Below are 72,089 nucleotides of genomic sequence, written 5' to 3'. Positions count from 1 at the left end.
TTAAAATATAGAATGGAGATGTGCCCCATGTTTGAACGTATTGGATAATGTCCATAATATTACCTTATGAAGATACTGCACCGACCTTCTTTCGCTGCCAACGGAAAATTCAAAAGATACCAAAGAGAAGTCGATGACGTCGAAACCCGTTAAAGAATCCCCACGCCAGCGGTTACGTTCATGTTAATTGATGCCTTAAAGTAATTAATTTGTTTTACAATATTTTTGTAAGTAAATGAAAATTTTAAAAAGCTGATCATACAGAGGATATTTGTTTGTTTATGTGTAAGATTCCTCTTTCACAGGTGATTGAAATTGTAATATCAAAGTATCTTTTACTCAAGAACGCCATATCTTACATTAATTTATCTCTACAAGAGGATCTCTCTAAACTTGAAAACTGAGGATCCATTTGGCAAATGGATTTTAACGTCAAAAAATGTGCAATTATGCAATTCTCATCTTCTGCTCGTAAAAGGAAATATGAATACAAAATGAAAGGTGATACTTTGGAAACTGTAGGCCACCACCCATATTTAGGAGTTGAACTTAGTAACAATCTGAAATATAACGATCATATTGACACCATCACGAAAAAGGCATCAAGTGTTCTTGGTTTTTTGAAAAGGAATCTAAGATACTGTCCACCAAAAGTAAAAGAAAATGCATATAAAAGTTTAGTTCGGCCAAAGTTAGAATATGCGTCACCTATTTGGACTCAAAAAGACTCAAATTAAACAAATTGAACAGATTCAAAGAAATGCTGCGCGATGAACAAACCATACAATCCTTACAATCCGACCAGCGTTAGTGAAATGGTTAAGAAATTAGAATGGCCAAGCCTTCAACAACGCAGAGCTTGTGCTGATGTCATACTTATGGATAAAGTTGTTAACTGTTTAATTGCTGTTCCAGTGAACTACCATCCTACAACTGCTACTTTTCGATCTACTAGAGGGAGTCACAGCATGAAATTTATCCATTATCAATCAAGGATCAATATATATCAAACTAATTCTTTCTTTCCAAGAACTGTTATCACATGGAACATGATTCCGGAATCCTGTGTCACTTCTACGAGTCTGGATGCGTTCAAATCCTCCATCCAACTCGTCTCGCTCGTGCCATCCAGTGTTTAAAGCATCACGACATTACTATATAGTGTATATACATGTTGGTCATTAGACTATTTTATGGTGTAGTGCGTAACATCAGTATGAAGGGACAGTTGTAGCTGCGGACTTGTGCATAGTTTTAAAAATAATTGTCGGAACACTTCGCTCTACACCGTTGTACAGTCACCTTTCCTCGACGTCGATGCCTACGTAGTGGATGTTGTCGAGTACCCACATTGAAGTGAAAAGTACTGCATCTGGTGATCAATGGCAACAGTTCCCAAAATACGACAGTCGATCTTTTGCAAATGCCGTCATCGGCGATGAGACGTTGTCTCATTTCTATGAGCCCATGAACAAAATATGGGCCACTAAATAAAGCAATGACCTTGTATTGCAAAACGTACCATAAGCGTCATAAAGGTCATGTATGCCATTTTCGTCAGGATCCAGCCATTCAAATTGCCGTACCAAAAGGAAAATGTGTAAATGCCAAATTTTGCAAAGGGAAGTTCCTTCATAAATTGAAGAATTAACAAACACAGACCAGCAACGGGTTTGCGGGTTGTCAGGCTATTGCATGACAATGCGTCTTCATACAAAGCAGCCATTGTACGCAACATTCTGAGACGGGAAAAGGCTGTTGAGCTTCCCCTACCTCCGTATCGGGCTAACCGTACCCCTTGTAACATTTTTCTGTTTCTAAAACTCAAAATATACCTTTGCCGGAAGAAAATATCAAACACATAAAAATCTCGGTTCAGCTATTTCCCAGTATCTGCACAGTATACCTAGAAAAAAATATGAAACCGTCTTTAGAATGGGTGGGAAGACTGAAATTATATATATCACATGGTGATGAATATTTCAAAAGAATGAGATTTATTTTGGCGTTGTTTGTTTATGATGGCGTTGTATTGTTTAAAATGCACCGAATTGTATTCATACGTGAACGCTTCTCGTATTACATTTGTGAAATTCACTTAAATACTAGAAACCGTACAGTAAACATTTCGAAAAATGGAGAACTAAAAGAACGGATATAATTATAAAAGTATTGTGAAATCATTCAACTGATAAAACTGACTCGGTTTGAAGACGAAACAGGCCATTTTAATAAGTCAACAACATAGTAATGACACTAATATATACCATGAGAGACTTTTGTAACATAACAATAATGGAAGCATCAATTTGAACAAGACACTAGATGATACTGTGAATGACAAGCTAAAACAACTGGTAAGACTGAAACAATTACGTAGAATATATAGCGAATTTCCTTAAAATGTGTATATACGGGTTTAAAGGGTTTCACAAACGGGTCAATTTTATAGGACTATCATGTTAATTGCTGAATCTAAATCATACCTCATTTTGTCCTTATATCCAGTCTAATGCGTGACGTGAAGTTTCATGTTTAAACACCATGAATTATTCTGACCTATCACAAGATGGTTCTTTCTTTCATTCGCTCTCTATACCTCAAGCTTTATAGACCGGCTGTTAACGTTGTTACTAAAATAATTAAAACTATTACTCAATTCATAGATTTGCGCGTTTCTGGTTGGCTGCTTCAGCACACGTGACCAACTTTCATTTCTCAATGAAGCCATCACGTATTCATTAGATGTAATTAATATTCATAATTTTACGGACTACTTTTTCGTTTCTGAAAAAAAGTTGGATTTTTTTTTCAAATAGGAAACAAATGGAAGAAGATTTTATAGTTGTAATTATAAGAATTGAGTGGTATTTTTCTGCGGTTCATCGATGTATGAACTGTCAGGAAGTGTACACCTAATTTTTACATTCGGTGTTTATGCAAATTAGGTGTAAACTTCCTGACAGTTCATACATCGATATAGTTCTTCTTAAATGAAACAAGATAACTTTCAGCATCATAAACACGTTGAATCGCTGAAGTTTATTGAGGAACGCACATGTACTAAACCTCTCACATGTCAGCTTATCCCATCCCTAAACATTAGTAAAGTCTGCACTCAAACCGGAAAAGACTATCTAGAAATTCCAGTCAACATTTTACTGATAGAACGACATTTAAATTCTGCATTTTCTTGACTTCAGAAATAGTTTTTACATATCGAGGGCTTGGCGCAAAACTATTGTATCTTGTTCTTTATTTATATACACTTACAATAGTTTTGCGCCAAGCCCTCGATATGTATAACATCATTTTCTGTCATGATATTCTCTATTATATGTAGTATATTACTATTGTAACATAATATAGAATACTTATATATATATTATAATATTAAACTGAGTCTCTTACAATACATCTTTTGTCAGGTTATTTCCGAAAATTCTCAATATTAATAGATCTAAATACGTTTTCTTGCTCCTTTCTTCCTTTTTACGCGTTTGGCGCAATAATGACGTCATCATGAAATCGTCTGGTAAATTGTAAGGTCAGTGAGGTTACACATTAACAACAGATGCATTTGCTGTCTCTTGTTGTATTTTTACAAAAAATAAATTCATTATTAAAACAAGCGGAAAAAATAAGAGACCGTCCATTTCTTTCATACTACGTAAATTAGGGGGCAGGTGTTTGAAATCGAACACTACTTTTACTTTTTGTATCTCATTTATAACAAAAACTGCCAAGAACGCTAAACTATTCGAATGCGTGCAAATAAAACACATTTTCTTTCCGAGAATAGATATATTATCCACAATCATGTAAGAGTTATGTGACGTGATGCGGTGATTTTGTTAAATTGCAGCCAACATTTGTGTTTCAACCAAAAATTTGCTTTAGTTGAGATAGTGTTTTCCTTTAAGCTGCACTTTCCAATTCCAAAAAGCGGCACAATTCTGCCAAAATACAAGTCAGAGTTATGGGTCATGCACCTTTCACCTTGTTTTATCTACCTCAATACCATGTTTAAAGTTTGAATTCAATATCTGCTTTTGGAGAGAGCAATTAGTATGCAAAACATCAATCTAGACTTTCTGACCTGGAGATAAAGGTATCCATCTTGTCAAACTAATGTACATTGAAACTATGAGCAAGTGTAACAACTGGAATCCGATGTAGACGATAAAGCGTGTACAATTACCCTCCTTTTTCTAACAAGTACAATTATATGCTAAAAATATTACCTAACGTCTATGATAGTGATTTTTGGGCATTTCTTATGGTCCGCGCGATAATTTTCAAGAATTGCCTTAGGAAGAAAAGCTGTTCCATTACGTACGGTCCAATTTCGTAGAAAATATTAAGATATAGATAAACCTTTCAAAAAAGGCAATTCTATATATAATAATCATGATCACGATTAAAAATTCTGTTACAATGTACGCAAAAGACACGCTGATTACGCTTCCACTTTTGACGTAACGCCATTTCCTGCAAATTGCTTTTGCTTTTAATATCAATATACATGAGTTCAAGTGAAAAAACAAGCAAATTCGTCGGAATGATATCCACGCCGACTTATGCACCGTTTCAAAGTAACAGTTAAGGAGAGAATAAAGGATAATTACGAATGAAATCTTTCAAAAAAACTGAAAAAGAAAAGTGCACTTCTACCACCACTTGTTTTAAGTATAATGAAGTTTTAACATTGACTTCTTCATAATGTAGGTATCGGCGGATTATGAAATAAAGTGCAATAACTCTTAAGATTACTGAAGACATTTTGACAAAATTGTGTGTACCACTCACTATTTGATAACATTTATTTCAAGTATATTGAAATTGTGTTAAATAGTTACTTAGTTATGCATTAATTTTAGGATTTTAAAACAATTCAGGGGCAGTAACTCTGAGGTTACAGGTGTTATTCTACACCAACGAACTATGATGTTGTTTATCTATTATATGTATAATGAAGTTCTTTCTACTAGATACTTCATGATGTACGAATCTGTGGATTTTAAAGAAATTAAAGAGCAATAACCCAGCAGTTGCTGAAGAGATCCTGTCAGAAGATGATTGTGCACCACTGCCTTATTCTGCTCTGCTGCATATTTGAGTATAATGAAAAAATGTATTAATTGGCTACTTCGTTATGTTGGAATTTAATGATCTTAAAGTAGTTCAAGGGTCATAACTCTCATGTTGCTGAAGAGATCCTAATGAAACTTGAATGTGCACCAAAACACTATGCTGTTGTATATTTAGCTTGAATATAAGAATCTCTATATATTTGTTGGTTCGTTATGTAGGAATTTATGCAGTGTCATGATAACAATTAAAAAGCAACAACTCTGAAGTCAGTGAAATTATACTGACAGAAATGATAAAAAATAGTATAAAATATAATGTGACACCTTTCTCTTGTGGCTAATGCTGTCCGGGTCCAAATAAAGTGCATATACCAATGTATAACAGCTTATTTAGCAGGTTTAACTTGTTTTAAATGTCTATCAAAAATAATCTATGTTTTCCATAAGTACTGTAATATGGATAAGAAGACTGGACGTTTGCAAATAACTTGCTATTAAACACGAATATGTTTGATACATTTGGTTTATTTAACAGTTTTATGTTTTATTGTTGTATATTTGCCACATAATATATTATTATATACATTTATATTATACATTACATAAATTAATTTCGAGTTGAAAGCTACGTATAATTCGTTATGATATTTTATTCGTTTAAATCGTCATTATTTTATTTAACTTTGAAAGTTTATACTCTAAAACATTTTGAAATAGTTTTTTAATCTTGTAATAGATAAACCAAAACTGATCATAGTATTTCTGACTACAGAAAGATATACGATGTTCGGTCGGAAAATATCCGGAGGTATTCCTCTTTCTCAAAAATCATTCAGTATTTTTCAAAAATTCTTTTAATTATTTTTCAAAATATTACCCATCTTTGTCTATACACTTTATCCATCTTCACGGGCTATTGTATTCCCTCTACAAAGCATAAAGTAGACCTACTGCTGAGGTACCGATTTACAGCTGAACACAAAGCAGGCCTGGTCTTATATATGTTTCCAGCGAGCCTATTTTCAATTCTGGAATTAAATAAAAGTCACAGGGCAAGGTCTGGGCTCTACGGAAGCCGTGACAACAACTACCACTTGAAGCAGTTAAAACGTTCTACTGTAGATGAAGCAGTATGAGAAGGGGCATTGCCATACAAAAAATACCTTTTTCTGGGCTAACCGGGACGCAACTTGTTCTTTTGTTTCTTTGAGCTTTTTCAAAGCTACTTCTGTATAGTGTCAAGCAGTCACATTTTGATCTTTTGGCATGAATGAGTCAGCATCATTCCATGTGAATTCCAAATTTCAACTGGCATAATCTTTTCATGACAGGAAGACAGCTTTGTAGGACCACATTCGTAACAGATCGCATTTGTAACAGGTGTTACAAATGCGATCGCATATATAACAGGTGTTACAAATGAGATCGCAGATGTAACAGAAATCAAGCACATTTGTAACAATTTTTGAGACAAATGTGATCGATGCCGTTTTTTGATGTGACATCTGATCACATTTGTCACATGTCATTTTCAATCGGAAAAATGAACAAAAAAGTGCATTTTTACATCTGAAACACATTTGTAACATGTTTTAGCTCACTTGTACGAAGTGACAAAGTAAGCTATTGTGATCATCCTTTGTACGTCGTCCGTCGTCCGACCGTCCGTCCGTTCATATTTTTCTTGTGAATACGATAGAGACAACATTCATTATTTAATTTTGAAAAAAAACTTGAACAGAACGTGTATATATCTATGATATCTCGGTTCCTTTCAAAAACCAGCCATATCACCTTATTTATCCCCCCACCAAAGGTGAAGGGGATATTAGAAATGCTCTCCGTCCGTGCGTCCGTCCGTCCGTCCGTCCGTGCGTCCGCAACGATATTTGTCCGGAGCATAACTCCAAAAGTACTTGAGGGATTTTCTTCAAACTTCATACACTGATAGAACACATTGGGAGGAAGTTCAGTGTGCAAGAACAATAACTCTACCTTGCCTATTTTTTGAGTTATTCCCCTTTATCTTATTTTCTTAAAAAAATTTGTCCGGAGCATAACTCCAAAAGTACTGGAGGGATTTTCTTCAAACTTCATACACTGATAGAACACATTGGGAGGAAGTGTAGTGTGCAAGAACAATAACTCTACCTTGCCTATTTTTTGAGTTATTCCCCTTTATCATATTTTCTTAAAACATTTTGTCCGGAGCATAACCCCAAAAGTACTGGAGGGATTTTCTTCAAACTTCATACACTGATAGAACACATTGGGAGGAAGTGCAGTGTGCCTATTTTTTGAGTTATTCCCCTTTATCATATTTTCTTAAAGAAATTTGTCCGGAGCATATCTTCTTCATGCATGGAGGGATTTTGATATATCTTGGCACAAATGTTTACCACCACGATGCGGAGTGTCATACGCAAGAACCAGGTCCCTAGGTCTAAGGTCAAGGTCACACTTAGAGGTCAAAGGATACAAGAATAAAAACCTTGTCCGGAGCATTTCTTCTTCATGCATTGATGGATTTTGATATAACTTGGCACAAATGTTTACCACCACGAAACGGAGTGTCATGCGCAAGATCCAGGTCACTAGGCCTAAGGTCAAGGTCACACTTAGAGGCCAAAGATCAGATACAAGAATGACTTTGTCCGAAGCATTTCTTCTTCATGCATGGAGGGATTTTGATGTAACTTGGCACAATTATACACCATCATGAGACGAAGTGTCATGCGCAGTTCCCTTCTTTAGAATTACTTCCCTTTTTTGTTACTTTAAATAGCTTTTATTGTAACTTTTTCATTACTAGTCGTAGGGAAAATCGAGACCACTTTTCTGTAGTACAACAAACATGCTAAATCCAATTTTGAGGTCTATTTTGACCAGTCTCTTCCTGATAAAGATTTTTGTGTGGACTTGCAATTTTTTTTTTTTTTTTTTAAAGATTAACTTCCCTTAGTTGTTACTATAAATAACTTATATTGTAACATTTTTATAATTGACCCTAGGGAAAAAACAAGACCACATTTCTGTAGTCAGCATAGATGTTACTCTCCAGTTTTAGGTGTATTTTATTAATTTTATTATATATAAGGTATCTCTACCTAGTAAGGAGTTTTTTTGTGGACTTTAAAAAACACAAAAGACTTACAATGATTACTAAACAACCACAAAATTAACATTCCATTGGCAAATACAGCTGCTAGAGTAAAGAAATTTGCTTTGACGGGCATATATTGTGACATTCTGGCACTCTTGTTCCCTGTTAGCTTTCCATTCCTTCTTTTTACAGTAGCCATATAGAAAAACATCATAGTTATACTCTTCATGAAAATTAATAAAATTTAGCAGTAAACCACCTCACTACTGACTTATTCTTTCTTCCACATCTTAAAACCCCTGATGCGGACCACATCCTTCAATTATGATATGCCCGGTGTGGGGATTAGCCATGTCTGACATGGCTCTTGTTTGTCTTGAAGTTATGGCCCCAGAGATGGAATTAATTACTGATTTTAGCCTTGTGAACGCGATAGAGACAACATTTTTCTTTTATTTTTTTACTAAATTTGCACACAACCTATTTTACTTGGAATTACGGCCCCTGAGTTGGCAAAAAAAAAAAAAAAAAAATGCTGATTTTAACCTTGTCAACACAATGAAGACTACATTTATTATTTGATTTTTATTAAACTTATAAAGGATCTCACTTCCTTTAAAAACAGCCATATCGCGCCATTTGTCTCGGAGTAATGGCTGAAAACCAGCTATATGGCACCATTTGTCCTGGAGTTATGGCGCCTAAAATGACAAAATTTGCTGACTATAGCATTGTAAACATGACATAGATTACATTTATTATTTGATTTTGTCTTGTAAAAGCTTGTTTTCGTAGAACACCGGATATATATACATTATGTATACTTTTAAATAGTGACTAGCTTGACTATCCGAAGACTGCTCATGGCTATTGTTCTGATCCTGATGTCGTCGGCGTGCGTGGGTTCGCTTCAAGATAGGATTTTCGTTTTCGTTTTGTTTATCTTTGTCAATTCGCATTGCTTTGAACATCAAAAAAAACTTATACTGACGACAATGGATACATCAAATGAAATATGTCCTATTCAAAATCCCGACGTGAACTTTATTGCATTATATTTACTAAGAGAGTTTTCTTGCCTGGCCTGGTGTCTGCATTCGTATGGAAACACTCTTTTTTTGTATCTCTATAGGAGCGGCACAAGTAACTGCATCGGTGAGGGTGGTGCAGTGGATAGTTTTGCAGATAACGAAACCGGCGGAACCTGTTGAATTCCCAGTCAGGGCTGGAATTTCCAGAGATATTGTGTCTCTCATCCACCCAGTTAAGACTTTACGTGTATCGGTGCATTTTACCAGACCCGTAAACGTTTGTACATGTATGAGTGTAAACTCGTATATGAGCCAGGATATAATTTCAATAAAATGGTGTAATAGCCATATTTTATATCTTGTTACTGGATGGTAATATTTAAATGAAATTTGGTCTCTTTAAAGACATTCAAAATTAAAAACGCTTCACCGACAGATTTTTCAAATTTTGTCATTTTTGGAGGAGATAACTGGTATTGAAGTTAACATTGATGCCTATGGGAAAGATATAATTTCTTTGATTATGAGAATATGAACTTGAGTTTCGACAAATTTTTGCGGTAGAAAGCTGCATTATATGATTCTGATACAAATATCAAAAAGAAATCTAAAATTCCCCGTAGGGAAAAGGAGAAAATTATTTTTTTCTAGTTTTCAGGGGAGATAACTCGTGAAAAACCAAAATTATCAGGGGAGGTAATCTAAAGGAAATTTTTGAGAACTTCTGTCACTATATGACATGTTAATATGCACCTTATTTCTATTGTTTGACATTTGCAAAGCTTACACTATCAAGTTGTATGTATACACTTTTGGTGAAACTGAGGCCTATTACGGGTAGTCATCCTTAATATTAATGGGAGGAACTAACCATCGACTAGTGTCGAGGGATACACGTCCGAGACCGGGTGATAACTACTCGTATCTGTTGCGCTTTTCGCCTATCGGTGCTGTTTCAAGCTTGGAAGTTGTCTGTTACTAACATAAAGATACTGTTGTACTGATTTTAATATTTTTGACATTTTTATCATCATTATTATCATTATCATCATCATCATAATAATAATCATCATCATCATCTTGGACTGGTCTGTTATAGGATCAATGGTAAGATTAACTGCCCTAAATTGTATAACCTAAATACTTTTGAAATCAGGTGCTCTGAATCCAACAAACACACATAATATTCATCAAAACCATTCTACAGGGTGCCAAAGTTTGAGTCGTTTGCAGTGATAGGTGTAATATGATCACTAAAGATTGTCAATAAATGGTGGTTATTTGTACCAAAGTTTTTGGAAATCTGACTAAAGCGAGTTATGATCCGGACACAAATGTATATATTACAGCAAAATAACAAAACAAATCTAAGTTCAAAGCTGTGACTTTGATCTTGGATATAGCAACATGGATCATGATCGCAACAAACCTTCTAGCCATGCTGATCATTTGTACCAAATAATTTGGAAATCTTACAATGCATGGGCAAGTTATACCAAGGACAAGAACCTATATATAACTGCACGAACGCAAAAACTCCGCTATTCACGGCGGGATTATAATAAACGAAGGCCTATTTCCTTACATGCGAGCTCAGTGGGGTGAGGGTAATTAAAAACTAAGGTGTATTTTCTTAAAAATCTCATAGACATTAGTTCGCAGCATGCACAAGGTCGGGCCCTCCTAGACTTAAGGCTAATGACTCCGTCCATGACAAGTTGCATATAATTTGTCCCAGGACATAGCAACTTCCTGTTTGTCACCCAACTTGAGACAGCTCTGGTTAACGAAAGATAGCAACAAATGTATGTCGCCACCGGGGTCGAACCAGTGACCTGAGCATGTGGGTCTTCATTTCAGCTAGTCGAGGTAACAGTAGAAGTAGCTGAAGTTGTAATCATATTATAGTGGTAGTGGTAGTGGATGCAGAAATGATAATAAAAATTGAGCCAAGTCACAGGAAAATTGGCATTCTGACATTTTCGTGAATTTCCGGAAACTCTATATTTAGGCTGACCTGTGCATTTATGCATCTGAATTAGGGTCAGAAAAACGTCATATTCATGTAGAATAAGCCTTCTTTGAAATAGCAGCGAACGGTGTGGGCTATGATCAGACTGCGCGGATGCACATGCTTATCTGGGCCCACACTGGTTGCAAAGCCTCGAAGATTCCCGAAGGCCCATTTTCTCATGATGCAGCTCAAATAATTTTATGACGTTATTGACGTCGACGACGACGACGCTAACTTGTGATGGTGCTTATGGCAGTCATTTAATGATGTTGAGATGACAACCAACTGATTGAACATTTGCAGTATAAAACTCAACATGATACATATCTGCTTCTCATGTCAACCCCCATGTTGGACAAACACATTCGTAACACATTTTACCTGTTACGAATGCGATAACATACGTACGAAATCTGTTCCAAATGCGATCTGTTACAAATGTGGTCCTACACAGCTTAAACCTCTTTGGAGGTTGAGAACCAGCTCGATTCCACCACTTTGACTAAGATTTTTGTTTCAGGTTAAGCATAATAAACCATGTCATCCCAGAGACAATACAGTTCAAAAAATTACTTTCTTCACGGTTAAAACACCCAAACTGTTATTTTGCTATGGTCATCCTTGAGTCGTTTTGGTCTTCTGTCAGCTGTATTGGCACCCACTTTGCTCATACCTATTTTTTTTGTGCAAAATCTGATGTGCCGACGTTTTACCGATCCTTAACAGATTAGCTATCTCCTACAAAATAACTCTGCAATCTTTGTTGACAAAACACCTCAACATTCGTCGCAATTGCAGGGATCAATACTGCCCTGGCCCAGACGTGTCCCTCATACGTTTCTTGTCCTCTCTAAACTGTGAAGCTGTCACAAATTGACATACGGGCCTTATTTTATCTGTAGTGTAAATGCAGGTATTGCATCATCTTTTTGTAAATTTTTGAGTTATTGAGGTAAATGTCAGATTTCACGCATGAAATACCTCTCATGTTTTTCTGTATTTCATAACTTAAATTTCCATGTAAATTTCATTAAATTCTGTTCAGTAATAGGAAAGTTGATATTTTATAAACTTCAGTAATTTATGTTTTTATCCCCAAAACCACTATAATGGGCCTCAAATTGTCAATTTAAATTCGCGCCAAAGTAGTTAGATTTCCCGGCTATATCGTGAATCCCGTGAAAATGACAATAGTCGGAGCTCACGGCTTAACCGTGAATCCCATGAAATTTAGTATTTGGCGGGACATTATCCTTTAAATAGACTGGACTAGATATGCCTTGCGCACACCACCTTACGACTTTATAGACGAATCTATGTCTGAATTATTTTCTTGCTAGAAATTTATGCTCGATCGAGGTAAGAAATTTATTTGTTAGATTTTTGTATGATTTTTGCATTACGATTTTTATTTGATAAATTTTTGTTCATTCTACAGAATTCTGTAACATTTACTTTTTGGCACATGATTTTGGCTAGTTTCGGTATGTCAGGATAATTTATTAAATTTTTCAGACTTTTGTAAATTATTTAGAAAGAGGAGTCTAAATGTTTCGTTTATATAAGATGTAAAATTTGTACTGAAATTTGTAACATGATATTTATAAAGTACTTTGTTTCAAAAACTTATGTCAAACATTTCGTTATTATGGAACGCCATTACTGCATTGTATTGTTATGTATAAATTTATATGGCAAGTCTAGTACCATGTATATATTATTGTAATATGAAATTGTGTGACAGTCTATTGCATACACATACAATGTCCGTTTTAGTGTATGGCATTAGATATTATATGGATGCCAACTCTCATATAACGTTTGATTTACATTGAATTTTGTTAATTTGTAGTTGTAAATAATGGCTGCAGTTTATCATGTCCGTATCTATAATGTTTCATCATATACTTTTCATATTTTTCTCATACTTTAACTTTAGTCTTTTAAGTAAGTAATTTTTGTAATAATGGAAGTAATAAGTGACGTATTTTAATCATGTGACGTTTGAACTTAGTAGCACATATATTTTGTATAAGTAGCACGTATTATTTATGGGAGCCTACGGAGGTATGGTGTACCCAAAGGAGCAGTTTTATGCCCTGACTTTTTGTTTTGCTATGGTGCTTACCATATGTTATATATTTTAGCTTCTTCCGCCAGACGATTTTACCTGGTGATGTCATAACCCGGAAGTACAATGCCCGAGGTTCACTTGTCTTCACTCGCCTGGATGTGATATTCCCAGCGCAGAGCTTTCGTCCCATGGTTGTGCCGTAAACCGCAAAGACGATGATTTTTGTTATCCTCTGAAGTCAGCTCAGGGATGCAATCACCTACCACCATAGGGAGCCAACACGGAATCAACGTATTCACGGTTTAAAGGGACTGAATTTAGAAGCTATGTTTTGTTTGTGCTACTTAAAGCTCATAATTACATTAAAGACCTGTGTCACGTCAGATTAGAATGGAAGTATAAGAACTTTTGTATCTAGAGATACTGAACTTTTTTTTTTTCTTTCTTATAATCAGTTTTTTTTTTCTTTTCATATCTATTCATTGTTAATAATCATCTTTTGTAAATAAATTTGTAAATATTGTAAAGGGTGTTGATTTGTTCTGATGGTTACTGTCGCCGGTACGGCCTTTCCTGTCACAGAAGCCCAGCTATAAAAGGTTCAACGGGATATGCAGGCTTTAAAAATAAAACCTTTTGACAATGTGTAAAATTCTTTTCCCTCCTCTAAAAGCAGGAATTTTATTATAGATCTTTGTTCCTCTAGCTTAGAGCCCTTGTAGTCCAATGCTCAAAACTTTGTTTATACACACTTCGTATTAAAAATAAACTAAAGGAGTTATAGGTATTAATGGATCGCGATAATTTTATTTTAACGGTATTTGGTAAAATCCAAAAACAGGTAAAGCAGGTGTTTTATCCGATTAGTGGTGTTAATTTGTATATTGTAGTATTCTTAACTCTAAATACGATGCATTATATCATATCAGATTTGTAGTCTAGTGGATAGTGTCTCGGACCTCTATTCTTTTTATGTGTGTTTGGTATAGGTTCGAGCCCTTCTTTTTATTATTTTTACTTATTCATAATGTTTTAACGATCGCAACATTGGTTTCATTTTTTCCTTTCTTTATTTATTTTATAATGTTAATAGATTCAATGTATATTTTAATATGAGATCCTGTGAAAATGTCAATAAGTACTCAGTATAAGTGCACGAGAAAATCATGATACAAATAGTTTTACTTGTATTCCTTCTCCAAGTAAAACATGCTGGAAAAATAAAAAAAAGTAACTCGTCCTGAATTCGAACCAGCACCGTAAACTTACAAATCATACTTGTTAACCACTAGAGCACGCCGCTACTTACATCGGTTTTGCGAATTTATGATATTTGCCAAAGGATGTGTACACTTGATTCCCTATTTCATTGTTATGGGTTGATCCGGTATTAGTAAATAAAGGCCACAGTTATCGCGTTTTGTTAATACAGAAATATAATATAGTTTTCGCTGCAGATAGTTGCACGTGGAAAGACAGGAGCATAAAATGTCCGGATATTTTCCGACAGACCCTCCTAATCACTAATTTTAAAGGACAGTTTCAGTTTTTCCGTTAAATTTCATTTAACACCTCCCTTTATTGTTATTCTATTCATACCAAGATCAAGTGCTCACAAGCGGTATCACAAACAAACGCACGTGGGCTATTGTGTAAACTAGGTTAATCGTACTTGACATTCCCGATTTGACAGTCTGTTTTATGTAAACATTAATGATTGACAGTTTTGGATCCATCCATTAAATGTCAAAACAATCATAAATATTCAAATTGTAGGCATTGTACCTAATTTAAAGAATATGTGAAAAATGGGTTAAAAGTATATATTGTTACATTTGATCTAATTGCATGATGTAACAGCTTTCGTTTTCAAAGTTCTGCCATCATAAATGGAATAATGTTCAAAAGATGACCAACAACAAATAGTCCTACTTGTGTAAAGGGAAGGTAACTGTGTAACTAAATATTGGTTACTTAAGACAGTACTAGTTATCTCTCTTATCAGTTTGCATATAAAGTTTTCAGCATTGATCCCAACTTGATCTATGGTCTGTTTCATGTAGCAATAAAAAACACTGATGTTCTTAAATATTTATTCAATTCTGTTTATATGATATATATATTTTTTATATAATGTTTTATGAAAATAGTACAAGGATGTATATGAAAGTAACAAATATGTGGTATTGCACTTTGTTGCCAGTAAAAACAAATATAAACTTTATAAAAATGGAAATGAGGTCTCATATGAACAGGTAAAAATATAATCTTTATAATGCGAGAAATTACAGTTAAGATTTCTGCAAGACAGGGTCCTTTCCACAATATTTTATAGCAACTTACTTAGAAGCAAGTATCTATTTACAACTTATTTAGTTATAATACATATAGGCTACAACTATCTTAAGTGTTTGAAAGAGTATCTAATAATTTGTGAGTTTCAATGTCAAAAGGAAACATTTTATTTTTTTAAATGTTTATATTTGTCTTACAATAAATAATAACTGCGCTCATTTCCGAGTTGAAAGTTAGGGACCAAAAGGTTAAAACATAAAATGAGCCGTGCCATGAGAAAACCAACATAGTGGGTTTGCGACCAGCATGGATCCAGACCAGCCTGCGCATCCGCGCAGTCTGGTCAGGATCCATCCTGTTCGCTTTTAAAGCCTACTGCAATTATAGAAACGTTAGCGAACAGCATGGATCTTGACCAGACTGCGCGGATGCGCAGGCTGGTCTGGATCCATGCTGGTCGCAAAGCCACTATGTTGGTTTTCCCATGGCACGGCTCAAATGGTTTGACATGAGATATCTGTATGCATATCCGTATGCATAGTTTTGTTTACAAGATGGACATTTTCATAAGATAAAGAACATACCTACAATTCATTAAAAGAACAGTACACATATATGGAAGAGAAATATAAACAGACACAGTCACCAGATATGTCTCAATACTTTTACAAAAATCGGTCTGTTAAGTTCACCAAAAATACGACAACAAATTTCTAGGAAACGACAATTTCATAGTAACAGTAAAAACCAAGAAGAACTGTACAATTAGTCAAATATTGCCTTATAATACTACTTTTAAATGTTCGAATAATGCTAATTCAAATCCAAAATGAAAATGTTTGAAAAATGTAAAGAAAGTTTTAGGAAGGCTGTCACAGACCAGTAGCCTGTAATGTGATAAAATTCTGAAACAGAAATATACGAACATTTTGACTAGTACAGTGGTGACATCCCTGTAGTGTTACTAAAGTAATCATGCCACTTTCAGAGTTGACAGAGAACTTAAGGAAATTCACCAGCAAAGTTTAGTGAAGACTAATCAATAATATAGACCAGACAAACAAATCCGGACGGACGCACGCCAACCATTTTGACCACTATGTCTTCACTTCCGCAAACTGGCACAAGAAAAAGTATTGACACTAAAATGTATTGAAAACATACACATGACGAGTAAAAAAGGACAGCATTTCTGCGTCATAGAACTTTGCTTAATGAGGTAACATGTTACAAAAATATTGCTATGGTAAGACAAGGACAATAATGTTGTAAAAAAGCCAAATGCAGTTACGGAACCTGTGCATTTAATGTCAAGTTATTACAGTGACCAAGTGTAAGAAGTTTTGATACATTTTTCATTAGCAAACTGGAAGGTGTTTCAGGTGTTTTTGTGACAAAACGTGTCTCCCACCTATATATACCTTTTTCTATGGCGGCTCTTTTGTGCAGCCAAACGGAACGTGTCGGTGATATGCAAAACTATGCTTAGTACTGATTACTCCTGTCAAGTTTCATCAAAATCTGTCCAGTAGATTACCTGTGAAAGCCGGACAATATTTTTCTATTTTTCGCTCTGGCTGTCATTTTGTGCAGGAGACGGAACTTGCCAGCAAAATGCACAAACTAAGCTTGGTACTGATCACTTTTGTAAAGTTTAATCGAAATCTTGCCAGCAGTTTGTCCTGTGACAGCCGGACAGGCTTAGTGTGGACAAACAGCAAAGGCAAAAACAAAACGTCTCCCCACATTTAGATGAGACATTATTCTGAGATACCAGATTACATTCAACATTTTACAAAATCGATTTGCTGCAAAATAGATGTGCGATAGATCTATCTATTCTTCAGTGAAACTAAAAAGGGCAAAACACAAGTAATATGGAGGAGTTATGGATCATGACAATTACGATAAACAAATGTTTAAGACTGAAGAAAATCCATCGAGTCCTTGAAAAATCTACATTGGTGTTATAGTTCAATAAAAACTTTGTCATACTAAAATGATTTTGCAATTATAATGACCAATCACTTCTTAAATTTATGAAAAAGAACAACAATTTATGCAAACTTTAAACTAACAACTTTAAAAGCAAAAAATAGCAAACGTTTAACTGTGGTATTGCATGAAATTAAATTTTGTCATCATACAAATAATTAATGATTTTGATAACACTGATCATTATGATCTTAAGTTTGATTTGTGAACATACAGTTATGTTACAGTGCTATAAACTGAGAGACAAAACAGTACTGATACACTACAAGACACAGTATCTTGAAAATAATGTGGAATACACTGTATTACAGCATGTAATGTGTACATATTCTCAGAGTCTGTGAAGCACATTTACATGCACGACTGGAAAGGATTGGCTGCTCTCTGCATGTGTGTCCTTCAAAAATAGCAAATATCTAACAAAATAGTAGGCTCCTCTATACCGAATTATGCAAGTTGCAGACACTGATCTTGATCCATAGCTGAATGGTGACAATTCACAGGCGTATCTGGAAAAAAACATGAATAATGTAGTAACACTGTATTCGACATGTCTGCAGCTCTTAATATTACTGAAAATATGAATATTTCTGAATATAAAGTAGAATAACAATCAAACTTTTACCGGATTAATAAAACTTCAACATATCTTATGCATATGACCCACTATCGAAGAATATATCAAGAGGCCAATAGTGACCCAAAGTCATTCACTTGACCTTTACTATTTGACCTAGAATATACGTTTGACTCACTGAAAGATGAAATGTAACATTAGCCTTTGATATAAAGAAAACATACAACAGTTCAAGTGCCCCCATTTATAAAATATTCTGAAAAACACAAAATGTTTGAGAAACTTAAAATGACGAAGTTTAACAAAGAGATTCATTTCGTTTCTAATGCCGGTGAAAATAAACTTTTCAAGCAACAGAGTCATAAGACTAAGTGCAAACTATGATAAAAAAGGTACAAAATTATCAAATAGGTAGGTACAATTTTCTCCATGGTCAGTTGATACATATGTAATCAGATGTATTTTTAATAATCAAATTTTAGTACAGTGCAATTGTTTCATCTTTAAGGTTGATTCATTAATTGTGACATGACGATAGGGCTTATCTAAATTATTTGATAACAGCTTTTGTACCACTGCCTTCATTGCCCCTATCAGTAATTGGGACAGATAATAACGTATAGTATCACATACCCATATATAAATATATATAATGGTGGTATGACCATATTTGGAGATGAAATCGTCGATTTTTATGTTTGTTCTGGAACACAATGATAAAAATGTGATATATATGTAAAGTTTACTGCATGTGAATTTAGTTAAATTGGCCTTCTGCTCTGATTAAGTATTAAAGGGAGTTAACTAAATTGCAAAATATGGCCGACGAAGACGTTGCTGCTTTGGTTGTAGACAATGGGTCCGGTATGTGCAAGGCTGGATTCGCCGGCGACGACGCCCCAAGAGCCGTATTTCCATCTATCGTCGGCAGACCCAGACATCAGGTATGAGTCTTTTGTTGTGACCCATTTTACCACGCCTACGTTACATTATAATTTAATTCAAATGACAACAAAAATGTTTCAGTAACGCTTAGGTTTTTAAAATAGGAATAACTCTCGATTTTATATCATGGCATTGCTGAAAATTTCAGTTTAGAATGTTTTGGTATTTAAGAAATAAATCAAAATTCATTTACATAATTTAGAATATTTTGGAATTTAAGATTTGTTGGTCTTGGATTTAACGCCGTTTTCCAACATTATTTCAGTTATGTAACGGATGAATTTTAGGAGAAAAATTAAAATTCAGCCACAATTTGTATAAAAAGACTACACACTATTTTCTTTTGTTGGGAGAGGGGGCGGGGTTAGTAATGTCGTCGGACAATCAGATCAGTGTTCTGGCTATTAAATAATTTGAGCAAATAGTCTTATACCTATGATTACTGTTTATGTTGACTCTTTTTAGTTTCTTTTTATAGACTGAATAAAGGAAATAATCAAGAGTTATAAACATCTTTAATTACGCGATACTTGATTTCCTACTCCAAAGAGTGCTACGGCCGAAATATCAGTTAGAATTTGTAACATACTTTTACCGTGTTGGAGTTAACAGTTAAATTAAAGATATTGATAGTAAAAAACTACGAATCCGAAAACTTTATTCTTTCTATCAACTTAATTCTAACACCTATGCAAAATTGTCACGTGAACCTCTATTCCGAATAACTCACAGCATGCACACGTAATCGTTATCAATATTGAATATTCAATTTATATGTATATACGTCCTTTTTAAAACTTTTTACTTTTTCTTCTTCAGGGTGTGATGGTCGGTATGGGACAGAAGGACAGTTATGTCGGTGACGAGGCCCAGAGCAAGAGAGGTATTCTAACATTGAAATACCCAATCGAACACGGTATTGTCACCAACTGGGATGATATGGAGAAAATCTGGCATCACACATTCTACAATGAACTCCGTGTTGCCCCAGAAGAACATCCCGTACTTCTCACAGAGGCTCCGCTCAATCCAAAGGCCAACAGAGAAAAGATGACTCAAATTATGTTCGAAACCTTCAACACCCCAGCCATGTACGTCGCCATTCAAGCCGTGTTGTCACTATATGCTTCCGGTCGTACCACAGGTATTGTAATGGACTCTGGTGACGGTGTTTCACACACCGTACCAATTTATGAAGGTTACGCCCTTCCCCACGCCATTATGCGTTTAGATCTTGCTGGTAGGGATCTCACTGACTACTTAATGAAAATTCTTACAGAAAGGGGATACTCATTTACCACAACAGCTGAACGGGAAATCGTGAGAGACATTAAAGAAAAGCTTTGCTATGTTGCTTTGGATTTTGAACAAGAAATGGACACCGCGGCAACTTCAAGCTCTCTTGAGAAAAGCTATGAATTACCCGATGGACAAATTATTACCATAGGCAATGAAAGATTCCGTTGCCCAGAATCGTTATTCCAGCCATCTTTCCTGGGAATGGAAAATGCAGGTGTCCATGAAACGACGTACAACAGTATCATGAAGTGTGACGTAGACATCCGTAAAGATCTGTACGCCAACATAGTATTGTCTGGTGGCACCACCATGTACCCAGGAATCGCTGACAGAATGCAAAAGGAAATTACCTCCCTCGCACCTGCCACTATGAAGATCAAGGTCATTGCGCCACCAGAGAGGAAATACTCAGTATGGATTGGTGGCTCTATCCTGGCTTCGCTGTCTACCTTCCAACAGATGTGGATCAGTAAACAAGAATATGACGAATCTGGACCCTCCATCGTGCACAGAAAATGTTTCTAAACGCCATTTCACTCGCGACAAATATAACACTCAGAACATTCAAATGTAAAACATTATAACTTATAACAGATGTTGCAATATTGGCATTTTCTTTGTTATTCAACAGGTGTTATTGATCAATTACGCGTATTTAAGATAGAGTTAACATAAACTTGGTGATATTCTGTTTGAAAGGAACATTAAAGGCTTAACGACTTTACGAAGAACTGAGATAAAATATTTGAGAAACGTATTAATACTTGGGTTTTGTGCAATACGTGTTTCTGTGATAGATATACCTTTTTCTATTTTTAAATAGTTACTTTACTCTTTTCAACTATTGTTTGAATAAAATGACTTGAAGTCTTTTGTGTTCACTTTGTTTAGAAGTAGCTCTACCTGAGTATGCATCGATCCTCTTGTGACAAATTAGATTGTCTTCGAAAAAACCATGACATGACTTAAATTTAAACTGGCAAATTAATACGTCTGTGCCTTAAGCTTTACCCTGCTAAATTTCTTAAGTGGACTGGTCCATCATATAATTTGGGCAGTACCATTTATTATTCAAAGTGGTGTTCACTGACTGTATTTATTGACTGAATAGCGAACAGTGCAGACCAAGTTCAGGCAGGCTGATCTTGGTCTGTACTGGTCGCAAAGGAAGAATCACTTGCCGCTAGTATGCTAAACTACAAACTTAGTTGTCTCTAAATACAGAAATGTCAACAGGTACTGACTTTGTGAAATAAAAAAAAGTGTTTGCTTTCCGCAACTAAATATTCATTTTATGAATTTTATTTTCCGTAGAAATTTCTTGCCAAACAGTTCAAAGTTTCGTTTGCGGTTTCTGTGTTTTGAAATATCTTTTGCCGCGTCTATGATCTTTTTCGCAGAAGAGGCCTCACTTCTTTTAAAAACAGTTGTGTGCCTAACATACGTATGCCTAAGGCCTAAAAAATTCTTTGTTTCCGGTAACATGCTAAAAAAATTAGGGTAGGTAGGTCGAATTATTTTTTTTGAATTATTTTTTTGTTAAGGGAAACTTTTCGGAAATAATTTTTGTGTCAAAAATGAATACAAATAAAGAGGTTATGCCTTTAGAGCATCAGTAAGTTGATTTCTAACACTGGCCATGTTTAAAGCATAAAAGTGCAGTTTTGCAACTTTTTGTTAAACAGTTGAAAAAGATATTCTCCCACAAAGGCCATAAAAACATTTAGGGTCGGGCGAAATATTTAGGGTAGGTCGGGATACCGGAAACAAACAGTTTTTACGCCTAACTAGTCATGCGAGTTACGAAAAGGATAAAATTGCATTTTATTTGTAATGTAGCAGAACTTGGTATTTTCTGACTATCATTTTGAAATTTTAGTAATTATTTCAATTGTAACGTTTTCTCTATGGCTAACTAGAGAATTATGTTAGACAAACAACAAAAAGTATGAATATAAGAGAAAATATACAAGAAGTTAGAAAAAAAGCAAAAACGAAATGGCTTACAGTAGAAATACGTTTCACATGATAAAATATGTATTTCCAAACATGACTACCTGCGGAACATTTGTATAAAATTCAAAAATGAAAAATCATTATACCACGGAAAACTCGACCCAGGAAATTTGAAAAAAAAAGATAAGTCTGATATTTATAATAAATTGACGCCCGAGGACTTTTCAAGGGACATGACTCTTATCAAAATATTCGAAACTGACAACATCGTCTATACTTATAAAACTAAAAAGATAAATCTTTTCAAGTCAGTTCTTTGGTACGGTTTAAGGTACATACTTTCACCCGTTTTGCTGAATGTTCAACGCAACAGCGAAATGATATTATCTTTGTAAAGAAAGTGTGCTTTTAACATTGTAAGAGACATTAAAGAAAAACTGAACTATCTAGCAGGATATGTCCACGCAGCAGAGTTGAGCACACTGGAGAAAAGCTATGAATTTCCTGACGGTCAGGTCATCACCATTGGCAACGAGCGTTTCCGTTGCCCAGAGGCCATGTTACAACCATCTTTCCATTTGTATGGAATCCGCAGGTGTCCATGAAACAACGTACAACAAGCTTTTAACCCTTTTTTTCGGGGTTAGCTTTTTTTTCGTCCATATATCAAACTTAACCTAAGACAGACAGAAAAGAATATTTTAATACAACGTACCGTCTTAAACTAAAAAAAAAGGATGTTTTGCCTTCTGAAAATATTAACTTAATCTATGTCTCATTTGTCATGCCTCTATAGATGGTATGAAGAATTTCTAGAATAATAAAACATAAAATGAGCCGTGTCATGGGAAAACCAACATAGTGGCTTTGCGACCAGCATGGATCCAGACCAGCCTGCGCATCCGCGCAGTATGGTCAGGATCCATGCTGTTCGCTAACAGTTTCTCTTATTCCAATACGCTTTGAAAGCGAACAGTATGGATGCGCAGGCTGGTCTGGATCCATGCTGGTCGCAAAGCCACTATGTTGGTTTTCCCATGGCGCGGCTCAAATGTATTTTTTGTCAATTAGATAACTGTGTAAAAAATGGTACTTGACTTACGCTATTAAACACTAAGAATTTTGATGAAATTTGTAAAGTTGTGGTTAATAGGAGAAAATATTGAATAAACAAGAAAGTAAGATCTTTCTATCTCATTTGAATAAGCCACACTGGAAAATTATAACAAATTGTAAATAAGATGTGTGCGCTGGAGCATTCTAGAATTATAAAACATAAAATGAGCCGTGTCATGGGAAAACCAACATAGTGGCTTTGCGACCAGCATGGATCCAGACCAGCGTGCGCATCCGCGCAGTCTGGTCAGGATCCATGTTGTTCGCTAACAGTTTCTCTAATTCCAATACGCTTTGAAAGCGAACAGTATGGATGCGCAGGCTGGTCTAGATCCATGCTGGTCTTCCCATGGCGCGGCTCAAATGTATTTTTTGTCAATTAGATAACTGTGTAAAACATGGTACTTGACTTACGCTATTAAACACTAAGAATTTTGATGAAATTTATAAAGGTGTGGTTAATAGGAGAAAATCTTGAATAAACAAGAAAGTAAGATCTTTCTATATCATTTGAATAAGCCACACTAGAAAATTATAACAAATTGTAAAAAAGATGTGTGTAACATCAACATTTGCAAACAATAAGGTTTGTTCAGACATGGGTATAAATGGATTATTTTGGTCTGATTTTGGTAGAAAATGAACATTTCGTAGCAATTTGCTGCAACAATTGTGATTTTTTTAAAAAAAAAAACACATTTTCACTGTTTTGGTTAGTTTGTTCTCAAGAAATGCATATTTACAGCCTAAATACTATCCATTCATATCTATAAGCGTAGTAGAGAGTTAGTGTAAATGTATCATTTGTTTGCAAATTTGAATACATGATAGAAGAATAGGGCAAAATTAAGCACGGTTAAAACTTATGTCGCGACAAATATTTCTGAGTAAAATTGCCGCAGTAACACGCGTTTCCATTAATCCTTTAGACATGATTCTATCAAGCTGAAACTTGGCATTTTTCATGCAAATAAGCTACTGTTGCTATATAAATGCCAGAAAGCTACGGTAGTATGTTTAGGACATGTATTTACTTTTTTTTAAGATTAAATTATCTCGGGCGCCAGACATCTAATCTCGTGCGCAAGACATCTCATTTCCAGCACACGACATCTTATCTCGAACATCTTATCCCGAGCGCACGACAGCTTATGTCGATCTTTTGATATCTTATTACGAGTGCTCGACATCTTATCTCGTGCGCACGACATCATAAAAAAATATCTAGAGCGCACACGACTTCTTATCTTATCTTGAGCGCACGACATCTTATTTCGAGCGCTCGACATCTTATCTTGTGCGCACGACATCATAAAAAATTATCTAGAGCGCACGACTTCTCGTGCGCACGACATGTTATCTCAATTGCATGACAAAGCAGGACCTGTTTGATTGAGGCTGTGAGTATAAGTAAGGGGATACGTTTACGACTAGAATTATTTCCTCTGATAATATTAATAAAATTCAGATTTTTAAAAAGACAACATTGAGCCAATCTTCATTCTATAAAGTGTTTAACTCACTGAGGAAATTTAAAATGTCCATTATAAAAAGACAAAAGGTAATAACTATTATCTACAAAGACTTGTTAAAAAGTTAAAATTTACATTTTAAAAACCATCTCCAGTAAAAAGTGTGTATTTAAACGATGTACATCCACTATGTACATTGATCTATGAATATAAAAAACATCTTCTTCTTAAGAGAATATCGTAGCAGATTTTGGCAGAAAATTTTATCACTTCTACAGTGTTGGAACCCAGGATCATAGACAGTTTATCGCTGTTATCTAATGAGTTAAAGGTAGGTATGTAACTAGAAATATGCTGTAACAAATTGTATCTCAAGTCATCATACAGTGGGCAGACAGTTAAAACATGTTCCTCACATTCAATTACATTGTTATTACAAATTGAACATGTTCTTTGCTCTAGGGGAATACCCACAAACCGACCAGTTTCAAAGCGTAAGGGGGCAACCCCACATCTGAACTTGGCATAAGCACTTCTATGGCTGCCAGGCAAAATACATAGTCTGCCAATATCTTAGGAAAATGTGACTTCTGATGGCATTTCTTTTTTGTTAATACTCGGATATTAGTACAAAAGTGGTCCTTAGGATCAAACATGAAATTTAAAAGGGGCTGTCGCCTTCTAGGGTTCCTCATTACAGTATAATGGGGTCAAAGGTCAAATGAGTGCATTTTCAAATAAACTGCCGCTGTGCACTCGTTTTATTTTCATATTACCACCTAAATTGGTTTAAATATTGTGTCTAAATGCGATTGCAAAGTGTCTTTTACTTGACATGTTTGCTAATCTTTATATGTGGATCAACTGCAGAAATATTTTTTTTTTGGTACTGTCGTATCCAGGGGTTATTTTAATATCGTTTCAAGGTCACAGACATATCAAATGTCAAAACTGAACTTTAGAAAACGTACTTCTAACGTATTAAAGATAGGAAAACGGTGCATATGTTAATAATACTCAGCAACTAGTAAATTCCAAATCACAGCGGTACACTTTGATCCGATGAATTTGATGAAATTCAAATTATTATATACTGAATATTCAACTATGTTTAGTTGAAATGGAACACGGAATCAAGAAGTACATTTACCTCAATAATTAAAAAAAATTCTCAGCCAAACAAATGAATATGCAACAAAATAACGATAAGCTTTGCATCGAGAAATATGCACTCGTGTTTTCACGGAATAATATTGCACAGCATGTGTAGCGCAAAATCTAGGACAAGATCATATTAATAATCCCTTTGAGATTGAAATATTGGCCGCTTAATTGTTTAATCCCACAGATGGCAGTTCTTGCCGCATACAGACCAGCACCAAGTTGCATTCATTTTGTGACTTTAAGTTTTGGGTTACCTTATTTGAACTGTCGTGGCTCAACAAACGTACTTACAATTGATATCACTGTTACTGACCTATTCATTAAACAATATGTCAAAATTTCAAAACAAAAGCCAGGTGTGGAGTTAAGAAAGTAAGTTGTTGAGCATATGATTGTAAAATGACACTGCAAATGCATTTCTTGCACTTCAGGCAGCAATAAAATTTGAATTTAAGCGTTGCACTGACTACAAAAAGAATATTTACCTGTTGTACACTTTTTGAGAAATGTGTGCGATAGAGAAAATATGGTATGTTTTGAGGAAGAAGACTACTACGGAAAATTAATTACATAAAAATATATAAAAATTCTCATATCAACAGTTAAAATCACCTTACTGTCATGTATACAACGAAGTATTTTTAGCTTAATAAGAAGAGCGCAGATCTAGGCATACAGACACTAAATAGAAAAATGGCGCGAAAATAAATGGCGGATACAAATAGTCCTCAGTTTTTTTGCTCTGTAGAGCTATTTTCCTTATTTTCTTTGAAAATATTTTGCTAAAATCACATGACAGATCTATGCTTGACATGTAGGTAGCATTTTCATAATGAAATAACAACATGACAAAATTTTTCATGGAAACTTAGATCATACACCACCAGTATAATTTGGTGTCTAATTTTTAGCTGATTTTGCAGTTTGTGTGTTTGACTGAAATTATTTTTCTTGCATCAAACATGACCCCCACTTTTCTTTTGGTTTTTAGTTAGCACTGACAATATTCTTGAAGAAAATGTAAGAGTTACAGACATTTAAAATGGGTCCTGATGTGTGCTGCGGTCATTGGAAATAGGTCAATTTTATATAGAATAAAGAACAACAACTATTTAGTGTGTTATAACCTCTAAGGATCGCGGGGTCATGAATTCGATCCCCGGGAGAGATGTATGTTCTCCATGACGATTTGATGGAGTAAATTCGTCTTCCACTTTTGAATGATATGGAAAAGTTGGCAGTTACTTGCTAGAAAAAGGCTAGAACTTGTAGAGAATCCAAAAACACTGATAGGTTAATTTACCGCCGTTACATGACTGAAATGCTGTTGAAAGTAACATTTACATATATGGGATGCTTCTCCAGCACCTAAAGAAATGATTTCAATACTGGTGATGATTCATTATATGACATATATTTATGTTAATTTATCCGCGCGGTGATGGTTAAGTTGTTGAAATAGGACCATTTTAGAGGAATAACTGAAAGATTGGTCATACTATACATGTACACAGTACATGTACTAAACAAAACAGAACAGATCTGTAGGATTTCATCCAGTTAAAATCTATACCTATTTCTTTGATTTGCTATATTTTTTCTGTTTTTACTATTGGTCGGACATTTACCTCACATTTTATGTATTTGTAATTAAGAAGCACATTTCAAGAACTCTCATCGAAGCTATTAATGCAATATTTGTTTCTACACTTTCTCTTCCTATTCAAAACATAAGTTGAAAACGGATCGGATCGTAACCATTTACACAGTTAACACTTGGTTTCAGACAGGATGTCCTTGACAACATTGTGAAAACAAAGTTAGTATATTTACACCAAAATGTTAGTCATGAAGATGCTTTACAAATAAAACATGAGAAAGGTTGCTTCAGACTTTTTTTTATTATAGTAACACTTAGGCACATTCAGTGAAATATTGAAGTCATACCGTCCGATATTTTCATGATTACTGACATGATATTTCAAGTAATCAAAATGATGACATATTGTGGGTAAAGATATACAATATGTAAAATAACTTCCTGTAGGATGAAAAGAGCATGAAGAAGAAATTTGAAATTCAAAACGATGTATTTATAATAAACAAATACTGCCGAATGAATATGTCAGGCTAAGACGTCTATAGCTTGTGAATTGGGACTATTATCGGGTTTATTGATTATTTATACAAAGGTAAAAAGTCACTTTAGCTCATTTTGGCATTCCGCACTGAATCTAATGATTGGACAATATATTTATTTTTACACATTTTAGGCTACAATAGCGTTAGCGTACATTTGTTTCGTATTATAACATCAGTAAATTCCTTCGTGATGCATTGATACGTTCGCTCTACCCAGGTCTGTCACCAACCAATCACTCAAAAGTGTTGCAACAGGAAAACAAACAGGTGTTACCCCATGTTCACAGTCGTAAAGATCATTCTAATAAAATTCGATATACTATAAAATTCACAGCTATTAAGCCTTAAAGGTTTTGAAGTTATGACATCCATAGAACCACCATAAACAATTAGTTACAAAGTTGTAGATGTTAAAAACACTTGAAGACCGGTTACCAGTTCTTATTATAGCCTAATGTTAATGTGCAAAGAAAAAAATCAACTGATTAAAAAAATATGAATATTATTTTCATGCTAACGGAATGAAAAAAAAATCTTAACATTTGCGATTATCTAATATATATATTTAACCTTTGATATGGCTTGATTTTTTGTGCATAGATAGTTTTTCTAAACACCCAAACATTCCTAACATTACTACAGCACATATGTAAACCACTGGAATAGAGATTTAATTGACAGCATAGGCCATTTTAGATAATACTTGAGAGAATATGCACATTTCGTACTATCTCACGAACCGTGTTTGCTATTTTTACGTCATTGCATTCTAAGCTTCCGAAGGATATCTTTAGATCTGTCAACAGTTTGTACAGTCTAACTATGTTCGCTAGAACTCGACGGGACAAGCCAAATTCGTTCGAGATATCAGTAAAAAATGCATTACATAGGTATTGTGCCGGGACCTGACGATGAGTTCGTGCCAAGAGTAGTTAGCGGATAATCCTGACGATGAGTTCGAGCAAACGAAGTTTGACTGTACTAGTCTTTATATAATACGCGCCATATATTTTTTTACCCAGTACTGTTCATACAGACAACAAACCAGCCCTTTTTTAAAATTGTAGGCCTAAAAACGGAAGTTTTAGAAACACGAGAAAGATAGCTTTCGTAAATGAACAAAATATCAGAGCGTGCGAAAAGTTCATTCTATAGAAATAACTTTAGTCTTTTTGATTTTTGTCAGTCTCAAGTTTAATAAATCTACATGACGTCATCTTAAATTTATAATTATCACCAAAAAATTACAAATTTATATTAAATGGTAGCAAAAATGGCGAAAATCTAACGTTTAGAACAAAAATGCACTTACTGACCTTTGACCTTGTGCTGTGACCTTACTATGACCTTTAGAAGGCGACAGCCCCACAGAAACTTTTCCAATTTTTATAAAGTTAACAATGAACATGGCTATCGGGCATTTACAAAAAAAATGCCATCAAGGGCAATTTCTAGGCCTCTTTTTCGGATATATTGGCAGACTAACATTTAATATAAGCCTCTGTCTTATAATCTTGCTTAAACAAACGGTATGTCCTCAATTTATTCCTTCCATTTCCTCTTACAGCATTCTCAGCATTTAAATTACATTTCCAGTTGTCTATAAGTTTCTCATTCTGTTTCTCTAATACTTTATATTTTATTCCCACTTTGTCAATATTTGAAATGTCAATCGCGTCAAAGATGTTTTTACCAAACTCAGTTTTTAAAACTTAATTAATTACTCATTTCTACGCTACGGTATTTAAAGCTATTTTACTACGTCTGCATTATGCGGCTTCGGCAATCTAGGAGTCTGAAAACAGACCTGCCACTGATGCGTTTTGTAGACTTTTCACCAATTACTTTCACTGTGGCACTACGGTAATTCTGAACTTTTTTCCAGTAAAATACAAAATTCCGCTGTGGTAATCAGAAATAGTATACAGTTATACACTACGGCAGTAATGTTTTAAATTGTTATTGCACATGGAACATACATATATACACTGTGGTAATTCTCTACAGAACGCTTCATCGTTTTTACGCCGCAACGGTAATATATATGCACACATCGCTTCTTCCATTTGCGTACTAGACGTGTGTAAATTTATCCACTATGGAAGTATTGTACTTTTTATGCCCCCGGCATCTACTGATGCGGGAGGCATATAGTGATTGTCCTGTCCGTTCGTCTGTCCGTTCGTCCGTCCGTACGTTGTTAACCAAATGCAGATGTAACCTGTGATCATTCCTCATCTTCAGACATCACCTGACCTCAGTTTGATCTTAACCTTGACCTCATTTTGGACTTAGGTTGCTTTGTATGGGCCATCTCTTGGTTAACCAAACCGGACCGTTTCGTCTAGCATCAATACCCATTACAAGAATGAATTGATACTAATACAGATGTAAACTGTGACCATTCCTCATCTTCAAACATCACCTGACCTCAGTTTGACCTTGACCTCGTTTTGGACTTAGGTGCAAAATCTGTCGACAAGGATGCCACCGGGGGCATCAAGCGTTTATAGAACGCAGCTCCTTCTCAAATTTAAAACTCAAACTTTATATATATCATGTATATTTTGATTCATGTTCGTATTTTGCTTTAATTTGTTGCATCAAAGACGTTCATGTGATCTCAACAAATATCCAGAAAAACTAGATTTTCCAAAGCCATGTATAACATGGCTTCCATGTGGCCACTGTACAGAAACTGACACTATGTTCCCTGTTTTTAGCCGTAAAATAGCTACTGCATTTCCTTGGTCCCACGTAGTAAAATACCCGCCATCTCGAGAGATTCTATGATCACTAATTGCTGAAACAGTCACCATGTCATTCACTTTAATACTAGCTTCGACATAATGTCTTTTCTCTGACACGATATTTGTGTTAAAGGTGTAAGTTCCGGATACAGACGCAATGAAGATGCCAGTATGTTTGTTGTATGCACTGTTAATATATGTGAGCACGTTGTTGAAGATTATTGTATCGTACAATTTAAATGTCGCCGATTCTTTTGTTAAAGATGCTTGAAATGCAACCTCTGGTTTTCGAATTTGCCTTCGCACAGCTGCCGAAATAGAGAAGTAATGTTTGAAATTGAAAATACATGTATTGTGTTTTTTTGTGCTTTTATCACTTACATACTTCCACATTTTTTCCTCATGTTCTATGGCTTTGTTTTTTTTGTAATTTGTACAGTATAGTTACCATTTATACAAACATTTTCTAAAGGTGGTGAATAACGTTTTATCAATTTTAATTCACTGTTTTTGAAATTAAGTGGTCTTAATATATTACAGAGCCGTCTTGTTTTCTCACTGATAAATTTCAAAATACCTAGTTACAGCTTAATCTGTAAAAATATCCTTTGGAAGCAAAGAATGCAACCAAGAAGAATAATAGCAGACTTGGTGTGAGTCTGTTCATAAGAGGTAATGAAATGCACCTCTCACAGATTAAAAACATGCTTATCTGCTCCTGTCATTTTGTTCACTGTAATTATATGGCTCATTATCGCACCCCATTAAGTTCAATTGATACAAACAGACCTGTTTAACCAAAAGATAAAAGGCAAGGATAGATTAACCGGAAGCACAGACGTGTTGTTAATAATAAATTTTCATTATCGTTGTCACTGGATTAACAAACCCATTACCAGAAATAGATGCAAAAAACACGAAATGAGAAATTATTATCTTATTTATTCAATTAAGAGACATGTTGTGCGGCATACAAATCACTTCAAGATTTTTATTACATGATTTGACGCACGGAGGTAATGACCTTTCAGTTTCGGAAGCGTTCTGACTAACTATGTAGATGATAAGGCATGATAACAATGTTTTGTTGGTAAAATTCTTTCTTTTGAGACTTTTGTGATAAAATTGGCATACACTCATTTATCATTGGTCACGAAATGAAGTGATTAAAACAAGGGAAGTAGCTCATATTGGTAACGTAGTTTTCAATTGAAATCATTTTAACAAAATCAGATGACTTCTATTACAGGAATGGTTACTTAGATCTTATCCATACGTATGTTTGCAATCTTATTTCTGTTTGCCAGAAAATGACAGGACAGTATCTTTATTAGATTTGGCTGAATAACCAAACTTCAGTCCCTTGAAAACTTTTTTGATTTGTTTTATAATACATTGTACTAAATATCAAAACAATAGTACTCATCAATTTTTGTACGTGTAACCGATTTCGGGTGGTCATTTTGTGAGCGTTAAAATCCTCTGAAAAATGTTTAGATATCAGGCGATTTCTGTTATAGCTTTGACCATTGAAGAGCTATACCTCTTTCATAATGTGTACATGTTTGACTGAATCTAAGCAGTTATTTGGAAATTTGGAAAATGGTGACCATCTTAATTTGAATCTAGTCTGTGTGACTAAATAACCCACTTTGTTGGTAGTTTAACAAACCTAAATTTTGGGTGAATTAATTGTTACGTACATCATGACTACTAAAAAGACCTAAGCTAGCCTAGAAGAGAATTAAAGCCATCAAAATATGAAAACTTTGGTGGAGTTTACTCATATGTATAATATTTTCAGATTAATTTGAAATAGCTGTCACCTTGAATAAAGACTTATATTGCTGATTCTGCTTCCCTTTTAAATATTCCCCAGAGGTAACTTCTTGAAACTTTTGCGGTCGTATCAGATTTTGAAATACTATCACCATTTCTATTCCACTAGCAAAGAGTAGGTCTGTCAGTATGCCCGCCCAGAAATGAAACACGAACCATAGGTTTGACATTAAGGTGCAAAGGTATCTGATTTTTTACTTAATTATTCATTCATTTTGTTTTCTTTATTGTTAACATGAGAGGTATGTTCCTTTCTAAAGAATTAGAAGTTCTTAAGATTACCCGCGAAAGTTTATGTACTAACATGGTGGGTGGCGTACATCAGCCCCTACTTTTTACATTTTATCGGTATATAATACATAGCGTAGTATTATTTGACAACCAAAGTAAATTATTGATTATTTCAGGCACTAAAAGATAAAATTTATCATAAGAATTGACACATTTTTCCTTTTTCACCATCCAAATCAGCGTTATCCCTATGCAATGCTAAACTGTATTCATTAGACACCAACATTTTTAAAATTGTCATTACATTTTACTGACATCCACCCTTAAAAGTTTCCTGAATGATAGTATAACATCGTGGTATAGCTCAACCTTTGCCTAATTTCTGGGTTACGACTTTCAATTTTTTTGGCCTTGGCCCCACGGACCATAACTAGTATTTTCCGCGCCTAATAACTAGTACAGTGTGTGTGGATTTAAGTGTAACACTATCTTGTTATATCATTTCAATTCTGAAAAGTATCTTATAAAATAAACAGAAGATCAACTGCATTAGCACTGTTTATTTTATATTATGCCAGTATGGCACCAGACAGTATGCCAAAATGACATATCATTTGTTTTTCATTTGAACCAGCGTTGGATGGATTAAACATTTTTCAAGTATAAACCCCGTCGAGGTCACGCATAAAATACAGCTTCATAGACTATAAACGGCATAAATTACATAGTAGAATCTCGTAATCAAGAATTGATATATCTCATTTAATGATATCATGTTGAATAAAGTCATTGTTTGGAGTTCAGATGTGATCGCATTATATCACGAGGGAGCAGCCCAAGTGATATAATAATACGCATGTAAATGACAACGATGTTTTAAATAACACATCACTACATTTCGATTATAACTGTTATCAATATCTTTGAAGATATTCATCAGATATTTGCCATTTCTGCGGCGTGGTTTTCTTTTCCAGCGCGCCGATGTAACGTTTGACAACGTGACGAGATAAATGTGACGTACAAATTGTGTGTGTATTTCATAATAAAAACATATTATTTCATAATTACATAGTTTCTGCCTTCTACGTAAGTAGGGGGAAAAAGTTGGCCGTGTTAGAATGACAAAACCGAAAACATGTTGATTTTGTTCTTATATAAATTGCAGGTGACGTTGAAAAAGTGAAGATATACGAAAAAGGTATAACGTCCTTAGGCATTAAACGAAAAAAGTATAACGTCCATAGGCAACAAAAGAAGAAATACATATTATCACAGACATTATGCTGCGTCATTTCAATATCAAGTTTGCTTACAATATTAAAAATGATAAAGCATAGGAAACATTATTGACACAACATGTAAGTGTTATCAACATGTATCGAAATTATTATGGAAAATTACTATGTGAGTGTATTTTTGCATTTTCTTGCATAAAAACTACTTTTTTCACCGGATCCGCCCATGTATTAACAGGAGAAAAATCGTGTGCAAACAATGCAATTCACGTGCTATTAATACCCGATTTTTATTTTTGTATTTCTGCGCAGATTGACATCTGGTATCTGTGTCTTGTTTCTTTAAAAAAAAACCTCTTCTTGTAGCATAAAAGATGCAATCTAAACTATAGAATGTTTTGCTGTATTACTTACCAACGCTAAATGCGCTGCTTCAGTATGTGCATTTAGTAATGTTGTTGATATTTGGGCCCTGGTAATGGATATTTAAAACATGTTTACCGTATCCAAGAACAATAGAATGGTAATTAAAAATGTACCGGAATCGTACAGTCATCACAATATGAAAACAATACATTTAGTCGTCGGGTGACGTATTTTATGCAAGAATAGCGGCACTACACGTCTGTTTTGTGTATTAATGTCTGCAAAAGCCCTTGGGAAATGTTAGTGACCTTGACCTTCGGTCTCGGTCACAAACAATCCCGCGGCCTCTGCAGACGTTAATACACAAAAAACGTGTATTATACCTACAATATTTTTAAAAAAACATAAAAAGTAGTTCTACACTGTTACATATATAAAAGACGTTATTATGCGCGCCATTATTAAGTGCCGTCATTTGGGTATCGCGTGATTTGTAATGACATTTTGGTGCCGTGAAGATTCGAATAAATAGTGAAACCGAAAAATGTCGGGGTGACATTAAATATAGGAGAAAGAAAGGCAACGTCTGTTCACTATTGAGTCATTATTTTAACTGATTCAAATACAAATCATAACAAGAGACGTCACCGACGTCACGCGATACCCAAAGGACGACACTTAATAATGGCGCGCATAATAACGTCTTTTATAAATGTAACATACACGTTCGGATCAGTTAACACCGAATTTTGTTTAAACTTCAGAATATATTTTGAAAGTTCAACATATTGTAAGGATAAGGTCATGTGATTGAAATGTTGTAAGACCGCTTACCTTACATAAGTTTTCATAATGGGTCACATGTGTATAGGAAGTTCATAATGTAGACAACAATTTCCAAATGATCAATGATATGTTGAAAAAGAACGTACAAATCAGTGAGAAATATTTTTTATATACTTGCGAAGGAATTAACAGAGCCGCAAATTACACGCTGGTTATAATAAGCCATGTTAATTTATAATTATTTAATTTAATAATTTAGATATTACCAAGCACATTTTGAAATACTGGATAAATTACGAATGCAATTCGATATATCAACAAAGTTGATACTTTACAGGATTTCGAAAACCAACAAAATAAAACATATAGGTGTTCTTTAGTTAATATTGATGTGTTTGTATGTGTGGTGAAACAAAGACTAAAAGATCCTCGGGTACAAAATTGGTCAGGTAGGCTAGAAGATTCTAGTAGAGCGCTATTTAACAGATAAATTGCATGTTTTAAATTTATAACCATAACCTTATCTGATCAATATTAAAAATATGTTGCACGCTTGAGAGTAGACTAGCTCCAAGACTATAATATATCTTTTTACATTTTTATGACTGAATGTAATGATGTAGTGAACTGAGCCTGTCTATATCCTATGTCCAATATCATTGATAATTTTAACACCATTCCTCTCTGAAAATCTCTAAATTAGACTCGCTTTTGCCTCTATGGAATTGAATTCAACAAAAAGGGGAAAAAGTAGAAATAAATTTATTATCAGTCTAGTGGCTAGTATATTCTTCTTCATGCATGGAAGGATTTGATGTAAGTTGGCAAAAATGTTCACCAACATGAGGCACGCTTGTTTTTAGAATTACTTCTCTTTGTTTTACTATAGATAACTTATATTTTAACTTTTTTTACGACTGGCCGTAGGGAAAATTCGAGACTACTTTTCTGTGGTGGACAACAGGCACGTAACATCCAACATCTAGGAGTATTTTGACCTATCTCTACCTGCTCGCGGAGTCGTGAGTTCGATCCTCGGGTGGGGCATATGTTCTCCGTGACTATTTGATAAACGACATTGTGTCTGAAATCATTAGTCCTCCACCTCTGATTCACGTGGGGAAGTTGACACTTACTTGCGGAGAACAGGTTTGTACTGGTACAGAATCCAGTAACACTGGTTAGGTTAACTGCCCGCCGTTACATGACTAAAATACTGTTGAAGAACGGCGTTAAACCCAAAACAAACAAACAAACAAAACCTGCTAAAGAGTCTTTTGTGGACTACTCTTATATAGTATTATTATTTTTTTTTTAGGGTTAGCTTCTCTTTGTTGTAACTATGAATAACTTATATCATAACATTTTTAAAACTGGCAAATGAAATTAATTATGCAAATACAGGTACTACAGTACTGTAAAGGTTTCTATGACGGGCGATTATTGTGACATTTTAGCATTCTTGTTCTTTTGTGTGATTTAAAGAATAACTGCCATGCAGTGCATTTGTTTATTAATGACCACCTTTTATATGATAAAATATTTCCTTATATTTTTATCTATTTTTTCCTTTACAATTTAAAAATAAAATCACATTAAATCTTTGAAATACAGGTATTAGCATTTGAAAGCATTTACCAAGATTTATAGATTTCCAGACATTTTCAAACTTCTGAATGTCTGTATGAATTATATGATATATATTTTTGATTGATATACATTTGTACATTGTTAGTATTTTGCCCTATTACCAAGATGTTTTGTTTTACCTCCCACCAGATTATAGCCCTTTCATTAGTTGAGTAGTGTCACGTGGTTGCCCACTATATTTCTATAGAGGGTCAGTGGGTGACCCTACATAATAATTGAAATTCAATATGGCGGAAATTTGCATTTTGTTGTTGAATTAAAGCAAAATTCTTCTTCTTTAATTATGATTTAACGTTTCTTTTTTAGGCTGACTATTCAATGAATGAGGGAGCTATCATACTTGCCCGGGAGAAGTAATTAAATGGTGTCAGAATAATTTGTATATTTAATATATTGATAACGTAACACATAAGCACAGTTAGTGCTTGACTCCCTTTTCATGTTGGCATTGCTATAATTATTGTTGAATTGCAGTAAATAATAGAATTTGGGCCATTTGTGGCTAATTTAGGTTCATTATGTGGATAGCTGGATCCCAGCGTCACGCATTATGTCAGGTACAAAAGTTAAAGGGAGCCAGATATTTGACAGAGCAAGTACTCGTTGTAAAACGCTATGATTAAATTTGGACCAATCAGAAACAAGTTCTAAAAATAACACGTCTACTGAGGTATAAATAGATAGATGGATAACAGAGAGGGCATTCGGTATCCAGCGGTTGAAGAAGACACATCGAGGATTAAACTAATAATTTATCCCAGTACCTTGATAAGGAGACTATTGCAGTTACCCTGTCAGGGCGGATAAATTATTAAAAAGAAGACGTTTGAAGTTCATTTTTTTTTTTTTTTTTGGATTTAATGTCGCACCGACATATGATAGGTCATATGGCGACTTTCCAGCTTTAATGGTGGAGGAAGACTCCAGGTGCCCATCCGTGCATTATTTCATCACGAGCGGGCACCTGGGTAGAACCACCGACCTTCCGTAAGCCAGCTGGATGGCTTCCTCACATGAAGAACTCAACGCCCCGAGTGAGGCTCGAACCCACATCGATGAGGGGCAAGTGATTTGAAGTCAACGACCTTAACCGCTCGGCCACGGCCCCTTGAAGTTCATAGACTAAAGAAAAGTTGCAGAATTTCAACAAGGTTTCGAGCTATAGGGCCAGCGCATAGGAGTTTTACCTTAAAGGTAATTGAATGCTATAGACGATAGCAAATATAGGCTGAGCATCGGAAAGCTGAGACAGAGACCTAGATTTTGGTAAACTACTGAGATAGTAAGAGAGTTCCAGCTTATAGACAGCATTACTGGCGGAGTACAGCCAAGGCATCGGGGATATAACAATATGGTAGTTAAATGCTACATATGATAGCATATAGGCGCTGAGCATCCAGGAGCCAGTGCATTCATATAGAGTTGAGAGGACAGAGGCCGAGCATCTATGCGATAGGACTCGTATGTTATTGATTCAAAGACATTGTCTGACAGGAACTTCAACAAAAAGACCAGTCAAGTATAGAGTCTCTAGCGTATGGGAGTTTGAGCTAATAGAAACTTGTTAGTTTAAAACATTTAGTGATTTGCCTGATCCCTGAAATTGTCTAGCTCCTAATTAAAATCATTTAAGAATCATTGGTACACGAACCATTTAGGCAAGGTAGCCAGAGGAAAATTCTATATATGAGATATTTGGTTTCACCAGCTATACGTTTTAACAAAGGACATTCTACTTCGTTTGTCAGCTAGTCTTAGACATAGTCACCTTAGCGGTAGGACCCATTTCATTGTTCAAGATACTAAAGGCGAAGGCAATTCACTGGGTCTTATAACTCGTATCCTGACAATGTTGGGGCTCGTCCGGGATCTATTTTCAAGGAGGTACAGGGACTAGTGGTTTTAACGTTCCGCTGGTGTACCAGAAGGCGCTGTGACTTAAGGTGGTCTGAGCTACATTGAATCTTGTTCCAGACATAGTTCCAGCTTAAGGGTTCGAGATGAACTACGATAAATGGGTAGCAACGAAGGGGCTTTTCAGGTACTGAGCTGAGCGATTATGTGGATAGAAAAGAAAAGAAGTTCACCGAACGCGAGGAGCGTATGCTGAGACGGGATGAAGAAAGACGGAGATATGATGAAGAACAACGGAGGTTTGAGGCTCAGGAAGCTGAGAAGAAACGACTGTTCGAGCTTGAACAGGCTGAGAAGAAAAGGTTATTTGAGTTGGAACGTTTGTAAAAAGAAAGAGCCTTGAAGGAGCAAGACTTAGCTTTGAAAGAACACGAGCTGGAAATTCTTAAAATAAAAGCTGCGACCGGAGCTTCAGGAGCTGATAAGGGTGCTGAGCACTTGAGCAGTAAATCATTGCGGCCAAGGCTACCTAAGTTCGAGGAAAGTAAAGATGATATGGATGCATACCTCGAACAATTTGAACGGTTAGCAAAAAGCCAGGGATGGAAAGAAGAGACATGAGCTGTGAACCTCAGCTCATTACTCACAGGAAAAGGCCTGGACGTATATACAAGCATGCCTCCAGACCAGACCAAGCCAATGACTAACCTGCATTAAAGAAAGCAGTTCTGAAACGTTATCAGTTGACAGAGGAAGATTTTAGATTGAAGTTCAGGGAATGTAGCCGGAGCGTGGTGAAACTGTTTTTCAGTTCATGGCAAGGCTGGGCAGGTATTTCAGTCGATGGGCAGAGGTGGCAGAAGTTATCAATACGTTTGAAATGCTGTTCATCCAAACTTGTTCCAGGGACTTTGCTTTATTCTAAAAGGAAAGAGTTGCAAAGTCGAGAGTTGAGATTACACAGATGGCAGAACAATATATTGAAGCTCATGGTGGCTCTATCACATCTAACAGGATGAACAGAAGTAATTTGTCATGCAGCAAGGAGCAACAGCCTTCGACCGAGGTTCAGCCAGCGTCTCAGCCTACACAAATAGAAAGGACAGCTTTTAAAAAGCCTGTATGTTTTAAATGTAATAAGGAAGGCCAGATACCTAGAGAATGCAGAGACCTATCAAGAGAAAAATAAGTGGTGCTGCTTTAGCTGGTAGGGGATCCTATGAGGAAAGACAGAGAAATTGGCATGGCATGCAAGATTCTACACCCACAGACTTGAGAAATCATTTAAGAATCATTGGTACACGAATCATTTAGGCAAGGTAGCCAGAGGAAAATTCTATATCTGAGATATTTGGTCTCACCAGCTATACGTTTTAACAAAGGATATTCTACTTCGTTTGTCAGCTAGTCTAAGACATAGTCACCTTAGCGATAGAACGCATTTCATTGTTCAAGATACTAAAGATGTAGGCACTTCCCTGGGTCTTGTAACAAGTGATCGATAAAACAAATCAGTTATTGTGTTTGTTACTGACCTTTTACGGAAATATGTAGGGTCAGTATGTTTTATAGAGAGCTCGGCTTCGTCTCGCTCTCTATAAAGCATACAGACCCTACATATTTCTGTAGAGAGTCAGTACCAAACCCAATAATTAATAGTATTAGCATGCACTACGTTTTGTGAAAAATATCCCTAGGCGGGGGAAGTTGGTATGGCTGTTGCAATTTCTTGTTTATTAGAGAATTACAGAAATGTATAATAAAATATATCGTTTGTGTGCTTGTATTTCGAGCTGCCAAGAAAAGTTTTCGACCTAGGTATTTGTCTTCCCAGAAATTGTTTCCTTTTCTTTTTCAATACAATACAGTGCTCTTATAGAAGCATTCAGTGACTGACGGTTTAGACACTCCATTATACTTCACTTTTGTCTACAATGATAAAATCCCAATACCCAAGAAAGAGAAATTTCGACTATCAAAAACATTTTCGTGACCAAGCATAAGTGATTGTCAGTTCATGTGACCGCGCCGATATTTTATGTGCTTCTTGTTTCTTTCATAATAACCTCTTCTTGTAGCATTAAAATGATACAATTTAATCCATAGAATGTTTAGCTGTATAAGTTACAAACGCCAAATGCACAGTCACCAGTAATGTTCGTACTCACTTCTCTGCATCAGAAATCGGCGCGATTCAGTTTCTGTAGATAACCGTGAATGTTTTAGAACCGCGTGTAACTTGTGCGGTTGTTTGTTTTTAGGAATCATATAAATAAATCTATGACTTTGGTGAGTATCAGTCGGTGTACTTGAAATGTGTTCGTACTCAAAATAACTCGAAAGTAAAGTTATTATTCTTGAAACTGGCTCCTGTTTACCAAATTTTAAGTATTATGAAAAACTATTGGAAATGTCATGTTTGTAATAACGAGAAATAAAACTATTGCTATAAAACCTTCAGTACGTGCTTTTAGTAGCGTTGTTGGTTTCTGTGCCGTAGTTATGGATATTCAAAACATGTTTACCCTTTCCAAGAACAACGGAATGGTAATTAAAAAATGTACCGGAATCGTAAAGTCATCATAAATGAAAACAATACGTTTAGTCGTCGTGTAATGTTTTATTTTTAGGGGGTATTTTTTATACAAGAATAGCGACAATACACGTTTGTTTTGTGTATCAACGTCTTAAGAAGCCCTTTGATCATGTTTCGGGCACGGCCAGAAACCTTCACGTGGGCTTCTGCAAAATACGTGTATTTTCCCTACACAATATTTTATGCGTTTCAGTGAAATCCTGACTTACCCGACATACGAGTATGAGTTAAAAAAAGTCGGACAATTCGCTATTTAGTTAAGGACGTTCGCTACAGTTTCGTTTTTTTTTCTCAAGAATAGATTTTGATGAAATGTTTTGTATGATGTATTGAAAAATGAAATAAAAATAGTAGGTCACTAGCTTTGTTTCAATTTAATTTGCCTCTAGATATGATGCTATTTTATAACATTTTTCAAAATTTCTATTATCCTAAAATATATTTCAGTAAAGTACAATAATAAATTTGATATCTAAGAATTTTTATAACGGAAAACAATATATCTATTTGAAACATGCTCAGAGAAATCAAAAGAAATTGATTTTGTAAAGAAAGGAATACTTGTTCAGCAGACCCAAGGGCTATTTTTGCATATTTTTGCCAATTTTAAGTTGGTACTTCTGCTATTTTATCGAGTTTCACAAAATAGAATTTAATCAAACTCTGCATCTACCTTTAATTATGTCTACCTAATCTAAAACAAATAGAAAATTGATAGGTCACCATATTAGATTTCGCTTAAATCAAATTAAAACGAGGTAGGTTTTGGCGGCATTTATGCAACGCAGGTTGGTACGAAATACCCTTTCAGTGTTTGAGCAAATGACTTAGAGATATATCAAATTATCAAACGGCAGATTTCTTATTAAGCGGATTTTAAGGTGTTTCTGAAGCATTTTGATGTCATGGAACGATGAAAGTTTCCGCCTTTCTCCGAACAAAACCTATAGTTTACGAATACGGATGTACGGTATGGGTACGGTACGGGATTAGAAACAGCTATGACTCAATGCAGAGTTGGAGCGCCGGTATAAACTACAGACTCCAGTATATGTCGGTTTGAAGCAATTTGAACTAAAAGTACTTTAAATGTATATATTTTGTAACCATGGTGATACTTACCCTAACCTTTAGTCAGTATATTATGCATAGTATACATTAAATGCATGCGAACATACAATAATTTGCGAATTTTTACCGTACACGACATTAGATAATCACTTCCGGACATGCGCAGAAGACCGCTCCAACTCTGCAATGAGCTACATCGATTAGAAACACAACCAAATTGGCACGGTGTTGGGGTAAATATCGACCCGTCTGGAAAAACTGTAGCAAGCGCCTTTAAATGTTAAGGAAATGCTGTTAATTTAGGGAAATATGTTTTGATATTTTCAACTTCCAGAAAATAGTAAAAGACAATTTTTCATAAAACAACTTAAGCTATCCTAAAATATTTGAATTCATCTGCTACTTAAATTGGTACAATTGTTATGTGGCATTTATTTGTTTTGGTTAAGGCATATTAGTCAAACGATCTTACTGAATATGAGTATCAAATTAACAGGTAAAATATCTTTTGGAAAAAGTAAGTTTGGGGTATTACATTTCCACTGACATTCAAAACCTCTGATCGATCACAATTATCGCTAATCATTTACGGGTATTCATAGACGTCTCTTTAGAAAATAACTGAATGATTTACCAACTTGGTATTTTGTCATAGCAGGTTTAAGCATTCACTGGAATGTAGGATAGGACTTGATCGTAAATTGTATCTTAAAAAATACTTTTATCTAAACATGCTAAAGCAAGTGAAAGGATACAAATAAAGTCAGTACAAAGTTTTAGCTATTATCTGATTTAGTATAAATTAAAGGTAAGATATCATTACTGTGCTAGTTTTACATTAAAACTTAAAAGACCACATAATTCTGTTTTTCCTAAATATCATATTAACGAATTTTCTGTCTTCATTAGATTTCAAAGATATAATATATCAAACTATTTGTACATTTTGTTTCTTAACAAGTAAGTACAAGTATTTAACCCTTACCATGCTAAATTTCTGTAATGAACTTGTCCCTGTTTCATTTTGGACAATACCATTAACAGTTACAAAGAGATGCATACAAAAGATACTGACTGAATGGCGAACTCTGCAGATCACGATCAGACTGCATGGTCACCAACTTGGCAGAATTAATTGTGTCCAGCATGATAAGGGTTAATTTATCTTGCGATACGGCTTTTTAACGTCAATTTTATCTCATTTAACGTGAATTGTTCTTTTCTCGGACTGCTTCTTGTTTAACCTTTAATGGACCCCATTTTTACACGAAAACGGACATCACAAAGTCATTTAAAGAAAGCGTTGTTTTACTAAAAAACTAAACAGTAATTTAAAAGTGCATGTTACTACAAAAAGGGTCATCCACATGCAAGGTCCGTTGTATTATAGAAAAAAGGCATGTAAAGAAGCTACATGTCTAAACAGTTAAACATCCTTTTTACCACACTGTGTTTGCAAAACTGTTGCACGTCTACATGTTATGCATTTGCATCGATGTGCTGGTGCTAATACTCATGCTTATGTGTTAACACAATAACCCTTATTCTTCTGAGATACAGTAAAATCTACGACTGATTAAAACAGTTATTATTTTAATAAAAAACATTTTTTCTAGCATATGTAAATAAATCTCACTGGGATAGTTCTAACATTTTTGACCAACAGTGTTTAAGTAATACAGTCATTTGCTATTGTATAGCTTAGAGGTACAGAAGGGATGAAGTCGTCTACGCAAATGCTATGAGCATAAGCTAAGTTACATACCAAAATGTTGACGAGGATCATTACTTGTCAGATCAGTTTGATGCCATCGGCTATCCATGGTGTACAATCCTCAAAATCATATTGGCCACCAATAAGGCCGTCGAAAACATACTATACTTAAAATATTTTTTGAAAATGTAAATGCTTTTTGTTTGAAATTGAAAAAGGATTAATAAAATATTTTGGTTTGCCTTTTTTATTTCACTTATATTTATATAAACTGCTCATTAGTACGAATTAAGTACAAGAAACCATCAGCTGGTTACCTTATTTATAGTGATGAAAATGTAGGGTTAACGCACGTTTTTTTTGTGTTACAACATCTGCAGAATCCCAAGGGATTGGTTGGTGCACGAGCCCGAGGGATTCTGCAGGTGTTGTTTCACGAAACAAACGTGTGCTATCGCTATTTTTGCATAAAACACAACTAACGTGCTGGAAATATCGAAAAACAAGACTATTTAGCTGACATCAGCCGATCGAAGTCGGCCGTTTCAGGTTGTTATGGACACATGTTTTATTTATGCATTTCCAGGGCCTACAGAAACAGTGCATATTTTATATCAAACGGACATTCTTGACTGGGTAATTTCTAAGTATGACTCCCCCTTTTTCCATTATATCCGTAGGAACTTTAGCTTTAGAGGCTCGGAATTATGAGAATAGGGCATACACGGCATCCTGTCTTTACACAATTTGCAGGTGAGGTGCCGACAGAACACAATTCTGCTTGGTTTAAATTAATAGTCTGTCCCTTACGCTTTTTAAATGTAAACATTATCGTTTAATAGAAATTGGTATCGATACATTTATTCTTCATATCGTTAAAAATGAAATCTCTAGGCCTATAACGTAGAAAATTTTGCTTTGCACCCCAACCCATCGCAATCAAGGTTTGATAAACACAAAAATTTGAATTTTTCCAACATCGATATAATCAACATAGATTGGATTTATAAACTCAAACATGGTTGGTGAGATCTACAAATAAATTGAAAAATATATAATAAATACCTTCTATTCATCAAATGTTCATTAACTATGGAAAAATCCTTCAAACTTAACGCTTCGTCATGTTTATGCTTTACATTACACACCATCACTACATCAGTAGACTGCATAGATGTGTAAAGTAGACACAAACATTTTTTAAAAGTTTTAGTGTAAGATTTAAAGTAAGCATGTCAACTTTCTCGACTCATATTAATTTGGAAAACGAAATTGTATTTTTGTAAATGTTTAGCTATCATTTTCAGAGATTAAATCGCGGCGTGTAAACTTACTTTGAGTCAAATACGCGTAATAATACAATAATACGGAACGTCAATGCAGTCGCGTATCTAGAGAGGTAGCAGTTATTACAAGTTAAAGTAAAGTTAGGTTGAAAAATGATATTTTTAATAAAAATGCAGATTAAAAGATTTCATAAATCTCGGACCTTTCGACTTCGGCCAAAATTGATTTGGGATCCATAATTTGCTTACGTTGGACCCACAACAGCATATTCAAAACGTTCACCAACAGCGCGTGCTCACGAGAATCTCCTTGTTTGTACACGTTTTTCCCGGTTTGTGCATGCATGAAATCGGCAAAAAACAAAGGTTTTATGCAAGAATATGCATTTAGATTTATTTGATAGATTTGAACTACCTTTAGAACGATAAAAGTGCATAAACACCTTCTAGACCGCCAGTAGTAACTGTCATCTATATCGCATGCTACATAAAAATATAGACCCAAATATGGTCATTAATTAGGTCATGATTTGTGACTTTTAATGATTTAAAACCCCTTAGGATCTCCATCAAACGCATCATACATTATTTTGTAAACTAAGAAGTTATATAAAGCATATCGCATTTCATGATTTGCAGATAACGAAATCCGAAAATCCCTATAACAGCACACAAATGACTTAAATATGAAATTCTTTACTTTCTAATTTTGTATAAATCGATCCTTCAGATGCATCGAAAGCAATACTTAGAAAATAATAAACCCCGTCTGCTTTTTCATAGACAATTATCTCATCGTTTTTAAGCGACTTTTAATGGTTTATTTCCTACAGTTAATGATTTGCATGTAAGAAATGAAATTTTTGAACGTCATAGGACAATATCGATAAAATATCCATACAAATTTATACCATTTTCAAATTAATAAAAGATTGGTTTTAAATGGGTGAGTTTATTTGTTTGCTGAATGGATCTCTTTATTCATTAATCCATATTTTCAAGACATAACAAAATAGCTTGAATCGAATCATTGCAATAGACCAAACAGCACCATTAAGTTAAGTACTTACACAAGCTAGGGAAGTCACCCTGAATACTTTTATATTTGTAACGAGTTAGGTAAATACAGAGGCTGGTGTTTGCATTTACACCAAAATAACAAATATTAACATTTAATAGTTTATTTTAAACATTTTAGAGTTTTACCTTAAATCTCTAAACCATAAAACCGACATTTATGAAACGATATTTTACGAGTATGATAAACCGAATAGTTTAATTTTGAATGACATTAAATAGAGACAGTAAACAATGACCGTTACGTCTAGGAATCATTGGAATGAAAGAATGACTGTTGATCTTAGTCATTATACTGGTTGACAGCGAATCCTAATGACTTTTTGTCATGCAGAAATTTCTTAAGTATGTTAATGTCACTTCCTATCGATTGAAATCCTGTTGATACATGTAAAATTATTGCTCGCTGTCTTTGCTGTTCGCCTTCTGCAAAAAGGGCAACTATAAAAGATACGGTGTAAGTTATATTTCACTGGTATTGCCAGTTAGTAAATGCATACTCAAAAACACATGTCAGAGAAATTTGGTCAGTTTTGACCTTTTAAAGATGTGGAAAAATTATAATACATTTCTTACAAAGAAATTGCCACAAGCTAACAAAGCAAATACACAGAATGATAATCTGGTGTAATTTTGGTCAAACAATCTTACCGAATAAACATGTAAACACTCCTTTGGAAAAAAGTAAGTTTGGGGTATTGCATTACTACCGGAATTCTAAATCTCTGATCATGACAATTATCGCTAATACTTTATGGATATTCACAAACGCCTGAATAGTTTACTAATTTTGTATTTTGTCAAAACAGGTTTTGGCAGTCGATGGAATGCTTGAAAGACTTCATTGTTGTGAGTGGTTGGTATAAACGGTGTTTTTGATAAAAGTAAGAGTAAGGGGGGAAAAGTCAACAACGATCAGTTTCGTTTTAGCTATTATCTTTTAGATTTTTAATTAAGGTAAGATATCTTTATTGAGCTATTTTATGTATTAAACGGTTTTGTAACTCAATTGTTGCTGTCATAAACATCATAACAATGTATTTGTTTAACTTATATAACTTAAGACAGATTGTTTCAACTTCACTATGTCGCAAACTGTGCTTCTTATTTTAACTTCTCATTTAAAGTTTAAATGGAATTCGTTTTTACATGTTTTTACAAGATTGTATAAAAGCTATGTTAACATAATTTGGAACATGTGTATAAAACCGCCACATGTTTACCATCCTTTATTCCTGTAAAGGGTCACAATTTTTAAGGCGCTATACATCTGGACAGTTCAACATCTTTTGAACCTCACCATGCTCAAAGAACGGTTGCGCGACTTCTTTTTGACGCATTTTGCAATAATAACCAAGACCTAAATTGCACAAAACGAATGTTTAATAGTTCTTAGCCAGATTGACTGCCAATAATGTGTCTTTGGAGACAGGGTGACAATGTTGTAAGACAATGTTAAGAATTGCGTCATTTCCTGTAGAAATCCTGTGCTATTTGATGTCAAAGAAATCATTAATCGTTTACCGACCTCTCAAGGAAAAGTTAAGCTCTAGTTCCGGTCACCTAGCCACTATAAAAAGTATGAAATAAAAATGAACATCTCTTACTCACTTTAGCTCCCCGTTGCAAATGGCGGCTTCCAAGGACTAAGTCGCGAATGGCCAAATTGACTTACCTTTTATCTATGTATGACAACCTTCATAATAGGGCACTATTGCAAACGCATCAAAGAAATCTATCATATATAGTGAGGTATGTACATAATTCTTGCCGTTCTTGAAGTGCGCCTCTTTGCTATGTCTCTTTTCATGAGTTTAGGGTTTATGGTAGATAGGAAGATGTCACTTGATCGTGTTTTTCTTGCCGTTTTTTTATGTTGTAGTTAATGGTTTGATGATGAAAACGTTCTAAATACTCATATGTTTCTCAGATGAAGTAAAATCTACAATTGATTTACAAATAAATAGCTTGTTATCTAAAACATTTCAATAATAACGCAAATACGACTATTCACTTAGATATTTTAGCATTTGTAAGAAACATTGGTTAAGTTGTAAAGTTATTGATTTGCATTTAGGCTATTTCAAGAAATTAAAGAATTGAATGGTATCGAACATAATCCATACAATACCCGTACAACATTATACCCATTTCAAATATTTAATGATCGGTTTTTAATAGGTGTGTTTATATGCTTGCTGAATTCATTTCTTTGTTCGTTCATTTATATCTTTGGAACGATCTTTATTTTGAAAAGAATGCACTGGAAAAAATGGACTACTAACGCTTAGTGCAAACTTGAACATATTTTACTTACGGTGTCTATAAATATTGAATGCATATACGTACATCAGACACCAAAACGAATGATTTGAAACATTACAAAAGACTTAACAGGACCATTACTTATACAACAAAAATTCTTTTATATTAGGCAATGGGGGCCTTCGTGGCCGAGTGGTTAAGGTCGCTGACTTCAAATCATTTGCCCCTCATCGATGTGGATTCGAGCCTCACTCGGGGCGTTGAATTCTTCATGTGAAGAAGCCACCCAGCTGGCTTACGGAAGGTCGGTGGTTCTACCCGGGTGCCCGCTCGTCATGAAATAATGCATGGAGGGGTACCTGGGGTCTTTCTCCACCTTTAAAAGCTGGAAAGTCGCCATATGACCTATCATATGTCGGTGCGACGTTAAATCCAACAACAACAACAACAAAATATTAGGCAATAATAAATTATTTACTAAAGGAACATGTGTTCACATTTATACCACAATATTAACTATCTATATTTTACAACAACCGTTCAAATCTCTAGTAGATATTATAAGAGTATTGTAAAAGGGACATCTAAATCTCGTCTGTATGACTTCAAATAATAACCAACACAGTCAAATCTAAATCTTTATACACAGCACAAACTACGTAAGTGTTTATAATGGTACTCGCCAAATCACTTTAAAGGTTGTTTTCTTATTTATAATAACTACATTTGAAAGAAATCAATTTGAGCATTGAAGAAGTTGACGTTTGCCTGAAAGAAGAAGCATATCCATTTTACAAGTCTTAAATTAACAGTGATTATAGAATCTGTTCAAAGTGAATGCATAATGGAGCTCCGCTTAAGCCGATGCAAAGGTCCGTGAGTGATGTTGCACTTTTTAGCCAGTGCTTGAGCTTCTGGCTATATCACTAAATCAACTACCAAGTTTCAACCTCGCATCATTAAAGTTTTCCTTCTATTTCAAAGTGACCGCATCACAGAAATATTATGGACGGTAAACAAAATACTTCCATATTAATTTTCATAATTTTGGTATTGTGTGAGTGTGTGAGCAACTGTATGGCTACTGTTTTAAACAATAAAAACAAACCGCCACGGATTTTCGAATAATTAGGAACTTTGTATTAACATTCGAAATATTCTGAATCACTCCACTCTAGGGTTAGGGTTAGGGCAACGGTTTAGGGTTTAGATTAGGGTAAGCGTTGAAATTGGCCCCGCCCTTCGGCAAACTTAAGTTTTACATAGAGTTGAATAGGGAAACCATTTAAAAATCCTCTTGACTTGAACTACAATGCACAGAACTAAGATATTTGGCATGTACTAATGTCTAGTGGACATCTACCAACAATGTTCAAATCATGACCGGTGAAAGCACAATGAAATGTTGATTCTTCAGATTGTTTCCGTTAAAATAATACTCAATAAGCACTGACCGTCAGTCCTATCAAGGCTTTGATTATCAATTTTTACGAACAGACCTTATTATAAAGAGTCTGCCATTATTTTGCATCGTTGCATTCTTTGCTTCAAAAGTATCTTCTCTTCGTATAGATTTTTATGTTTTGGGTTTAACGCCGTTTTTCAACAGTATTCTAGTCATGAAATGGCGACCAGTGCTCCTGCATTCTGTACCAATACAAACCTGTGCTCCGCAAGTAACTGCCAACTTTCCTACATGAATCAGAGGTACAGGACAAATGATTTCAGACAAAATGTCTTTTATCAAATCGTGACGGAGAACATACGCTCCGCGTGAGGATCGAACTCACGTTTGTGTTATTCAGTATTATTAGCATTATATAGCTTATGTAGGAAGATCTAAGAGCTATAAGATTATTGCTTACTTTTTACCCTGATACATTATATGCAAGATGCATTTAATGATTAGATTTCAAACAGGCTTGCAATCAATCTTGATTTTCTAACGAATGTCCAAAATACTGAATTGCTCTATTATGCAGTTATATATACATATATACATAAGCTTTTTAGTGTTTTCTTATATTTTATTGCATAAGTATATAGACGTTCCGTTTTCTTCATTAGAGAGATGATTCTATAACCTGGTTAGATGAAAAAGAAGTCACATGGCAACGTCGAACATAACTAGTACATCGAACCATTCCATACTTACATGTATGGTCTATAACGGTGGAACAAAAGTAGTAAAAGCCCTTGCTGAGAAACGTATAGATGAGTTGTTACTAACGGGACAGAATCCTGGGGACGGGAAGGTCGATGCATTTCTAAAACAGAACCAGCAGAAGATACTTGGATACCGAGCAGGTAGAAGTAACGAATGGCTGTATTTTCCTGCAGATTATAGCCCTACAGACTTCGCTAAATGGGACTTGAATGCGACAATTTTCATCTTGTTGGAGATTTGTGATCTAGGAAAGCAAATACGAATGTATCTTGAACAACTGAGAAAACTCAGAAATAAGCTTGTGCATTTGAGCAGCACAGATATAAGTGAAAGCAAATTTGATCACTTAAAAACTAAAGTTTCTGTTATTTTGGAGAAATGTCTCTGTGAAATAGGTGATGACCGCCTCGCAATGGACATTGAAGAAATGAATAAGCGAATAGAAGACGGATCAATTTTGCAGAACGCAAGTACAAAACATCATACAACACATGAAGAAACGCGGAATGTTCTTGAAAAGTCGGAAAACTTTGACGGTCAGTATTACTTGAGCCCTGAAAGCAGCCAAATTTCGCATAGATAGATGCAATAGTGTTCTTTAAAAGATATCTTAGCTAGATTAGACGATGAATGATCAATTTTCCCTGAAGTATTATACATTTTCAAAAATGTAATGAGCTTTCGTAAATTATGTAAATGTTTGACAGTTTGTTGACCTGGTTTGCGTATGCTACATTTCTTGGAGAAAAGCTGACAAAATAACGTTCCACTGTTCGTTTTCGAAATAAACTAATTTCAGTCACCGACTTCACCGACTTCATTGGATAATCACATTTTGACAGGACCACTTATCGACTTGACTTATACTTTCACGATTTTTCATAATTAGTGGCTTTTATAGCGTTGAATTGTTCTATAAAACGAGCATTTGAATACAGTAGTTAAAGGGAAAAAATGAATTTCGTTTGATTGCTATTATTAGCTCTTTCTTATTAAGCGAGATTTTCTAAAGATTTTAAATACTTTTATACTTGTACATTTTATATGCCACTACTAGAATTTAAAGTATTTTTTCATTTAAACTAAAATTATATTTATTTCATTATTCTAACGCGACCAGCAAATAACTTATATAAACATAGGAGAAAATCAGTCAACGGTTGTATTGCGATAACCAATGCGCGTCCAGAGTAGTGACGTCATATTCTATGTAGAGAACGATCCAGGTGCGAAGTACGAAGTGTAGTTCATATCGTAAAAAGCAGTTACAATATAATACAACTTTTTCTAACACTGTTGGTACTAATATGTCGTGTTAGAATCAAAATAACAAGTTCCCAAGTCTGATTTTTCGTTCATATGTTAAACAATATATCACCCAGGCCTTCGGCCTTCGTGATATATTCTTACGCATAAGAACTCAAAACACGGGTTATTCTACGATAAACTACACTTGGAACTTATTATTTCTGAAATAATTTTTACATATTTGAAGCTTAAAAGTAATTTTTGAATATTGATATAGGACATTACAATTTCTATTTTGGAATATCTTGATCAAACATGAATAAAACTTTTTATTTCATTATTGTTTTCCATGTAAAATAAAATTGTATTACTTTCAAATAACATAACATTAACAGATAACAGCAAAGTACTCCTTTATTGTATCAGTCATTTTACATTTTGTCTCATGTTTGATTTACCAGAGTCTACAGAAAAGAAATTGGAAACTACTATTGAACTTCTTCAGAAAATTGAGCCAACATTAACATCAGAAAACGAGACGATGGAAGTTCCAGGTAAAAACATAACAGACCTAATAGCAAATTAAAGTATTTCTTAGCAATAACGGTGAGTCAAATATTATTACTACAATATATGTACATAGTCTTTATTTCTGTATTGATAAGTTGCAAGTAATAAACATATTTTATGTTTCAGACATTGGAATTAAAATTACCGTCAAAAACTGCAGTAGAGATAAGGCAGTTGTCATCTCCAATCACATGAGAGATATTTTTAACGACGTCATTTATGAAAAATATGACGATTTCAAAGAGCTGTCTAACGAGTACCGACATAACATGAAAGAAGCCGTATACGAAACATGCATGATATTTTTAAGCAACGGAAGACGAGTATATAAGGCAGAAGTAGAGTGCGTTGTATTACATATACGATGCATTTCACTTGTGGCCTTATTAATACTATTTCGGGACTACATTAACGGTATTCTTGACGAAAACCTGCAGGCACTTCAATCAGCGGTCAGAAGATGTGAGGGCTTTGAAGATACTTCTCTTGAAATGACCGTGTACAAAGATGAATTTTGGAACATTTTGTCAAGGATTGGTAATTATATACATTCATGCTTTTTTATATTCATGCTTTTTTATTTTGTGATAAACATCTAAATGGTAAACAGGGTTTTATTTCAGTTTATTAATTATCTCAGGTAATGTCACCAGACATTACATACTCATAACTATGATCGTTTTCATAAGTCTCCACTTTTTCACCACATGCAGTAATTACGCTCATCTTCATTCATTTAAACGATCATTAACACGTGTAAAATCCCCTGAGAATGTCATCAAGAATGAACTGGAGCTTGCCCACCACAGACTAACGACAATTCTTTCTCGCATTGTACTAAGCAACACTTTGATTATATGTCTGTTGATGCTGTGGTGTGACCAAATATTTATAGAATTTAGTTTCATTCGAAATCAGAATAATTCACTCATTACAAAGCTACATTAAACATATGGAAACTTTATTCACGGTGTAACTTTATACCTATTTTAATGTTTTGTAGCTGTAGACTTGGAGAAGTGTGTTTCTATTAAAGAAAAACAGCACCAGAATCCGCAAAGCAATGGAAAAACCCGAACCGTTTCTGCATTGTCTGTACCAGAAACGTTTCCTACTCAAAGAAAAGATGGAATGGAACAGTACATGAAACAACACACTAGCTCTCAGGAATCCGAACAGCATGAACATATACCACCAAGTGAAAACGACGAACCAACGGAAGCAAAATTACTCGAACCCTCAAAATCATGTGGGACAGATCATACTGGTAATTGATTACAGAAGGAGCGATTTTGACCTAAATGCAGGTCCTGAAATGAAGCTTCAGATAACGTTAAACTAAAACCATTAGTAATATTATCAAAGTTTTGTAGTCATGACACGAATTGAAAGATTTCCACCAAATGATATCTTACAGTTTTATCTTTTTGTGCATATTCTTATATGAAAATTAGATAAAGCTCTACATATGCTGATTTTTATAATTTTGAATTTTGAAATATTTCCATTACGATGAATAAATATCAGGGATGTTTGACGACAGCTGGTCAGTAATACGTCGAAAGACATGCTAAGGAAACTTTGCCCTTATAACAAAATCAGAACGAATAAAATGAAATTATTCTATATTTACTGTCATGGTCGAGATTCTATGTAGATTTTCCCGTTTCTGTTAGAGGTATAGATAAGATGCCGAACGGTAATAAAGTACAAGATATGTTTTATTTTCTTGAATATTTTATTTATTCACAACAGACCATGGCTCAATACTGTCGTTATCCAAACTTATGTAGTTATTTTTATTGCATGCATGCATTTAGTATCTTTGAAGCCAACTAGCTTGCCAATGTGTAGTGGTAATGTGACGCTGAGTTTTTAATTTGGAGTAGTTCTTTATTAGCTCAAATTTTGATTCTTGAGAGTAAGTTGGGACAAAATGAAATAGCAATATCAATTCATCACCGATGTCAATACACAGCGGTCCGACGATGACATTATACTGCAGAAAATAACACAAACACGAAAAACAAAAAAGGTCAGCTGGACAATTGCATGCTTTAATGTCCACATAAATCGATTATTAGTGATGTAATCATAACAAATACATCGTAAATGTACCAGAAAACGTTCAAAATGAATTTCATTTGGAATTTCCTATTAAAAGTTTGGATGTGGCGGGATAGTGACAGTCAAAAGTAATCACGGAGTCCATAAACGACCTATTATTTGGATTACGCTAGCATATGTTCGACAGTATCGTTAAAGTCCCATGACGCTTAAAGTTTCATGTTAAAGGCAATTGGAACAGCGATCGAAATAGATGATATGTATAATTACATGGTGCAGAAAAGCAATATATTCAATACTTTACATGAATTTATAAAGCTAAAGCCTTAAAGGGAGGTAATCAGAAACAACGTTTGTGATAGAACTTTCTACTATGTTAATCAGTATTCAAACCTTTGACAATTATTAGATAAAACAATTATTAAAAATGAAATTTAACAAGAAATTTACATATTTTATCCTGGTAACAAAAAATGTGGCAGCCACATGATAAACAAAGGCGTTATGAGCCTTAAATAAAATGATGTCGTGATAGATGACATATTGTTTGTAACCATACAAGGCAATTTACATTGATATAAAAATAAGCTAGTTATTACATATCAAATAAGATTCGTGTTATTGTTTCCTAGTGTCATAAACATCCTGAAACAAAATGCTGAAGTGACAAAAACACATACATATCCAGTAAACTTGAGATGATTAATGCCTTGTATCAATGTGAGGTGTAAGTTTTAATTTAAACGCATTAATTGATTTATTTATGTCTTTAGTTGCTGAATGCTTTTTAAGTAATGCAAAAGTACTCTTATTTCCGCAATATGGGATTAAACCGAAATAATTTATATAAGAAGAGTGCAGTCACACCATCTTAAAGATACAAACCAGTTAAATCATGCCTAGCATGTCGTCTTGAAATGTTAATTGTCTATATGATGGATTTTTTGACACTTTTGCGATTGACCATTTACGTTTATATATATTCCCTGAGCAATTAGTACATGTTACTAGATTTCCACATAATGCATTTATAAATTTGCTTTTTCTGCTCTTCGAAGGAGAAGCATATATGTCAGCGTTTCGTCTGTCCGTACGACCGTCTCGAAATTCTTGTCCGGAATACTTTTAAGCTGCAACTGAAACTGGAATTGTGTGCAATTTCGTAGGACACTTTTCTTTCAAAAGGAGATGCGCATCTTTATCGTGTACCGGTCCGATGATTGTCACTCAGTCATTGCCCTATGATACTTCAGCATGAGTATACTACAGCACAATGTCTTGTCCGGGGTATTCCTAAGCAACAAGTCACTGGAATTTAGCGGAATTTTACAGGGGGCTTCATTTTAAAGAGGATATGGCATATTATCTTAAATTTTCCAGTCCAAAGATGATTCACTGAGTTATTGCCCTTTGATTTATCAACATTAATAAACTATAGCGCCATTCTTTTCCGGAGTATTTTTCAGCATTCATAGGAAGCTATACACCCAAGAGGAAATGCGCATATTTTCTTCATGTTCCAGTCTAATGACTTTTCAATGAGTTATTGCCCTTTGAGTTTTCAACATTAGTGTACTATAGCAAAATTAATTGTCCGGAGTAACCACTTGCAGGAATTCAGCGAACAGCCGTTGGATGCTTCTCTCCAAAGAAGAAGTGCGTATACCATCTTCATGCCATGTTCCGGTGAGAATCAGTGAATTATTGCTCCATGGTTATTCAACAGTAGCGCTTTCCTTGTCGGGAGTATTTCTCAGCAACCACAGACTGGAATTCACGCACGCACATTACGATCACCCCTTCCCCACCCACTACCCCAAAATATAGTAAAGGAAAATGTCTCTTTCAAATTCTTGTGCCCTAGTATTCCATTACCGCTGCCGCTCATACCCTCGAACTACGACCCCCGCTTCACAAACACACACTGCCACATTACAACACCGCTCCCATACAAACACAAAAAATCTATGAATTGTACTCCCTCTTCCTCTAACCTAGAACTTCAGGCGTATATTACCACGCTTTGCGTAGCTCTTGTTTGTTGTTGTAATACATGCAAACACCATTCATATTTCAATAGTTTCGATATTTAGGAGCATGGACATAAATCATTTGCTAAATGGTTCACCCCATAGAACGCGTAAATGCTTGATTTTTCTGAGGTCATCAATATCAAACATTTCTGACAAGCATCATTGCCATATTAAGGTTAGTGATAAACGTCTTTGTATTGTTTTGCCGTTGTAGAAATAATTCATTTACATCATTCACTTTATCCCGTTGCGAAGTCTACGAAAATGAATGTGATGTACAGCTTACTTTGAAACATTATAGGGCACATTAATAAATTGACGCGAATGTAGACCATATCCACGGTTTATACCGTTGCCCACCTGAACCGTTGCCCACCTGAAAACTCATACGATGTCATTTTTTTTTCATTTAAAAATATACAGAAATAGAAGAAAACGATTCTAAAACGGCTCTCGATTGAAGAATCAGCATACTTCATACAAGTTTACTTTAACAGTACTAAATGACAACACAAGCGTATACATGCAATCAAAAATGTAATCATATAAACTTTGATAATAACGAGCATTGTGCCTAAAAAAGCACAGTCGAACATTTTGCGTATGTTATCGCCTACCATCTTGGATATCTATACCGGAATCCGGAAAATCTATACTGGATCTCGATCATGACAAGTGTTATAGATCAAGCTACATTTGATGATTTTAGTTTGTTATAGTATCAACATCTAAAAGTTCTAGTTTCACATTAGCTTTCTTTATGAAAGATGTTATACATTTCATTTGAAGTTATAACATTAATTACGAGTTTTGTTTTATCTCCTGTTTTAATCTTTATTAATAATTTAATATCAGTACCAGAACTACCTTCAGAGATTTCTACTAAAGAAAAACAGCACATGTTAGTTCTATCCGATGGCAAAGACGGATGTGTTTCTGACGAATTGTCTGTGTCTGCATCTATGCATATAACGGAAAAAGAAGATTTGGACAGCCAGGACAAACAGGATGATCCAAAGGAACAAGTACAACTTGAACATGATACTTCAAGAGCAAACGATGCAGCAAAGAATGAAATGTTACACGAACCACTGAAATCAACTGAGGCAGCAGACACTGGTAGATGTTTATGAGTAGTTGTTAAGGAGTATTATGACACGCATGATATTTTAGCTCCTACAAGGGTAATTCGGTAAATACGAAGGCTTCTGCCATAACTTCGAAACTGGTCACCAAAGATGTATGAAATTTTTATATTCAAAAGTAATATAATCATCTGAAAAAACTAATGCCTTGAAGTATTTCACAAGTTTCTTTCGATGTGTCCCGAAGTTGTTAGCCTTCTTTAATGATCTGTAGAAACCTTTTTTAATTCAGAGCATGCATGACTGTTTTAAGGAAACACTTAGTGTATTTCTGATTGTAAATTTTAAGAAGATATCACTGATGTTAACAAAATAGAGATACAAAATGTGAGGTGATTTTCTATAAGTAATATAACTGTATTTTCATTTATTGATTTTTTTTTTCATTAAAGATGTTAAAATGAAAGAACTGCGGAGACCAATAGCAGGTTGCATCGACTTCGGGACCTCATATGCAGGATGGGCATGGTCATTTAGGTACGCTAAATTACTCTTTATATCATATTACTGGGAGCGGCCTTGTACTTTTTTATATTACGTGCGTTTTCATTCAAAAAGAGCAGGCTGGGATACCTAAAAGGCTCAGTAAGTCAGATACAAAGACAAATTGGTACAATGTTTTATGTTATCTTATCTCAAACCCTTAGATATTCGGTAATAAACGGTGTGTTTAAAACTAAAGAAAACAATAAATCAAATAAATACTTCCCCACTACCAAATGTTCCTAGCACCGTTTGACTCTAGACTGGTGACACATCAGCTGAGTTTGAAATATTGACAAAAAGATATTAAGGCACAAGATGTTGCATTAATTACCAGCTCATACACTTTCCATATAAAACATCTTCAATACCACCTTATTCCATCTTCCGGAAAAGGATTGGAATTTTACAAACAAATATACCTGTTAAATAACGCAATGGAGAAAAAAAGAATTGTTTGTCTCACTACTGGATGCACATGCCATTAAAAGGGTCATGAAATTGGCCTTAATTTTTTCAAACGTTTTTAACAGAGTTTTAACAGGTCACCATTAAATTCACCCATTACTTCTTACTGTTTAATGGGATTTTCATGACCATAGTTTTAATGCCATACATTAAAAATGACTTTGATGGCCATGAAAAGCTGCTTAAAATAAACCATTAAAATAAGTTACTAGGCTCCTTAAAACTCCATGAACATTTTTTAATTGGCATGACATTAATGTGCCATTAAAAAAGTACCCCTTAATTCCACAGTAATTAGTTAGAACTAATGGGGCCATTAACTTTTTTAATACTCTGTTAATGGCCGTTAATTATTAAAAAATTGATTAATGGTCTCATTAAATATGTCAGATTCAATTTTAATGGGTTCATAATATTTTGATTGTATATCAAGTTAAAGGCCATGAAAATTTGCTATCAGACCAAGGTTTTATTGGTACAGACATTAGGCATCAGGTGTATTCATAAAGCAACTGTTGATGACAATTTCAGCGCACAATGGGCAATCACAATTTAGCTCTACTTCAGTACTTTGTGCTCACGTGCATGCACTTAAACAGCTAAGACCAAATGTTTGAAAGATTGCATCACAAGTAGCTTCTCCCATCTCCAATCAAGCGTACCACACTCTTTGATTCATTGAAACGAAGAAGCGATTGATCTGCCTATGCCCAAAATAAATTTAGATCAGACTGTAAATCTTCACAATTATGTGTACTGTTCACTTCTCTATAAACCTTAGTTTCTACTCAAGGATTGGAAAATTTGAAAATCTAAACTAGTCTGAACACATTCTATAATGTAAATTCCTTACCCCACCCATTTTCTTATACAAATGCTGATTATTTGGACAAGAAAAACAAAGAACAGAAAAAGTGGCATGCATCAATACGGTTTTACCCTTACCAAAATATTGTAGATTGATGTTATCAAATAAATTAATACGTTTTCATCCGACTTTCATTGAAATAAATCCGACTTTTTGTAGGAACACAATTCGGCAAACATTTGAAAAAAAATGGCGTAACTGCATCAAGGGGAAATAACTTTAATGCAACTAAATATAACATCATGATATATTATAGACGATGTGTGCGTAGTATGTATTTATTGTGATTAAAGTCCATTTTAGAACAATATGAGACCGGAATTATAAGCATTCAATAGGAGATAAAGCCAAAAACCAAAAAGAGAATATATACGAATCACATTTTACAGAATGTAGGATTTAATGGGCATTACATTGCTGTTAAGGGCCATTAAGTTTACTCTTAAATGAAATCGTACACAACCTGAACATTTAATGGGCATTAAATCAAATTTAAGGGCCATGGATAATCCTGTTAAATTCAAAATATACAGAACTTCACTATTTGTTCAAAGCCATTAACTATTTTAGCTACCAAACTAAATTTTTGATGGCATGATTCATTGTCAAAAATGGGTGTTTTAATGGTATTTTAACATGTAACCCATTAATATTGTGAAACCTGTTAAATAAAGTGATGCAAGAATTAATGGGGATAATTAACGGTTTGTCCTATTTTAATGGATTTTTACAGGGTTTTAAACCATGTTTAATGGTATGTGCATCCAGTAGTGTCTTCCGCATATGCAAACTGTATCATATATAATTTTGTACTGCCTGTTCAATTTAATAGCCAGGAGAAAGCTACTGAATACTGTCAGATCGCCAGACCTTCGTTCAGACAAAATGCATTATGTTTAGTATAGATTAAACATTACGCATTTTCTTCTATTTTAAACTGTAAATGGTTAAATATTTACTGATCTTTTATTACAGTGATAAGCCAACGAAAATTTACACAAGTGTTAGGGTACTGGAAGGTATAACAAATATGGAATGTTATAAAGAACCTACAGCTGCCCTATTCGACGGGAATGGAAACTTTTCTGCGTTCGGTTTTGACGCAGAAGAGAAGTATGAAGAGCTTCTAGCAAAAAAATGCAACCAAGATTGGTATTTTTTTCCAAACTTTACAAAGGAAATCAGTCGCAATGCGGTAGGTATTTAAGAATTAAGGGATGATTGCACTTTGCAATTCTTAACAACCCACATATAATTTGAAAACTTGTAAAAGGTGATTTTATGTTCGATAGAAATGTGTTATTACTTTCTTGGTTATTAGCAAGCCTGTGTACTTGTGATGTCGCAAACATGGTCATTTACGTCTGAATTTTACGCAAAATTAAAGAGATATAAAATAAGTTTATTTTCTCTCATATATTCATTTCTTAAGCTACAATAATGAAACTTGCATCCAAATAAGTGAAACAAAAATGCAATGGTTGCTAGATAGTATCTGTTTCCTTTGAAAGTAAAATGCTGGAAAAAAGAAAGAAAAACGAAGTTTTTTAATTTTTAGATCTGTGGAAAAATGTCACACTCGTCTAATTTTCGGTAAAACGGCTCGAAGTAATTTTGCAAAGTGTTAATATATTCAAGAAAGGACAATTCTCAAAATATGATGTTCAAAGGAAAGAAATAGCGCGCATAATGTACGCACTTAAGAAATAAATTATAGTAAAACCGTGTTTTAACACTATTGATACACAATGGGCGGTTATACATCGGGCGTAGCTGTGGTACCAACATAAGACTTCCCCTAACAGAATGTTTGCCTAAACATCTTTGTTTTAGTGGATAACAAAAATAAAACGGTTAATAAAGATAAATATCATATTTTAAAGAGCATATGAAGATGCAAAGATAAGTTTATCGTTATATTTGAAGTATTTGTATGTTTTGGGTTTAACGCCGTTTTTCAACAGTATTTCAGCCATGTAACGGCAATTAACCTAACCAGTGTTCCTGGATTCTGTACCAGTACAAACCTGTTCTCCGCAACTAAATGCCAACTTCCCCACATGAATTATCAGAGGTAGAGGACGAATGGTTTCAGGCACAATGTCTTTTATCAAATCGTTACGGAGAATATACGCCCCGCCCGGGGATCGAACTCACGACCCCGCGATCCGTAGACCGACGCTGTCCCTACTGAGCTAAGCGGGCGGGCTTATATTTGAAGTAAATTAGTAGAAATCTGTTATACATGACAAGAAGGTACTATGAAAGAAGGCAATAGGGAAGAAGGTATTTTGGTTGGTTTATTTTCTCCTAAATAATTTTAGGAAAATATGAATATGTTTGTGACGTTTTTGAATCGCTACTGTGCCAATGAAGAATTTCATTTTATTGAAAGACGTTGAATAGTGGATGTATGTCCTGCGGCGAGAGCTTCAAATCGTATATAATGAAGTACATTCTTGTTATGATTAAATCTAATAAATATTTACATCGGTAATGCAAAAAAACTGGACAAACTAACAGGACATGTACAAAACGGCCTGTAAGAGACCACTACTGCAATCCACATGATCACTTAGGTTAACTAGATATTTTGATTTCGTCAGTCAGTCAGTTATGTTATGATAACAAGAATCAGCATCAGTCAAAATTTGAATAAGTTATACATACGAATATAAAACATTAGACTACGCTACATTGTCCGTACAGATAAACTCAACAGGCGGAAATTACGTCCCACATAGCAATTTACAATATCCACTTGTTCATGCGAATATCCATTTATTTATGCAAATAGGTCGTGCCAGCAGTGGGCACTAACAGGAAGAGTATTATCTAGATAAACGAAACTTTTCCACATGCTACTTAATAACTGGATATGTGACATTTATAGAGAAAACTCTCTATAAATAAGTGACTATGCAGTTGGCAGAAATATGTCACCATAATAAGTAAACCTAAACTATCTATAATGTTAAAATCTGAGTTTCAAATTCGCTCTTAGAGTATAAGTACCGCACAATATTTTCGCGTTTTTGTTTTCACTAGTATGTAAATAAACAGTCAGTAACATTTTCTTTTAAGATAAAAGATATACGAAGTTAAGTGAGTAATTGGCTTGCTGGAGCAGGGGATGACTGGTTGAAAATGTGATCATTTTGTAGTGATACTTACATAAGTCCAGGTTCTTTTTTTATTTTGGCATTATATACTTTGTTTCTCTCTTGTTTCTAATTCATTCTTTTGTTCTTATTTTCATATAAAGTCTGCAGTATCCACTGAAATTATCGCCGGGCAATGCTATTTAAAGTGAAGTATTAGATTGTCAACTAACCCGTTGTGCTTTAAAATGTCACAGGAGGGCTTAACATTAAATTATATATAAGGCAAACTTTAGCATAATTACGTGTTAATAATGACATTATTCGATTAATAAAAACTTTGAAAGTATGTTAACGCAATAAAACTGCGAGATACCTATATAAACCTCTTTTTGCAATGCACACAACATTTATGGCAGAGATTGCAATCTCAAAACTCTGCAAAATACATGATTTAGCGTTTGAAATGTCAACATTGTACAAGGAAAGGACAGACTAGATGTAGTCACATGGAAACAAGACTTGACAATTAAGATTAATCTCAGCCCCAACTCCCATTTCCTCGTTTGCAATCATTGAAAACAGAGGAAAGCTTGACTAATACATAGACGATGTTAAATGAGAGTCTTTTCATATTGAATTTATTAAACGAGTTGAATAAAATAATAAAACGCAAGGATCTGTCCAGCATATTAAATATTGTTTTCAACGAGTTTAATATATACGGTGTGGAAAGACACAAATGTAAAATTCTTTTTTACCAGATATAAGTTTTTTTCTGCTAAAATATCAAAATTCTTCTTTCTTTACCTATTGTAGCTCAAGTAAATTCGACCGATGACTCCTATACTTAAAACGACGTAAACGTTAAAGCTTTATTACATAAGTGTATTTATCAAAATTCTTGCATAAAAACTACTTTTTTCACTGGATCCGCCCATGTATTAACGGGAGAAAACTCGTGTGCAAACAAGGCAATTCACGTGCTGTTAATACCCGATTTTTAATTTTGAAATGCTTTCCCAGGGACGTATATGTAATTCTGCGCAGATTGACATCTGGTATCTGCGTCTTTTTTCTTTCATGAAAACCTCTTCTTGAAGCATTAAAGATGCAGTCTAAACCATAGAATGTTTTACTGTATCAGTAACTAACGCCAAATGCGCTGCCCCCAACGTTTCTTCCCTTGTTTACTCCCCTTTTAGAATTCTGCGTCAATTCAGATTTTGTAGACAACCGTGAATGTTAAAGAATCGCGTGTTTACCTGTGCGATTATTTGTTTTTAGGTATCATATTTATGATTTTGGTAAATTCATATTGGTAAGTGTCAGTCAGTATGTTTTTATCTAATTTCTCGACGAGTTTATATAAACAGCTTGGAAACTTGACACTACGTTCGTACACATCCGTACTCCAACTGCGTGTCCGTACTCAATATAATTCGAGTGTAAAGTTATCATTCTTAAAATTGTGATCGAGTACACCAAATTGTGAAATGATATGAACAATTATTGGTAATTTTATGTTTGTAATAATGAGAGATAAAAAATCGCTTAAAAACCTTCAGGATGTGCTTTTGATAGTGTTGTTTATTTCCGGGCCCTCGATACGGATATTTAAGACATGTTTACCGTTTCCAAGAACAACTGGAATGATAAATAAAAATGTACCGGAATCGTCAAGTCATCACATATGAAAACAATACATAAATCGTCGTGAAATATATTTTTATGCAAGAATAGCGACAATACACGTTTGTTTTGTGTATTAACGTCTGCAGAAGCCCTTGGGATATGTTTGTGACCTCGACTTTCGGTCTCGGTCACAAACAATCCCGCGGGCTTCTGCAGACGTTAATACACAAAAAAAAACGTGTATCATCCCTACATTCACGTAATGGCTTTATTTCATTCCAACGACGTCAAACGTAATAGTTGATTTTGAATATCGACTATTGATTTTGAATTGTCATTCCGATTTTTGCTATGTCATGAATTTGTTTGAAAATTTTTATTATCTCTCTTTCCTGCTTGTGCAACCATGACAGCTTGAATGAAGAATAATTCTGAAGTCTATCCAGGGTATTTCTTGTAACAGGTCAGTTGTTTCAACTCATAAATGTGTGTTTGACTCAATATTTCAGAATGTTTCAATAGCTACAAAATCGAAAGATGTCGCTGGTAAGGAAATGACAGCGGTGAAAGTTATAGCTGATGTAATAAGATATATGAAAGACACGATAATCACGGATGTACGTAAACATGAAGACGAACACAATGAGCAGGATGTGCACTGGGTACTTACTGTACCGGGTATATTTCTAGATGATGAAACTCTGTTTATGAAACAAGCAGCTAGCCAGGTATCGAAAGTTTTGTATACAAGCATTTTTAACTTTCAAAACAGATGTGCGGATAATTCATGCACAAATATGATTTAGTTATCTTTGAATGAAAAATATAACGGAAAACTAAACAAGTATAACGATAAAAATGGATTTCACTCTTGCCTTTATTCTCTTCCCCAAACATCATATCACTTTCTCTATCTCGTTCCCATTTTTGTATTTGGTATATAATTAAAATGTACTTGTTGTTGAATTTTTAAGCAACCTGTCTGCTGTATTTTCCACTTGCTTTCTATTTGTGGTGGGCCTGCTTTGCGATGGATTGGCTGTACTCTGTGCTTCCGAGAAATCTACCCTAACCTTTTAATCTTTATGAAAAAATTGCAACACCATACGTGCACAATTGTTTCACTTTTTAATTTTAGGGTGGATTATCTAAAATACGCATAGTTTCTGAACCAGAAGCAGCAAAGACATATTGTGAAACGTTCGTACGTATTGATAAAGACAACTTTGCAGATGTACACCATTTCCCTATTGGTTTAACATACTTACTAGCTGATCTTGGAGGTTTGTTTTCCGATGTTGCTTCCTTTGTCTTTTTCCTTATCATGTCGGCTTGCTGAACGTCGCACCACCGAATTTTGCCCCGCCGAACGTCGCCCCTCCGAATTGCGCCCCGCCGAACGTCGTTATGGCGCACCGACAAATGTCGCCCCGCCGAACGTCGCCCCGTCGAATGATGCCACGCTAAGCGTCGCCCCGTCGAACGTCGCCCAGACAAAGGTCACCCCATCGCCTTCCGAAATGACATTATAGTATAAATAAAATTGGAGATAAAAGTTAATTAGATTTAATAGTGATGGTATATTTGTTAGTCCTTCAGGAAGTGTCACCAGAGGAAATTACTCGCTCTTACCCTTACCCCCTCATCCCGACATTCAATCCATCATGAACAATTTTTTTTTGTATGATAGATATGTAGGTTGGTAGGTATAGATAAATTAAGCGTGTGTGCGCCTGCCCGTCCGTCTAACTTTTGTTGTCGAACATTCGGAAAGTACTGTGTGCTTGCCTCAGTAAGATAGATTCTTATCAGCATGACCCTTGCCCAGCCCCCTTAGCCAAGTGTGACATTGACCTTTCAGATAGAGATCTTATATTTGCGGGCGAGAGTCCGTCCTACTAAGGCAAGCATTAAGCATTTTGAAATGCACAGAAAAGTAAAAATCTGGTCACAAATAAGACGTTTGGACGCATGGATGCACGGACGTTTGGACGCATATTCCGCTTCATCTATATGTCATGAAAAAGCCCGTCATTTTAAAGGTATCACTGATAGACTCACTAATTTTATTTATTTATTTGGGTTTTACGGCGCACCAACACAGTATAGGTTATATGGCGCCAAACAGGACTACAAATTTTGGTTTCACATCTCATTTACATCGAAATAAAAACATGAGGTATGGAATCAAAATTTGCATACCTGCTGGAATAACAGAGTTACAGCAAAACAAAGTGTTAAGACCCTATAAGTCGCCTCTTACGATCATGCAAGGGTAAGGCAGGGGTTCCAGGACTCACTAATGGATTGAAGGATGGAGTTGGGGGACGGGGGTGGGCGTTGGGGTGAGCAATTTCCTAAAGAAAAATTTCATTGTCCATTCTTGCATAAAAACTACTTTTTTCACTGGATCCGCCCATGTATAAACGGGAGAAAAATCGTGTGCAAACAAGGCAATTCACGTGCTATTAATACATGATTTTTATTTTTGAAATGCTTTGCCAGGGACGTATGTATGTATTTCTGCGCAGACTGATATTTGGCATCTGCATCTTGTTTCTTCCATAATAACCTTTTCTTGTAGCATTATAGACACAATGTAATCCATAGTATGTTTAGCTGTATCAGTTTCCAACCCCAAACGTACTGCCCCCATCAATGTACGCACTAGCTTCTCTTAGAGTTTACTCCCTTTGCAAAGCGTCTGTTCAGTTATTGTAAATAACTGTGAATAAATAAGTATCGCGTGTAACTTGTGCTATTGCCCGTTTTTAGGTATTATATTAATGACTTTTGTTAGTATCAGTCGGTTTGTTTTTACCTGATTGTTCGCATAATTCATATAATAAACCTCGAAAGCTAGTCACTAGCTTCGTACTCATCCGTACTCTGTTTGTTCGTACTCAAAATAATTCGAATGTAAAGTTGTTATTCTTAAAATAATTGTGTTCCTGTTAATCAAATTTTTAAGTTATATGCCAAATTTTGTGTAATGTAACGTTTGTAATAACTAAAAATAAAAATAAGATGCTAAAAAACCTTCAAATCACGCTTTTAGTAGTGTTGTTGTTATGTGTGCCCCGGTTATGGATATTTAAAACATGTTTACCGTTTCCAAGAGCAACAAGAATGGTAAATAAAAAATGTACCGGAATCGTCAAGTCATCACATATGAAAACAATGCATTTAGTCGTCGTGTAATGTTTTTTTATGCAAGAATAGCGACAATACACGTTTGTTTTGTGTATTAACGCCTGCAGAAGCCCTTGGGATATGTTTGTGACTAGGACCTTCGGTCTCGGTCACAAACAATCCCGCGGGCTTCTGCAGACGTTAATACACAAAAGAACGTGTATTATCCCTACACTGACAAACAGATTATAACTATTGGTAACTATAACCATCTTGTCTCTTCAATTTAATTAATACAATCATGTCAAACCAGAAGGTAAAAAGACGTCGTCTGGCGGGGCGATGTTCGGCGGGGCGACGTTTGTCGGGGCGATATTCGGCAGAGTGACGTTTTGCGGGGTGACGCTGCGGGGCAACGTTTGGCGGGGCGACGTTTATCTGGGCGCAATAACGAAGTTCGGCGGTACGAAATTCGGCGGGGTGACATTCGTCGGGGCGCAATCACGACGTTTGTCGTTGTGTCGCTGCGACAGAACGAAATAACGAAATAACACAAATCAGCCTCCATATTTAGATACTTCTTTTATTTACAGACAAGGGTTTTCGTCTTATAACATAAGAAACTGAGCAGCACATGTAGATATATGTTCTAAGATTTTTTGTATATTATAATTGAACATTCAAGAACTATGCCGTTTTATACATTATCTTTCCGTTACATCGGTACATGTAAACTTTTTACATGCATTTCCAAAGCACAACTCCTCAGTGTTACATTTGGTTACTTATTATTTATGTATTCCATTTGTCAGGCGAAGCAACTAAGATATCTGTCCATCAAATTACTGAGGACGAATTTCGGAGCAAGATGCACTTTTCAACGTGTGAAGAATCAGGTGGAAATACAGTGAACCTAGCTTTTCGAAGCTTTCTTGAAAGTCTTTTTGGAGAAGAAGTTATTAACAAATTCAGGCTTTCGGCAGGACGTGATCACTTGGACTTCTTCCGCGAGTTTGAGATAAGGAAAAGAAAGGTAAATGCTGACCTCGCGCCTTCTATTACGTTTAAGTGCCCGGCTTCTCTTGGAGAGTGTCTTCTTGAAAAGCGGAATCTGACGTTACAATCATGTATTGCAGAGAAAGGACTGTCAAATGAAATTGATGCAAAAACTGATAAAATGAGAATTGGTTCAAAACTTTTGAAAGAGTTTTTTGATGAGCCAGTAGCAAAAATTGTGAAAGCATTAAAAGATGCAATTCGACATGATGAATATGAAATAAGAAGGTTGATATTAGTTGGTGGGTTTTCGGAATCCCTGTACGTAAAACAAAGAATATATACAGAACTAGAAACAGACTTTCCCACCATAGAAATCGAACAACCAGAAGAAGCGTCTCTACATGTTATGAAAGGAGCAATCATCCTTATGAATAAACATCTTTAAAGGAAAAATCTAAACAAAGTTTCAGATCTAAAGTCGCTCTAACGACATATATACTATCAAGTCAGTACACACACAAACAAACAACCATAATGCATGTAAACGTTTAAAAATATTGTTAGTTTTCATAAAACGATAGACTTTTCTCATTTTATGATAAGATTTTATCTAGCGGCTAAGGATATAATAAAATCTGTAAAAAGATCCTTTGGAAGCAAAAAATGCCAAATAACCAAGAAGAATAATAGCAGACTCGATTTAATTGAGTCTGTTCATAAGAGGTAATGAAATGTGCAACACCTCTCACGTCCTCTAGCATCAACTTAAGCGGAAATCTAGTACACATATGTTGAATGGACTCCATGATCCCAAAGGACCTGAAAATATCACAACAATGAACTTGATTCGATTTAAGGAAATGCACAAAATGATCATAACGAAAAAACATGAAGAAGTAATCATGTATGCAGCCTTCATTTGTATCACATAAAATAAATAATAAAACCAAAACGTATATTACCTTTTAGAGGCATAAAACGTAGGCCAAACAAAATAATAGCAGAAACGATTTGATTCTTAAAGGCCTTTAAAACGTTACTGAATGAGCGTTATGTGTGCTTAGTAATTGTCGACCCGGTATTTTAATTAAGCATAACTCTTATCAATGAAAATTTAGTAATTTTAATAAAGAACTCATTTACAAGGGAAATTGGGTATTGTTTGAGATGTAACGAGAAAAGATCACAATCTTCAAATATACAATTTGTTAACCTGTGATCATGTGTGTGAATCAATTTCCTTTTTAGAGAAGCTGTGTGAAGGTCGTAAACTTCGTGTACTTGAACTATATTCCATGGAGCTTGCGGATCCTGCATTCTATTTATCTGTTTAATCAAGTTCCACTAGACCCTGAACATGGGGACGCGGAGGGTGTTACATAATTCATTACCTTTAATGATAAGGGGCCCGTTTCATAAAAACTCATAAGTTGTTTTAAGTTTGCTCCTTTTTTGAACTTAGGAGTACCATAAGTTATTACCTAAAACGTTTCACAATGCTTACTTATGCAATGTATAAACAAAGTCATAAATATTGAAAGAGAATGCCGTTATAAAGTCAATAATCGAATTGTTTTCCTAGTAGACCAAGATGGGCTAAAATGACCGAAAACGACACAGTATTGAAATCCGAATGGGCTCTGAACCAACGAATTCCACTGCCGATAAAAAATAACACATTAATCCTCTCCTGAATTGTCACACTGCATTTATAATTTATCGGAAAAAAACATAAAAATTTCATCTAACAAAACCATAACCATAACAATATATGTACACTAGTTTTGCTTAAAAATGAACACTACTTCATGACTCATACCTTTTTTTCAATAATGTATATTACATGTTTCTGATGTTCTGTAGATGTAGCCTGTAGTATGACATATCCAAGTTTGAAATAAATGTTTGGTGATGAAAACATTTGACTTTGTTAATTTTTGTAAGTTAAAAGTTATACGAGGGGTGTTCAAATATGAATGCAACTAGGCCAATTTTCAAAAGTGCTTAACAAACAATGCCAAAATAATTATCTCAATCCTTCAAAATACTCACCACCATGTTATAGACAAAGTTTCAGTCTTTTAGTCCAATTGTTAAAGGCGTTTTCATAATCTTTTCGAGGTATACTGTTCAGACACAGGAAAATAGTTGAACCGAGATTTTTGCGCTTTTGATATTTTTTTCCAGCAAGGTGTTTTTTTTTTGAGCCTCGGAAATAGGAAAAAGGTCACAAGGGGCAAGATCTGGCGAGTAAGGAGGGTGATTAAGCTCGACAACCTTTTCCTGATTCAGATATTCGCGTACAATGGCCGCTTTAGCTGACACAACAGAGACCAGTTGCTGATCTACGGTCTGCGAAATATTTCTTTAATTTATGAAGGACCTTGCCTTTGTAAAACTTGGCATTTACAGATTTACCCTTTCGTACGGCAATTTAAATAGCAGGACCTTGATTTGTAAAGAAAATTACAAACATTACCGTTTTGACGCTCATGGTGCGTTTCGCTATGCAAGGTCTTTGGCTTCCTTTGGTTGCCCATATTTTGTTCTGTATCTTTCGATTGGGCTCATAAAACTGAACCCACGTCTCATCGCCAGTGATGATATTTGCGAAAGATCGATTGTTGTATTTAGGGAACTGTTTCAACAATTGTTTGGCGATTCTTACACGTGCAAGATTTTGCTTTTTTGTAAGGAGATGGGGTATCCATCTTTCACTTATCCTTCTCATTTTAAATCACGTCTGAGAATTGTTTCTGCAGCTCCTACTGAGATACAAACGCATTTAGCTATATGCCTAGTTGTAAATCTTGCATCGGTAGCAATAATATCCTTTACTTTTTCAACTATTTATGGCGAAGTTGCAGGTTTCGGACGGCGTGCATGAGGCGCATCTTTTACTGAATCTACACCACTTTTAAATGTCTTACACCACCATGTGACAGATGAAAAAGAAAGTTAACTGTTCTTTCATTAAATATGTCTTTCGCCTGTATACCAAGAATACAGCGGTTCTTGATATAGGACCGTATTTGGTAAGTGAAAAGAGACCTTTTCCCAACCATTTATTAGCTTTAGTGTACACGAGCAGATAGTGTTAATCGAACTATTGTCAAAGCTAGACTGAACGGATTCAAACATTGTATCAATGGAGAGTTTACACAACTCTCTATG

General features: G+C 34.9%; 3 protein-coding genes across 4 annotated transcripts; 2 read left to right on the top strand and 1 right to left on the bottom strand.

Annotated features, from left to right (window-relative positions):
- Nucleotides 1-18,876: 18,876 nt before the first annotated feature.
- On the top strand, nt 18,877-21,246 carry LOC123547870 (actin, cytoplasmic-like). The gene is made up of 2 exons (XM_045335119.2): nt 18,877-19,126; nt 19,947-21,246. The coding sequence occupies exons 1-2, from the start codon at nt 19,001-19,003 to the stop codon at nt 20,949-20,951; spliced, it is 1,131 nt and encodes a 376-aa protein (XP_045191054.1). The 5' UTR covers nt 18,877-19,000; the 3' UTR covers nt 20,952-21,246.
- Nucleotides 21,247-30,879: 9,633 nt separating this feature from the next.
- On the bottom strand, nt 30,880-31,419 carry LOC128548725 (cerebellin-3-like). The gene has a single exon (XM_053524109.1). The coding sequence runs from the start codon at nt 31,417-31,419 to the stop codon at nt 30,880-30,882; it is 540 nt and encodes a 179-aa protein (XP_053380084.1).
- Nucleotides 31,420-43,293: 11,874 nt separating this feature from the next.
- LOC128548952 (uncharacterized) lies at nt 43,294-71,080 on the top strand. Of its 2 annotated transcripts, none has more exons than XM_053524727.1 (12): nt 43,294-43,465; nt 47,544-47,583; nt 51,067-51,702; nt 52,876-52,968; nt 53,111-53,521; nt 53,988-54,251; nt 57,940-58,203; nt 58,622-58,706; nt 61,024-61,243; nt 65,294-65,512; nt 65,923-66,067; nt 68,729-71,080. In XM_053524727.1, exons 3-12 carry the CDS (start codon nt 51,108-51,110, stop codon nt 69,358-69,360), a joined length of 2,928 nt encoding a protein of 975 aa, XP_053380702.1. In that variant the 5' UTR covers nt 43,294-43,465; nt 47,544-47,583; nt 51,067-51,107; the 3' UTR covers nt 69,361-71,080. The 2 variants fall into 2 exon arrangements, with proteins under 2 accessions (XP_053380702.1, XP_053380701.1); XM_053524726.1 differs by having other exon boundaries at nt 47,544-47,691.
- The last annotated feature ends 1,009 nt before the right edge of the window (nt 71,081-72,089 follow it).

Source organism: Mercenaria mercenaria, chromosome 15, assembly GCF_021730395.1.
Source record: "Mercenaria mercenaria strain notata chromosome 15, MADL_Memer_1, whole genome shotgun sequence".
Classification (NCBI taxonomy): domain Eukaryota; kingdom Metazoa; phylum Mollusca; class Bivalvia; order Venerida; family Veneridae; genus Mercenaria; species Mercenaria mercenaria.
The sequence above is the reverse complement of the archived record's forward strand: the minus strand, read 5'-3'. Positions and strand labels throughout refer to the sequence as shown.

Bases quoted from the DNA above. Each gene is read 5' to 3' on its own strand.
- LOC128548952 (XM_053524727.1), top strand. From the start codon at position 51,108: ATGGCAACGTCGAACATAACTAGTACATCGAACCATTCCATACTTACA. The intron at 58,204-58,621 runs GTAGATGTTTAT...TTTTCATTAAAG, and splicing joins AACTGAGGCAGCAGACACTG to ATGTTAAAATGAAAGAACTG. The intron at 61,244-65,293 runs GTAGGTATTTAA...TCAATATTTCAG, and splicing joins AGGAAATCAGTCGCAATGCG to AATGTTTCAATAGCTACAAA.
- LOC128548725 (XM_053524109.1), bottom strand. From the start codon at position 31,419: ATGTGGAAGTATGTAAGTGATAAAAGCACAAAAAAACACAATACATGT.
- LOC123547870 (XM_045335119.2), top strand. From the start codon at position 19,001: ATGGCCGACGAAGACGTTGCTGCTTTGGTTGTAGACAATGGGTCCGGT. The intron at 19,127-19,946 runs GTATGAGTCTTT...TTTCTTCTTCAG, and splicing joins TCGGCAGACCCAGACATCAG to GGTGTGATGGTCGGTATGGG.